Source organism: Medicago truncatula, chromosome 3 (assembly GCF_003473485.1).
Source record: "Medicago truncatula cultivar Jemalong A17 chromosome 3, MtrunA17r5.0-ANR, whole genome shotgun sequence".
Taxonomy (NCBI): Eukaryota; Viridiplantae; Streptophyta; class Magnoliopsida; order Fabales; family Fabaceae; genus Medicago; species Medicago truncatula.
The window spans coordinates 54,443,762-54,514,930 of record NC_053044.1 but is presented as its reverse complement, the minus strand read 5'-3'; the positions used below and the strand labels follow the sequence as shown (position 1 = coordinate 54,514,930).

Genomic DNA, 71,169 nt, shown 5'->3' with positions numbered 1-71,169 from the left:
TAACCCCAAGTAGCTACTTCCCAGCTTACAACACCATTCCATGGCACAAATTCATAAAACTTTCCACCATAGTGAATTCCAATCTGCACCAATTTGCAACATAATAAATAAATATTATAAGTTAAGAAAGATAAAAAATAATAACAATAATATAATATACTGATGGAAAGGATTATTGCATGTAGTGACCAACAGAAGAAGGCAAATAGACCCAAAACTAATCCTACACAAGAGCAACACCTTGTTACCACAATTTGAAACAGATGAAATCACTAACGGCCATTAGACATTCAAATTAGAACACTTCAAAAGAAATATCAACCTACTTGAGCCACTCGACAATAAATTTTAACATAACTCCACATCATTCATGATTTTAAGCAGAGAATACATGTTTTCCTGAAGTGTCAGTAATGCAATAAATTATTTTAAGACACTAAAAAACTAAAGTACTTTCGTCCTCACTATAGATTTTGTCAAATCAAAGAGTAACATGAGCAGAGACATGTTATTTTAACCAAAACAAAAATAACAATTGAATTTGCTTTACATCCCCGTCCTTTAGCCATTCCTATTACCATCAACATTTATTTCAAATGTAACTTCAATATTACATAAAGTCAGTGAAATAGATTTATGAAATGAGTCAAATCAATAATGCTGTATGAAGTTACCAATGCAGCATTTTCAAATGTCTCAGTTAGTCCCGGGATTTGTCTCAATCCACCAGCGGCTGTAAGTGCAATTTCTCCACTAGCACCTTCGAAAACATTACACTGAGCCTGCATGAGACATCCACTCCACTATGTGAGATACAAAAAAAAATTATGCAAACACTCATCGAAACACTGGCGAGAATAGTTGAATATCAAAAAAACAATCAGAAAGCATATTAATCTACAATACTTGCTGGAAAATTCAAGTAACCATAAAACGAGGAAAAGCAACATTCTGACCATAATTTTCAATCAAAATACAAGAAGGCTCGCAATTGATTTCATGCGACTGGCTACAGCTGAAGTATCATAGCAAGCCATGAAACCGATGTGCAGATAAACTCTATGACACATACTTCAGTGAAGAAAGAGTTTTTTACCCAAAACCATTTTCTCGGGAACGCTCCACCCCAGTTCTTTTCTGAATAAGATGGGGCATTTTCAAACTCAATCCTCTCGCCATCCCACTCTATCCAACCTGAGATTCAATATTGTTAATATAAGAAAAATCAAAGAGAACACACATATGACACCAACAAGAGTGAATAACTTTTAAAGTACAAATGCACTTCACAAACTAATTTTTTTTTTCAAGAAGCCAAACTAGCCCACCGAAATTGACAAATGAATATGAGACTTTAAGAGGAGCACACTCCAAGGCCCCAAGCCAACACCATACTTCACAAACTAATTATCAAGCATCATCCTATCATTTCAGTTTTAGTCTAAAATTGACCTTGTAAATGTTCATTATCATACTCTCACTCTCCTATTCCTGACTCACCACATGGCTCTAGCAATAATTATATATGTCCAATACCACAATTCTACTGGCATGTAATATTTTGTAGATATCAAGTGGCTAAATGCCAATCACTTTGGCAAATTACATGAGTGGACAGCCATAATAGCTTCACATAAACTGATCAAATCAATCTGTTTCAGTTCAGACATAAAAAATGCAGATACTAGAACATGACAGCACATACCTGTTGACAGGCCACCGGCCATGCATATTTGCCAATGTGGTTCAAAAACAGGAAAAGCTGCAAGCCAGCCAGCAGTTGACTTCTGTGTAGACCCAACATCACCCCAACCATATACAGGACGTGTACTATACTCCCAGCGAGCAGTCTTTACTGTTTCTACATAATCCGACCTATAATTATAATTTGTATCAAATAACAAATGTAATCAATCAAAGAAGACTATTTAAAAAAATAAAAAATGTAACTTCTACCTTCCATCATCGCAAATGAAACCTTGATTCCAAAGGGGAGTGACTTGAAAACCTTCTAACACTTTATCATTAAATTCCTATGGAAAGTGACCAAATAAGAAGCATTTGCAAACAAAAATAAAGAATAATAATTATTTCTGGAAGCCACTCTTATAACCAGTAATGTAATTGTGACAGAAAATAAACCATTTGTCAGACTAGTCTAAATTTGTTGGAAATTAAAGGGAAAAAAGTCACCATTGAAAGAGTGTCAACGACTACCAATGAAATAAGTAAAACTAGTTCAGGAAAGAAACAAAACTAGAGTCATTCAAAAGTAATCACTTATATAGCTCAGCAAAGATGCAGCAGTAACAGGGAAGTTAAAACCTAGGACCTATTTGGATTGACTTATTTGAGCTCATCTGCTGGCATAAGTAGTTGCGAAATTGTTTGGGAGAGCTTATGAAAACCATGTATGACATGTCCATAAGTTGCTTTCAGCTTATTTTCAATAGCTCTCCATGATAGCTTATGAAAACACCTTATAATAACTTTACTTTTTTTTTTTTTTGGTCAAGATTACTTTACTTTATCTTTTGTAAAGGAAATAACTTATGCATAAGCACTTGCATGATAAGCGTTTATGCTACAAGCACTTACTTAAGTTCTTTATCCAAATAGAGCCTCAATAGTCAAGTACCTTAAGAAGAAAATGACCCATGAGGTATGATTAAATGGCACGCGCACACACCCAACACTCACCACCTACTTATTCATTGGAAAAAATGCACTCACCTACCCTCATGTATGTTTAAATGACAGACAGATCTTCTCTAATTTGTAGTGAGTGTAATTGAGCTATTCTCAAAATATAAAATATGCATGACAGTTGGGTAACAGATATTTGCAGTTAATTTACTGATCAATAGCATAGAGTCATAAACAATTAGATTGAAAGATTGTATATATAAACCTACCTTAGGAGGAACCTCCTTGTTGGGAGGTTTCGAATTTTGTTTAGCCGCAAAAGTGTTACCCAACATCAGTTCATTCCTACCTAACCATTTGAAAAAATGAACTTGTAAGTTAAAATTATAATGTGATCATCATCCATATTACAATTACATAAAAATCCAAACTTTATTATAATGTGCAAATAGTTGCTTACTTCCCCAGAAATTGGGTGATTGGGGAGTATATTGACAAATGTATTTATCATCAGCACCAAGAATTTGTGCCCCAACACCAGTAAATCTAGGTCCATATTGTGCTAATTCCAAAGTCGACAATTCCTTGCGAAACGCAGGATTCTCAACTGAATACATAAAGCAGAAGCTTTGCCTCTTTTCAGGAATGGAAACTTTGAAGTACCAACCCTCGAAGAATTTTCGAGCAGTTCCATCAAAATGATACCTAAACACGCAATTTGAATTTGAATGAATGAATGAAAATAAGAATGAAAAAGATAGATAGAAAGATAGTTACCCGCTATGAGGGGTGCGAAGTTGACGATTGGGGGGTGTAGGAGAGTAAATTGGTTTGGAAGATTGAGATTGTTGTTGTTCGGTGTGTGAATTGTGAGCGATGATTAGTTTGAAAGAACGGTTGTGATGAAAGGGGAAGAATGTGCGTGTGGATGAAGAAGAAGAAACAGAGGAAGGAAAGTGAAGAAGAAAAGGAGGATTCAATAGCTTGGTTTCCATGGATGGATGATTCTTGTTTCTCTCTCTCTCTTTCTCTATTTCAGTGACGAGTGATTGTAGAAGAAAGAAGACACTATACTACTACGATTTGTTATGTTCTTTTCTTTAGCTTCAGTTGGAAAAAGTTGAATGAGACCAATTTGATTGTTTTTGAGGAAAATTGATTTTAGTAGAAATTAGAATTTATAATTTTTATTTTTATTTTTAACATAAAATTATTTTCCTTCGACTCATTTTTAGTCTTAATCAATAATCAATCTTACTGAATCAATTTTTGATATGGCTGGCAAACCCAAACATACACATCATCTTATGGTGGATTTGGAAGAATGGGCAAATCTAGTCTACAACAAGAGAAGATTGAAGTTTGTTAAGCCTCTGTTTGGTTTGGCTTTTGCAAAGCCAGAATCAATTCTGGAGCATTTCAAAAGCAATTCTGCAATATTTAACATGTTTGGTTTGGCTTTTCAAAATAGCTTTTATCCTCCAAAAGCAATTCTAGTTGAAGCTACAATTCCTAGCTTCTTACTTTCCTAGAATCAATTCTACACCCTCAATTCTATTAATTCCATCCCTGCCCTCATTAATTTTTCTAACCCTTCTCCAACCGAATTTTTTCTTTCTGCAGTCTTATTAAAATAAATGTTGGTGAAGAGAATAACATTTATTTTCTGCAGTCTTAACTCTCAATTCTATTAATTCCATTCCCCCTTCACAGTCCACTTTTCTCAACCATAATTCAACCACCCTTCCCAAATTTAATCCAAAAATTTATTACCATCAGCTTATATAACATCATCATCTCCTACAAGGAAAAATTGTGGTGAAGAGAACAACAAGAAGAAAAAATTCTGCTCAAAAGATAACAACAACAACAAGGTAATTTGTCATTTTTGAGTGATTTTAACTTTTATTTGCTTACTTGTTGTACCAAAATCACACTTTTTTCTTTGTTGCAATGCTTATAAAATTTGTTTGGTTCCATAAATTAGTACCTCTTATTAATTTATACAAAGGAAAAATATTGCTGCATTGTATGTGTTTGATAAAATGTCTCTTAGAAATTAGTGTTTTTTTGTGGGTAATTTGGTACTGGTTTACTTGTTTTTTGCTGTTTTTCTGTATTTTAGCATGAAGTTTGTATCAGTTTGTTTGTTCAATGCGAAACTAATTAACAATATGTGTGTATAAATAACAAAGTGTGATCAATAAAGTGTAAAAGTGTTTTTTGAGATTATTTTCTTCTCACATACGAATACTCTTGATTTTTTACCCTTAAGGTATGTGTGATCAATAAAGGGTAAAAGTGTTTTTTGAAACATATCACAAACAATATCCAGCAACTCAACAACAAAACCCTCATCATGTTCTTCAATATGCATCTATAGATAGGTAGTGTTGGCTCATTTTATCTTTTATTTTTCCTATCATACTTTGTGTACATAGCATTATGGCTACGCAAAGGAAAGTTTCCGCGGATCCTCCTTCAAGTAATGATAAAGTTCAAAGATCTAAAGCTAGTTGGACGGATCTTAAAGTGAATGAAATATTCATCCAAACATGTTTGGATCAAGTTATCAAGGGTGAACGCATTGGCACCAGCTTTACTAAGAAAGGGTGGAAAAACATTGTTTGCCAATTTCATGAATCAACTGGGAGAGATTATGACAAGAATCAATTGAAGAATAGGTATGATACCTTGAAAATGGAATGGAGAGTATGGTTTGACCTATTTGGAAAAGTTACCGGAATGGGGTGGAATAATGAAAGGAATACCTTTGATGCACCAGATGAGTGGTGGGAGAATAAACAATTGGTATGTGAAAACACAAATATGTTGCTTAGTTATACTTAGATTTATATTTAATATGTTAATTAAATGATGATGGTTATGAAATGCAGGAAAATCCTCTCTATGGAAAATTTAGAGAGAAAGGACTTCCATTTGCTCATGAACTAACCACACTTTTTAAGGGTGTGGTGGCTAACGGGGAGCATGCTTGGGCACCTTCAAGTGGCATATTGCCCAATGAGGACGGTGGTATTGATGTTGGTGATTTTGGTCCAGGCCAAAATAATATTGACTTGGATGTGGGAGAAGGATCGGGTGATAGTGAAGATGCGAGTATTGGAGCAACAGGAGAATTTGCAAATATTAATTTGAATATTTCACAAGGAGATGCTAGCCGAAGTAGTGGACAAAAGAGAAAGAGAGTCCGTGGTGTTGATAAGAAAACCAAGAAAAAGACAACTCCCGCATTGGCAATAGCTGAAGCTGTGAAAGAGATTGCTGAGACATGTAAGGCGAGAAATGATGTTATAAATAATGCATCTATTGGTGCAGTGATGGCTGAGCTCCATAGCATGGATGAAATAACAAGTGATATAGACTTGTTCATGAAATGCTGTCAACTAATGATGTACAAGCCAGCTAGGGAGATGTTTGTTTCCTTTGAAGGTTTTAAGGATAGAAGATTGGATTGGCTTAAGCATGCAGCAAATAACCCTTTGCCATTTATGAAGATGTAACTGTTTCGGAGCAAACTTAAGTTTTAGGAGTTAACTTATATTAGGAGTAAGCTTAAGTATGAATGCTATAAGTATTAGGAGTAAACTTAAGTATGAATCTGCTATAAGTATTAGGAGTAAGCTTAAGTATGAATTCTGCTATACTGTACATAATTCTGCTATAGTTTTCTGTACATAATTCTGTTATAATTCTGTACATCATTCTGCTATAATTCTTTACATAATTCTGCTATACATAATTCTGCCATATACATATCATAATTCTGCCATGTACATATGTTTTCTGCTATGGTTTTCTAATAACAACATTATTTACAATAGGTGAAGGTAGAAATGGACAATTGGAATGAGCAATCCGACCACACTAGAGACGAAGATGAAGAAGATGATGACATTTTCCAAAAAGCTATTTTTGTGGCTGCACTAGTTGGTGAGTATGCAGTAAACCATTTATGCAAAGAACCTTGTCGAACTAGTGAGCTAACGGGTCATTCCTGGGTTCAAGAAATATTGCAAGGTAATCCCACTCGTTGTTATGAGATGTTTCGAATGGAAAAACATGTATTTAATCTATTGTGCACTGAATTAGTTGAGCTTGGTTTAAAGTCATCTAATCGAATGACGGTTGAAGAAATGGTTGCAATGTTTTTAGTTGCTGTTGGCCACGGGGTAGGTAATAGAATGATTCAAGAAAGGTTTCAACACTCGGGTGAGACTGTAAGTAGACATTTTCATCAAGTGCTTCATGTCGTCCTTAAGTTGTCTATGAAATATATTAAACCCGAAGATCCTATGTTTCGTGATTGTCATTCCAAAATAAAAAATGATCCACGATATTGGCCATTTTTTAAGAATGCTATAGGAGCAATTGATGGTACACATGTGTCATGTGTAGTTAGTGGAAGTGAGCAAACAAAGTTTATTGGAAGAAAGGGATATGCTACACAAAATATAATGGCTGTATGTGATTGGAACATGTGCTTCACTTTTGTATTAGCTGGTTGGGAAGGTACTGCTCATGATGCTCGTGTTTTTGACCAGGCTTTGACAAATGCGAACCTTAATTTTCCACACCCTCCGCCAGGTTTGTTATTTAATATTACTACAAATGATTTGTTATATTTGACTAAAGTTTAAATATATTTTTTCTTTCTTTCTAGGTAAGTATTATTTGGTAGATTCTGGCTATCCAACACCAATAGGGTACATTGGTCCATATAGATGTGAACGATATCATCTTCCTGAATTTAGGCGTTCTAACGGATTCGCAAATCATAATGAAGTATTTAATTATTATCACTCTAGTTTAAGGTGCACAATAGAAAGAACTTTTGGGGTATGGAAGAACAGATTTGCAATCCTACGTCGAATGCCTAAGTTTAAATTTGAGACTCAAGTTCAAATAGTTGTCGCAACAATGGCTATACACAACTTTATCCGAAGGAAGGCAGAAAATGATATGGATTTTAATGTTTATGAAGATGAAAGCACAGTCATTCATCATGATGATAGCTCATCTAACTTGGATCAATCACAAGTTTTAAATGTAGTTTCGTCGTCAGAGATGGATCGCGTTCGAAACATAATCCGCAATGAAATTATTGAGCACAGGCAAAATAATTAGTATTGTACTTTAAATTATTATATCAATATTTTAGTACTATAATACACATTATGTTAGTTTTGTAATAATATTTTAATACTCTATTGCACTTTAAATTCTATTATCTATTTGTAATTTTTATTTTCATGATGTTAGTATTGTAATACCTTATATTTTAGGACTATATTGCACTTAATTATCTTAATTTAGTAATTTCTATTTATTTGTATTTAACTATGTCTATTTTGGTAATTATACATTCAAAAGTAATTTTGATCAAAACTATCCAAACAACAATCATTCTGTTTAATCAATTCTGCATTATTGCATCCAAACATAAATCAATTCTGTCAGAATCAATTCTTTCAGAATCAATTCTGTCAGAATCAATTCTACACACCTCAGAACCAAACACACACTAAGTCTATGTTTGGATTTATAAAGTATAATCAAATTTTCATGCTTCAGAATTGAGTTCAACATATGCATTTAATAGTAGTTTGGTCTTCGTTTTTTCAAATTGATTATGCATGCATATTCAGGGTCAACATATGATATATATTCTCCCTACTACCCTTTATAAACAGGTGACATTATGATTACACAATCTTGTCATACGTTAAGTATGCTTCAACAAGTTGAATATGAAAAAAGAAAGCATCAATGAGTTGAGTAGATTTATCGTTGGATCCTGCTCAGAATTAGTGGAGAAAATAATTTAAACTAATAAAAAATAATCAATTTAGTTTGGTTTGATTTTTTACAATATTTTTTTCACGAAATTCAAATCAAACCGATGAAGAATGAGTTGTTTGGTACAATTCATGCAGGTTGATATTTTTTTGATGAATTTTTTAAAACTTATTACTAAAAAAATATTTAAAAAGATTTTTTTATCAAACACTATGACTTTTTATCTTGTTGAAATAAATACATTTTTTTGGAGACAATCATATAAGTACATAAGTTACAAAGAAAAAGATAATACATAATGATTAAAAAAATACATTAGTTCAGGTCTCAATGATTGGTTTGAATGATGTGAGATCCCATGTTAAAATTTCATTGAATATGTTTAACCTAACGATATCGACATCATCAATTGAGTTAGATCTTATGTATTAAAATCCGTCAATTTAATCCCTAAAGTATAAAAATACGCACTTGGAGATATTGGTAATGGCATTAGGCTCTAATACAAATACATGTTGACTACTCATTCCTTGATAAAGCAAACAACTATTCAAGGCAATTGCTTATTCTATAGTCCAAGTGGTATATATAACCACCGAAAATTTCTTAACATATATAGAACAGAACCAAACAATTCTTCTTTGACTATAAAAGCATATTTAGAAACCTCAACAATCATATATACATAGCCTAACAGCTATTCCATAAGTTGCATCAACATTCCATCAAAACCTCAACCCTTTGTGTATGCGCTCAGTAGTAGTTAAACATGAGGTATGTATAGCAAATATGCAGTGCATTGCTTTGGTTGATTTCAATTGCTAGGTAAAAACACAGTAAATGTGATCAGTGATCCAAACAAAGCAAGGAACTGCAAGGCCATGTTTGCTTAATAACACTTGGATTATTATTGTGAAAAAATATTTATTGAACTATATAATATGCAGCATTTTGACAAAAACTAAATGAACGTATTAGTATTTCTTCGTACTTGGTGATGATAGACACTACCAAAATGTCTATCGTTTTGACAAAATATAGGTATGCTCAGATGATAAAATACACAATGATAAAGAATCAAAAGAACTATGCAATATAAGTCTGGCAGGTTACCTACTAAAAATGGCAAAAACAAAACCGTCTCCAAAATATTAAGTTTTTTTCATTTTCCAAATCTAGATTTTTCGTCATCCAAGTATGTTAGTGTAACTTCACTTGATAATGAATGATGAGTAGGGGTGTGCAAAGTTAAAACCAAACCAAAACCAAAACCAAATATTGGTTTTGGTTTTGTTCCTGAAACCACTTCACTAAAAACCGGTTTTTAAGTACAACCAGTTTGGATATGATTCAGAACCGGTTCGTCAGAAAAACCAGTTTTTTGAACTAAACCAGTTTTTTTTTATTCAAACTGGTTTTAAACCAGTTTTTTTATTCAAAATTCGGTTTTAATCCAGTTTAAAAAAAAAAACTAGTTTTCCATTTTTTATTCAATAACATATATCTACTTCAAAAAGAATCAAACCGGTTTTAAAACTAGTTTTCCATAAGTTTTGTAAGTCACCACAAAATCAATCCAATCATTGTACACCAATAATAGTTACAATTATCCAAAAAAACTAAATAAATCTTGTGAATTGTGATGCAATCATCCTCCAAGAAAGCTAACAACAAATAAAAATGCAATCATCCATCCTAAATCAAGACTCTTAACATCATTGACAGTGTCAAATTCTGGAATTTGTTTTGCAATAGTTGGACTCATTCCAAACAAGTAGCTACCAAACCCACCTACACAAAAAAATCAACAAAGGCAGTAGAGTTGGTCAAAGGTGCCATAATGCAGTAGAGTATTATTTAATATCAATGCAATGAGTAAGTAGTACTAAGAATTGCGTTTTGGTATCTCAATTCACTGATTCAAAATGACAGTAAAATCATGTGGTGTTTCAAGATATAATGCAGATGTACAAACAAGTGAAAATATATGTTGAACAAAGCTTGCAGTCACCTTTTGTTTAAATTGAATTGCCATTTTCTGCAAGCCTGAGACAAAAAATTCAAAGAAAATTAAGGATGAGGACACAAATGTGATTACAAACCTCAATATAAATGTGTTCATAAACTTAAATATATACCATGTCACAAACAAATCTTATAATTTATACAGGAGTAAAGCAACATAGCAAGCAAAGACAAGGCATACATTTTTATAAGGGAAAAAAGGATTATTTCCCTTAGGATGTGGAGGAAATATCATCCAAATATGCAATAAATTGAGACAATCAATTATTTTTTATCCATTAGCCAAAATCATGTGACAAAAAGCTGCAGCTTCCTAGACAATAAAGTATATAAAATTAAATACTGAGAAAGCAACACAGGCACCATATACTGATAAGATGAAATGACATACCAGACAACATCAAGGAAAGATTTACCTGCAAAGTGAAAAGGCAAGACATTTAAAACACAATCACTATACAAATTAGAAAACATTCTCTAAATTTTTCCTATTCTAATCATGAAAAATGATTTTTCTATTTTTATTGTTTTTTGACCTTCTTGGCCACTAAAAGTTTATTTCACTTATAACCACATATGTTTAGTTACAAGTGACCTTTTTTTCTTTTCAAATTTCTAATGATTGATGCAAGTGAAATTTTTTATGTAGGAGAATATGTATATTTCCATTCCATTGTTTGGTAGATTTGATCATATGTAGAAGAATATGTAATCAATATTGATTGGTGTATATTCCAAAGAAAAAGACCAGGTCTAGTACATTACGTCACATGTTGTAATCAAAATGTAATCTAAACCATAAGCATGGAAAAGAAAAGGCGGAAAATTATAGAATGAGACACACCATTGTTTGGTAGATTTGATCTTACGTAGGAAAAATGCTTAAGCAGATAAAAGTAACAGCAGAAAAAAGTGTGTTACAATTAACAAGTATATATGCAATACTCATGCTGCCAAGTAATATAGTTCAAGGCAAAGCTATGAAAAGCTATACAATGTAAGGCTGCATATATAACACCCTTGCAATACAAAAAAATTGGAGTGTTTATTATCGCGCACAACCTAATGAGCATATCCTTTTCTTAAAAGTAATTAGAGACGTAAATTTGAAAACAAAAAACATCTTACATTTCAAAAGTTCAAACTTCCACAGAGCAGCCTCAGAATGCTAGCAAACAAGACAACCATGATGACGCGAAAAGAGTTCCCTCTCTCTATCTTTGAAATGATAAGAGAAAGGAACAAATATCTTTCTCAACGATGACCTTGAAAAGACTATTGAGGCAACAAAATCAGCATGGACTTTATAGCAATACCTCAAGTTGATCACTCTCAATTGTGTGCAGTTTTCTACCACATGTTTCACTCCTTTTTGTGTGACATACAAACAGCTTTCTAGAGACAATTGCAAAAGCCCACGACAACTCTTTGAGATTACATATAGTTTTTCATCATCAACTCTTGTATGCGACAAGTTCAACACCTCCAATTTGAGAACTTCAAAGTTCATTCCATGCAGTTTCACTCTTGAACAACCGGTGAAGTTCAAGTGTCTAATGTTACAACATCTCCATAAAACACAACCAATACCTTTGTTACATATTCCATGGCAGTACTTAAAACCAAGCGACTGCAAATCGGGAAAACAATCGGCGATGAGGAAAAAGTCATTGCGATCAATATAATTTACGTTGAAAAAAGTGAGTGAAGTCAAAGTTGTAACATTTTGAGAGAAAGCTCGCAATCCATTGGCAAGATTGGTGGGTGTGTTGGAGAGATGGAGTGATCGAAGTTTCAATGGGAAAAGAGATATTTGGATGAAAAGTAAGTTGATATCATTACCATAGTATATCGAAAGGTTGAGGGAATTAAGGTTGGAGAATCTATGGAAGAGACGACGAAGGAAACAAAAGTGCTTTGGAGCACGTATAGTGAGAGAGAATCGGAGAAGGTTGGTGATAGAGAGGAACTGCTTCGAGACAACGGATAGACGTTTCAAGTAGCTGTTGCTGATGTTACCGTTGCCATATAGGTGAGGAATTTGAAGACACATTCCCAACAGTCATCAGGTAAATAGAAATATGCTGCTGTAATGGTTGTCGTTTTTGTGGAAGAAGAAAACAATTGTTGTTGGGAAGATTTGAGAGAGTTACTTCTCTTTCTTTTCATATTGACGTGGTTGCTGCCGGTGACAGTTGTGCTATCTGTGAGGGTTTGCAAGTTTAAGATTAGGTTAAACTTATACGAACAATATTAAAAGTGAGACAGAATCAAGAGATGATACCTTGTAAAAAAAAATAAAAAAATCAAAGGATAAGATATAAATATTCCAAAAATAAATAAAAAAGATATAAATATTCTTTGTCAAAAAAGAAAAAATTTAAATTTTCTAAATTTTAACTCAAGAGACTGAATTATTTGCTGCAATAATATGTTAATGGTACTAGAAATAAGTTTATTGCTTGCAAAAATAAATTTATTGGCTTCCTAAATAAGTTTATTTTCTGCAAGAATGATAATACTGGCTGGAAAAATAAGTTTATCGTTTGCAAAAATATATTTATTGACTGACCACTTAAGGATATTGCATTCAAAAATATATTTATTGACTACCCACACATTTTGTTTTTGAAAGATTGACTACCCACACATGGATATTGCATTAAAAAATATGTTTATTGTTTGCCACAATAAGATTATTGCCTGCAAAACTATGTTGATCGAGTGCAAAAATATTATTTGTTGCAATAATATGTTTATTGGTACCAAAAATAAGTTTATTGATTGCAAAAAAAATAAAAAATAATTGGCTTCCTAAATAAGTATATTTTCTACAAGAATAAGTTTAATGACCGCCAAAATAAGTATATTTTCTACAAGAATAAGTTTAATGACTGCCAAAATAAGTTTTAGTTGTGCAAAAATATGTTTATCGTTTGCAACAATAAGATTATTGCATGCAAAAATATGTTGATTGAGTGCAAAAATATATATATTTTTTTTGGTCAAGGAGTGCAAAAATATTTTATCAAAGAGGCAGCAAGATATTTGATAGACAATTTATGCAAGTGTATCAAATCGTTACCAAATAATAAAGTGATAAGTAAAGTATCATATTAGGGATTATCATTATCTCAGGTATGTCCAAAATTCAGGTGAAAGCGTTCATCTGGAAACCCTACCTAATAGGGTTTAGTTACTCATGGTAACTAAAGACAAATTACAAAAGAAATAAAACATACCCTAGAGACTTAGTGAGGAGAGAGACTACTCCCTTGAAGTTCCTGGTGTTTGCCTTTCTCTTGAACCACTTCATTATGAATGAATAATTGTTAATGAGATGAGTTGAATTTATAGATTGTTTTCAACTGGGTTTGGGCTGAAAAAATGGGGTATTTCCACAAAAATAGCAAAAAGTAGTTATTTTCCAAAATAATACACTCGGGGGTGCGCATACCACACCTGAGGGTGTATATGTGATTTTTTGTGCATACGAGGTTGTCTGGTTCACACTTGGGGGCGCACAAGTGTGTTTTTGCCCACCATGGGCGCATGAGTGTTTTATCTTAGCGTAATCGTCTATTTCTTCGTCTTTTGGGGTTCTTTTTTCCATAGAACTTGGAACATAATTTCTCCTTTTTGCAATGTCTTCAGATGCCTCTTGATTCTTCATTCATTCTCTTCCCAAATTCTCATAAATTGGTTTGCTTTGCCGATTTGCATGATGTTCCCTTGAATTGCATTAAAAACGCCCTATAACTGCTTGGTTTCAGGAAAACTAGAATTACATGATTCGAAATGAAAACATTACAATAATTCCCGAAAACCATAGGCAATTGTTCTAAAACTCCTTTAATTTTGGATCAAAACTAAATAAAAATGACTGAAAAAATATGCTAAAAATAACGTAAGATGACATGTCATCGTATTTCAAGGTTCCCAATGCTTAAAAATATAATCAGCACCTAGGAAGAAGTTCACAATCTAATTCTTTCAACAACTTTTGGTATTCTCTTTATTTGCTTCCATCACTAGTTCCTCTTCCACTATGGCCTCAAAGAGAGTAAAGGGGAGGAACTATCTAAGATTAGGTAGTCCGACCACAGTTTCTAATCTTAAATGCCTAGTTTGGTCTTATAAACGAAAGGAATACTTATGTTTAAAAAAATGACAATGTCTAATCAAATTGGGTTTTTCAGGCATTAGGTGCCAGTCACAATGCCAAGTTGCCTGGAAAAGCAACAATCATGCAAAAATATGCTTTTGATAGATTATTCACATTATAAACACCTCAAAACTCAACATTGCATTAGATTGCAACTAAAACATCAATTATAACATATTATCAAGTCACAATATAGGATTTAACCAATCATAAAGCTCCTAAACAAGGCACCTAAGTGCAAGAGGGTTGAAGGGGGAAACATAGCACAAAAGGCCAAAATTAGTGTGACCGACGCCTGTTGAGGATTTTTTTTAGTTTGCACAAGGCGCCCAACATGAAAGTACTATGCGCTTCTAATTCTGGTCTTTCAGGCACTAGGCGCCAGTCCAAACGCCCAAGCTGCCTGGAAAAACAACAATCATGCTGAAATATGATTTGGACAAATTTCTCGCATTCTAAGTACTGTTAAAACTCAACATTGCATTGGGTTGGAACCAAAACATCAATCATAACATATTACATATTACCAAGTCAAAATAGGATTGAACCCATTAACTTTCATATGCAAACACCAAATCTATCATAAAATAATTTGGGTTAATAGTGTTTTACCCCCTGTAAAATATTTTTTTAGATTCGATCCTTGTAAAATAAAGATTCTTCAGATTTGCCCCTTAAGTCATGTGACTCACCAGATTCTCCTACGTGGCATTGACATGAATTTTTGTTTTAAATTTTAATTTTTGTTAGCTATGTGTATTAATGATTATCCACATCAGATTTCATTAAAAAATATGAAAATTAATTTTCAAAAATTATAAAAAACGATTTAATTAGGAAAAAAATCAATTTTTTTTAAAATTAAGGACAAATTATAAAAAAATCTCAAATCTATATTTTATAATTTTCAAAGAAGTATAAAAAAATTTCAAAAAAGATTCTAAAAAAACCTAATATAAATTAAAATTAAAAAAAAATCAAAAAATACAATATTATCTAATTTTTTATTTATAAAATTAATTTCCAATTTTTTTTTAAATAATCTTCCTAATTTCGAAAAAGATTTCATAAAAATTCAGGAATAAAAGTTTCAAAAAAATATCTGAATTCATTTCTAAATTTAAATTTTTTGAAAAAAAAACTGAAATTAAGATTTTCATTTGAATTAAAATATTTATATTTAGATTTTCAAAAATTAAAAAATCTTCAAAATTCTGGAACAATATTTCAAGATTTTATAAAAATTCAAGAATAAACTTTTCGAAAATTAAAATCTGAAATCTTTTTAATTTTAAAATTTTAGAAAAAAAAAATCTGAAGTTAAGATTTTAAAAATTAAAATTAAATCCATTTTTTTAGATTATATAATTTTTGAAAATTTATTTTCATATTTTAATTGGAATATTTCAAAAAATATCGAGATTTTCAAATGTTAAAATATTTTCCAGAATTTATAATTTTTGTGGAAAAAAATAAAAAAACTTTTTTGGTTCGAAAAAGTTAGAATTTTTTATAATTTCGATTTTTTTTTATTTTGAAAATTAAATTCCAGAGTTTTTAAATATTTTAATTTAAAAAAAAAGCGAACTTTTTTCTTTTTTTAAATTTTTAAAAAAAATCTAAATGTTTTTATCTGATTAATTTTAATTTCTGAAAAAACATCTGAATATTTTTTCAATTTTTTAAATTAAAAAAATTTTAATTTAATTTTTCTGATTTTTTAAAGTTTTAAAAATTAATTTTCAGTTTTTATTTTTATTTTTTATGAACAAGATTTTTCGTTTTTTTGAATTTATTTTTTTTATTTTTAAAAATATAAATGATGTGTAAACTGTTTTTTACACGTGGCAAGCAAAAAAAAAAAAAAAAGCCACGTAAGTGCCACGTCAAAGATTCTGCTGAGTTAATGGGTTTAGGGGGAAAATCTGAAGAATCTTTATTTTACAAGGACTGAATCTAAAAAAAATATTTACAGGAGGCAAAACTAAAATTGCCATATATTACAGGGGGTAAAGTACAATTAATCCAAATAATTTCTTACTCATATCCCTCTTTTTTTTACTTTTTAACAAGCCAACAAACAAGACCTCATTAACAATCGGATCCCTGCAAAGGACAATCTGGATAGGCGAAGAATTATTCCACCTAATGCTACTTCATGTGTAAGCATATGTGGGATGACAAAAAGTATTGATCATTTGTTTCCGGGCTGCAACATTTTTTGGAGTAATTGGGGTCCAGTTACGTAATGAGTGCATTTAAGGAATTTGATACACTTGTCTAATCATCTTGTGCAATTTGGTAATTTGGGAGGCATTTCCTTAACTATTCAATCTTCTTTACAAATAATTTGGTTAGTTTGTGTTTGGGTTATTTGAAAGGAAAAGAAGAGAGACACATTTTTCATCTTTGGTAGCTTAATCCTATTATGTGTTTGGGTTTTGTCACTTAGCTTATAATCTATGTTGGTTTCCCATTGTTTGTTTTGGTATTGTTCGAAAACATTCACGACAACATCAATTTCGCACACAACAAGTCATATAACTCTAACATTTACAACGAGAACACAACAATGCTATATTCATACTTGAAGAAAAATCAGTTTAAGCAAGAGCAAAACCAATTCCAATTTCAACATAAAACTCACAATCCTTCACAACTTAACCCAGAAAATACACACATGCAAAGACAGTAAAGGGGAGGGGGACTTACTTAGGTTATGGATTTCTAGAGAGGATTGAGGAAGGCAGAATTTTCTTCCTTCCTTGACTTGTTCGTTATATACTCTTTCTTTCTGTTGATTCTCTAATTTTTCTTATTAAGAATAGTTGGTTGATAAGTAAGTTAGTCTCGGTCAATTTCCCAATAGTTGTTCTTTAATTCTAATTAGACTACTCTCCAATTTACCCAAGGCTAAACCAAAATGCACACAATAACAGATTGTTTAATGATTAAACAAATACCTAGCATAATTTACATAAATACTAAGGAGGTGAGGTGAAAGTGTCGCAAAAAATAGCATACATGAGAGACTTGTATTCAATAATCAAGTCACACAAACAGAATCATTAAGCAACAACGAAAGTTGATCAAAAACTAAATAGAAACAACAAAATGTACACCTAAATCTTCCTGAGTCATAGTTTTGTAAGCCATCCATTGTATTTGAAATATTGAAACAGAGAACAACCACCTAATTTCCAAACTCAGGATTTCCTTTTTGATAACTAACGTGCATTCAACACTATCTAAGGTTGCTACTAGATTTTGATTATACCTTGTTATTGACCATATTAAAACTAATTAAACACTCGAATCAATGCAGAAAAGAATGAGTAGTCAGTCAATAGTTTCAAAAACCAATATCAGACAAAGCATAATTTCAAAATAAGAAACATAATATGCAGGCGTATGCAGAAAGATGCCAATTTTCGATGGAACTTTCAACACGACGAGGAATTAGAAGAATATTGATTAGTTTTAAGATAGTTTCACATTTTTTTTAAGAAGAAGTCAAACTAACACACCAAAATTGGCACTGAAGAGGATCAAACTAGAGACTTGAGAAGAACACACTCCGATGTCACATTTTAATGTAGGTTTCATTTTGTTTTGTATCTTATTTGCCGTGTGAAATGAACTACAGACATACACATTTCAAGCATGCATTCTATCTAACTTCTAATCCAACAAATAAATAAGGTTCAAACACCAATGGACATGAATAATTTGCAGAATATTTTCTCAGATATCTAAAAAAAGAAAGAGATAATCAAGAATTAAATTTGTACTAGAATAATATTAACACCAAACCATAGCCAAAATTTACAGCTTGCAAGTTGAATCAAAATAAAAACCGAGCTTGAATGCTTAACTAAATTGTTACCTTTCCAATTCCAACCAAAGAAGACCATCACTCACACACACACAAATAAAAACATCTAGTCTAGCATATAATATAATAAAAGGGATAAATAAGTTAAATCCGTAACTAAATACATATATGTAAGTTGACATTTATAAAATAAATTAATTTCTCATATAAGTAAATCCGTAATCAACAAACAACTTGCATTTCAGAGTTTATACTTCAGCAGAGTTGTTTCATGTTTCAGACAGCTACCAAACAAAGCAGTTGTGGCTCAAGTAGAATTTCATTTTCTCGCTTGAATCAAAACCAGGTGGAGCTGTTATTTCTCTCAATGATGGCCTTGAAAATATCATTGAGGCAACAAAATTAGCATGCACTTTAAAACAACCCTTTAAATTAATCTCTCTTAGTTTTGTGCATTTTTCTACCACATGCTTCACTCCCTTCTCTGTGACATGGTAACAATTTTTCAGTAACAGTTGCAAAAGCCCACAACAACTCTTCGAGATCACATAGAGTGTTTCATCATCAACCATTGTATTTGACAAGTCTAACACCTCCAGTTTGGGAGCTTCAAAGTTCATTCCAAGTAGCTTCAGTTTTGAACAGTAAGCTAATTTCAAATGCCTAATTTTACAACATCTCTTTAAAACTTGACAAATACCTTCGGATATCTCATAGCAATGAGTTAAATCAAGAAGCTGCAGATTGGGGAAAATGGAAGCAATCATTATGATGCTCTCATCTCTTAACCATGGATTGTGATCCAACTGGAGAGACTTTAATTGCGGTCTTACAACAAAACCCATCAAAGAATTAGAATTCTCTACAATCATTCTAACAATACCTGTGCTGGTTACACCATTGCAGCAAACCCTGATGGCCACCTCGAGAAGCTTAGAATTTTTGAACAAGTGGAAAAACAATTGGTAGTTGATGTAGTAATGACTAGAGAGATTAACCCTGATGTAGTAATGACTAGAGAGACTCTCTCTACCTCATCAAGTAATTGGTCGTTGTTACATTCTAAAGGGCTGCTGAGGTCGAGTTCTTCAAATAAAGGGAAGCATTCAGCGATGACCAACAAGTCGGTGCTGTTGATACAACTTATGTGCGAACAAGTGAGAGAGGTCAGAGTTGTAATATTTTCCGAGAAAGCTCGCAATCCATTTGTGGGAATAATGCTTTTGTTGGAGATATTGAGTGAAGTAAGTTTCAATGGGAAACGAGAGATTTCAAATAGCAGGTTGTTGAGGTCAAAGGAGTAGCATGTAAGGTTGAGGGAGGTGAGGTTGGTGAATCTAAGAAAGAGTCGAGTGAGGAAAGGGTATGTTATACCATAGATAGCTAGAGAGAATCGGAGACGGTTGGTGATGGAGAGGAACCGTTTCGAGACAACAGAAACAAAATTCAAGTGGAGACGGTAACCGACCATGATGAGGAATTTGACATATTCCCAACAGTCATCAGGTAAATAGAAATCTGTTGCAACCATTGTTGATTTTGTGCACGAAACAATTTGTTGCGAATATTTGAGGGAGGCTCTCTTCATTTTCATTTAGATGTACGTGGTGCCGCAGGTGTGTAAGGGTTTGAAAACTTGCGTGGGGGTTAGGGTTAGGTTTAGGTTAAAAAAAATTTTTAAGGAAGGTTTAGGTTAATCTTATGAATCGATAAAAGTGAGCTTAGCTTAGTTGGTATAGACAATTGATATAATATATGCAAGGTCCGGAGTTAAAATCTCGGCCACCACAAAAAAAAAGTGAGAGTGTAAGGTTCAGAAGTCCTAGCTCAACTGGCAAATGCCGAAATTGCTAGGCCGGACGTCATGACCGGGGTTCGAACCCCAGTGCCCCCACTTGTGTGTGAGTTTATAATGGCTTTGCCATTTCGTCTATCTACCAAAAAAAAAATTGAGAGTGTAATCGCATTACAAGGAAATGGATTTTTGGATCACGACAATTGGATAAAGTTTTTTTTTTTTTTAGGCAAAATTACATTAGTAGTTCATTATCTTATTTATTTGTAACAGTTTGGTTCCTTATCTTTTATTTTTTTCGTTTAGGTTCTTTTTTTTTTTTTCACAGAAAACTGTTTAAGTTTTTTATCTCTCATAAAAGCACGTATAAATTCTTTTTCGCATTTTTTATTAAAAAAATACATAATTTTATTTTATAAAATATATTTATAATAAAAATAAAAAAATCAAGAAATAAGACGAACATGTTCATCATCTTCCTCTTTTTCCTTTGAATCTTCATTGTCTTCCTTTAATCAAAAAAATATCTATATAAATACATCTTCAAATATCATGAATTTAAAAGTGGATCTCTAATTGCATATTGCAATTAGTTTATTTAACTAAGTGGAAAAAATTTCTACATAAATATATCTTCAAATATTCAACTCATCGCTAATTCAAAAGTGGATCTATTGACTCCCTCAACTCTAAACTTCCTAAAAAATAAGGTAGTTAATGTGCATTGATTCCCAATAAAATATTACTCTTTCCTTTGACATATCAATTCGTTCCAAGAAATCTCAATTCAGTCTCTCTTTCTCTTCAGTCTCCTCATATCAATTTGGTTTTACTCTCTCTAATCTAATCCTCTCTGTTATTTTTTTCCTCCCCATTTTTTACTACACCCCTTTCTTATGTTTCACATCTTTCTTTCCTCATTTCTTTTTCTAAATTTTTTTTTCTTCTCTCACTCTTCACCCAAGATTTTCCCTTTTTTTATTTTGTTGTGGAACTAATTATGCACAAGCCGAAATTCTTAGTCATGATTGCTATTTACATAAAAAATTCCATTTTTCAGAAGAAAAAAACACAATTAGGGATTTTTGTTACATTCCATGTTGTTTCTCTTTTTTCTGAACAGGGTGGGTAAGTATTTTTAAGTCCCGACACTTGATCATTGACAATCATTCTATGACTTTTCTTTTTTTAGCATGATTTCAAGATATGGGATTCTTTTGATGTGTCCACTCGACACTTAAAATGTAAGCTTTTTATTTGACACTTTTATTTTAGATCTATTACTCCTAATTGATTTACTTTGTTTCTCTTTGAACCCAAATATTCTAGCTGTCCATACTTTTCCATATATAATGTGCTATTTTGTTCTCCACTTTTTTTCTCTATAATTCCATTGTCATTTAATTGTTGCAAAAACTTAGGCTGATTTTGTGCTTTCCCACTGCAATGTGCCTGCATCCTGATAAACTTCGAGACAACAACGACAACATATATAACGAAGCAGGATCAAAGGAGACCGAGTGATAATTGACTGGATTTCTTGAACGTTGAATCGGTGGCAGATGGTGATCGTTCAATTGAGAAGAGCTGTCATCTAAGCATGTGCCTCAGCTAATTTTGAGAACTCATTAAGAACAATTGCATCAACTATTGGATTTTTTTGCAGGACTGTTCTTGCATGTAGGAATTCAAAAACCTTGCCTTCAATATAACAAATGTAGGAAACTTTTTATTCTATGTTTTGTTTTCTTAGGTTTTGATTTTATGCTTTGGTTTTGAATAAGAAGAAGAAACCATGAGAAAGAAAATTAGAGCATGCGTATGAATAGTTTTCTTTTGCTATGCATTCAAGATTAGAGACATGTTCTGCCATTTACTATGTTTAGTATGAAAATGTGAATAATTACTAATTTTTTTTGAAGGAAAGATGCTTATAACATTTCATTAAAGATGATATTGTTTATACAACGTGGGGTATTAAAATAAATGACGGGACTAGCTAAAGAAGTGGCCTCCCTTGCAAGTGCATGAGCTGCCGCATTCGCTTGTCGCCTAGTGAACTCAACCCGAGAGTTTGTAAAGTGAGTGGAGAAGAGAGCTTGACAGGCTGAAATGATATGTCCAAACTCAGAGACGTCATCTTTATGAGAGTGAAAGGCATCATAGGTAATTTTTGAATCCGTCGCAAAGTCTACATTGTCAAATTGCATATCACTTAGCCATTCCAAAGCATGGTATAAACCCAAAGCTTCGCCAACCCGGACTGTGTGCACAATGTCGAAGCTGATTGCTTTAGCAAGCATGTAAGCACCGTCGTCATCTCGCACACAAATGCCTATTCCAGTTCTGTTCTTAGCCGTTGAGAAACCTGCATCCACATTGCACTTAAGACGACCATGGGATGGATGTAGTAGAATGTGCAGCAGCCATAGGAAGTAGCTACATGTGCACAGGAGGCTGCTGTACAGTAGCAGCTGAAGCCTGCAGATGCACATTCTGTTGTGCAGGAGTGGAACGGTTAGCAATCGCGAGTTGCCATTCTTACATCATTACGCGCACTCGATCAACAGTCATGGCACACGACTCATTCTTATTCTCCCACACCATTAGGTTCCTATGCTTCCATAAACTCCACATTGTAGCAGCAAAAATCTGACTTTGTTCTATTGTAAGATGTTGCAGCAAGTGGAAAATGATAGCAGAAGCTGTGTCTAACTGACTTAAGGCTTGCTGAATTTCAAACCACAAACCGGACATCTGCCAGGCCTGAATAGCGTAAGGGCAATCAAAGAAAAGGTGTGACACATCCTCCCTTGTTGATGGACATATAACAACGCTTCTGGACATTGCACGCCTTTGTCTCGTAACCGGTTCCTAGTTGGCAGCACTCCTCTGCAGACGCGCCACACAAAGTTTTTGATTTTTGGAGGGACTTTTAAACGCCAAATCCCGGACCAGTAGCCCGGATGCCTAAGGTATGATGTATCATTTAAATCCTCAACACAAAGCCTATAGGCACTCCGAACTGACTACTTTCCATCCTTTTCCGCTTTCCAAATAATACGATCCTGCTAAACTTGAGAGAAGAGAGGCGTGTTTATGATGACAGAAGCAATGTCATGACTGAAAACTTGCCGGATCAGCGGTTCATTCCATCTTTTTAAATTTTCCTCTAGAAAACTCTTAACAGTAAAGTCATGAACGAAGTGAGCACCTTCAATAGAACCATCAATGCGACCCCCGTTCAATAACCACGGTTCATCAAGAATAGGGATGTCACCACCTGTCCCAATACTCCAGCGAGCTCCCCCACGAACAAGGAATCTAGCACGAAGGATACTCCTCCAAACATAACTAGGATTGTGACCGAGATTGGCTGTGAGATAAGATGCAGAGGGGAAATATCGTGCTTTGAAAATACGGGATACAAGAGAATCCGGTGCTATGTGCAGCTTCCACCCTTGCTTACCGAGCATTGCTAAGTTGAAAGCAGTGAGGTCTTTGAAGCCCATACCTCCATGATTTTTATGCATAGAGAGCTTCTCCCAACTTAGCCAGTTGATACTGCGTTGATGAGTTCTTCCATGACACCACCAAAACGAATTCATCATTTTCTCGATGGTATTAATAAGAGTTGCTGGCAACTGAAAAAATACTCATGACATACGAAGGGATAGCTTGAAGGACCGATTTAATCATGACTTCACACCCTGCTTTGGAAAGACATTTACTACTCCAAGAATTGATTTTATGCCACACTCTATCCTTGATATACGCAAGGGTAGAATTGCGATCTCTACCAATCATTGACGGCATACCAAGATATTTTCCGGTTCCTAGAACAGCCCGGACCCCCATAATATCTGTGATGCTTTGTTTCAAAGGGTCGAGGGTTCTACGGCTGAAATAGATTTCAGATTTTGGCAAGCTGATAGCTTGACCAGACACTTCTTCATATACAGTAAGAATGGATTTCATCACCTGAGCCTGACTCACTTCAGCCTTAAAGAGGAGGAAGCAGTTATCTGCGAATAAAAGAGATGAAAGCCCTTCTGCACAAATAATAAATAGGTAGGGAGAAAGAGGGTCGCCCTGTCGCAAACCTCTCCCTTGAATGATTGGGCCAACAGTCTCACCATTTACTAGAATCGAGTAATCCACCGATTCTACACATATACAAATCCATTGAATCCACTGGTTGTTGAATCCCATTTTGATCATTACCTCTCGCAAATATCCCCAGTCCATTTGATCATACACCTTACTAATATCAAGCTTCAAGGCGACACTACCATCATTTCCGCGAGTTCTAAGCTTCATTGCGTGAAGAACCTCAATGGCTACCATTGCATTATCGAGAATTGAACGACCCGGAATAAAGGCCGATTGATTGTCAGAACCTCATACGCCTTACTTATAAGAAATCATAATTCTTTATTTAATTTATTGTCTTTAATACATGAACTATAGTCTTTTTCTTTTTTTTTACTTAAAAGGTTGTCCATCTATTTCGAAAAATATTTTCTTATTATTTTATTTTTGGTTTTAATGGTAGGTCTTTTGATTTTAGTCCCTATAAATATAACAGATTTTGATTTTAGTCCTTAAAAAATAAAACAAGGTGTTTTCATCATCACAATTTTTTTATTTTGTTTTTGATCCCTAACAAATATAATTTTGACGAGTTCTTGAAATTTTTTTAACATAATAATATGAACATACAAAAGTTGAACATAATAAACAGATATAAAATGAACACATTTTGAACATAAAAGACTCATAATCTTGACATTCATATTAAAATAAATTGGTTATTAGGGACCAAAAACAAAATAAAATTTTTTGTGAGGACGAAAACATTTTGATTAATTTTTTAGCGACTAAAATCAAAATTTGTTATATTTTTAAGGACAAAGAACTTATTTAACAGTAAAATTTAACATCAAATTTTCTAGAGATAATATTACATAAAATTTTAAATGAAAAATGATTACGAATAGGTATGCATTCAAATGTTAAATATTACTCTACCAAAAAAAATGTTAAATATTACTATTTGACATTCAAAATTCATCTCAATGTTACACGAGAGACACCATTAAATTGTTAAAACAAACAAACAGTATATGATAGGACCAACTGAAACATCTGCCTCTTGAAAGATCAGAAGGAACCTGTTTTTTTAATTATAATGCACAGGCTGTTAGAGGTTAAAATGCACTATTAATCAATGGACTCGTAGGGATGGTATCGCAAGTCACTGTGATGGCGAATGGGATATCCGAATAGGCATAGCCATTTGAGAAGATGATAATAAACAATAAAGCACTAGCATGATGACCTTCAATTCTTTATGATCTTCCCCTGCAGTGCAAAACAGAATGCTGAAACAATTTAAATCAAAAGTTAAAAAAGGCTGTATAAATTGAGTATATGACAAATTGACAACACATTTAAAACAATAATTTTTCCTTCTTTTACATCTTACAAAACATACAAGTGTTTAAAGTATCTTAGAATATCTTAAAGTATCTTAAAATGATTTATAAGGAGCAGTTTCCATATTTCTTTATATTTCATGTCTACTTTTCCCTTTTTAAATTTAACTATGATCAAGAGTTTAGTATCAGTATAAACAAAGGTTGGTGCTTTGTCTTTTGTAACACATTGTAACTATCGATAATATTTTTGGTTCATTAACTTGAGTGGTCTTTCTCTCATCCTTCTTCCCTTTCCTCAACCTATAATTCTTAACATTCAAGTCAATTATAGAAGGAACTAGAGTACAAAGAATGAAGGGAAGAGATGGGTGGTTTTATCTGAGATTGGTTGTTTGATATTTGTAGGAATAGCATATCTTCCTATTTTCTTTCCTAAATTAACTTCAGAAGGACATTTTTCAACCTAACAAATAATCAGTTTTGCTACTGGAAATCTGGCATTGTTTCAAACATCTACAAAGTAAAACTTGAAATATAAAATGAATCAGTAATTTATTTTAATAAAACGAATAGGAATGCGATATAAAAGTAATAGTTAAAGACTAAAGTTTTAACTCACAACAGGATGAAAATATAGTGGTTCCCGCTTCTTTATGAAGAATTTCACACAAGTGGAAAATTCCAAATGACGTCTAGGTTGTTCTCTGTAATCCATTTTTTAGGATAGAAGGAATAAGATGACTCGAGATCAATATTCCAAACCATAACTCTCGAGCAGTCGTTCATTAGGCCCTCCATTTCACTTTCATCTTTAACAATCTGCTCAATCAATGTGCTAACCTGCATATAGCGAAAAAATAAATAAATTCACAATTGATCAAAACATCATATCAGGTTTGATCAATCATCAGTAAGCTACATTTTTTGTTTCGCTCAACAGGAGAGGATAGCCATAACATGTGGGTATGTAGAAGATCCCCCGACCTCAAGGGACAAATGTTACATAATCAGAAATTCCGATACATTTCAGCTGCAGACCAATTTCAACAAGTTGAGTTGGATACAGAAAATGATATACTATACTATACTACACTATCCTATACTGTATAATATGTAAGAACACCAAAGAAGAAAATATGCTAAGTTACCAACCCACAAATTTTCCTTGACTGATTCGAGCTGCCTGATAGGTTTAAGAGACGGTCGGTGCCACTTCTTTGGATCCCATAGTATTGTACTATTGAAGGCGAAGCCTTGCATTTCAGCATGAAATCTTTTAGAATTCCCACCTGATTCATTATTTGTGTGCCATCCAATCACTTCACTTCCATTACAAATGGGCCCTTGCAAGAGAATGCCGCTTCTATCCTTTGATAATCTTGCAACAGTCCATGTTCCAAATCGCCTGCAAAAAAATTGAAGGAAAGAACGATATGATGTAACAATTTTCTTTATAACACAAGTTGATCCAAGGGTGAGAGGTGAATAACAGAAATTATCACACCGAGTAACATTGATTGAACTAAAAATACCTTATTTCTCTCATTTGCTGGAAGAGTTCAACCGAATAGATGTTATCATTGTTTGCAAAATAAACAATTCCATTGAGGCGATGAGTTTCAATGTGAGCTATTGCAACATTTCTCATAAGAATGCTCCTATGGCTTGTGTTGGTTAGATTCATTTTGCATATGAGATGTCTATACATAATGCCACTACTTGTCAAAATGTCAGCAGTTTCATCAGATTGAGAATTCATCTCAACAACAATCCACAACAAAGGAGGGGAAACCAATTTCAAAGTTTGTGACAAGTGATGCAAATAATAAGCTTGATATAGATGATTGTAAGTCGGTGTGACAATTATGAAAAGCTTTTGAGACTCCAAATATGATTCATCACCGAATTGGCTGTCTGATATATTATACGTTACACCGTCTGTTAGTTCTTGTTCTTGTACTGCGGAAATCAAAGTAGCATCAAACTTCACAACCTCATCAACTAATGGTGTATCATTTATCTTCACATTTTCGAGTGACTGGAATTTTTTTACCTCAAAAGAGAAACCTTGATTTCTTGAGATGAGATTCAAAGACAAGTTTGTTGATGCGAGCGGGATGAGGCCAATAGAAACACCAACCATAAAACAAATGAAAAAATGGAAAAGCACCTTTCTCCAAAGCTGACCCTTAGGCTTTGATTTCTCAATATTCCTGAAAGATCTTGGGAAGAAAACACCAAGCAAAAAAGCACTGGAGTCCGGTGAGGTGAATGAAGAAGGTAAAAATCCATAGGATGGAAAAAACTTCTGGGGGCTAGGTGAGGACTTAGACAACGGGGAAGATACTGAACAGACATCTACATTTGCTGCAGTTGCGGGTCGAGGAACAGGAGACAAGGTTCTTCTAATAGATGCCATTCATAGAAATAAATACTGATAAATAATGTTAAGTAACTCAGCTCCAAATGAGGTCCCAAGCAGACAGTTCGGTTGAACACTGAAAGAGTATTGACTAGGAGGTGGATTCAAACTAGAAACAAAAAAACATTTGACTATCCAAAAATAAAATTAACTCCAAATGAACACAATGAATGTAAACAAAGTGGGCATAAAAACAACTTGTCTTTCCCAGCCAAAAAATAGAAATTTCATTATTCAGCAAGGAAGGAGTTTGGGGTGACCAATATAGCAAGTTAAGGATGAAAAGTGGAACAAGATAAAGTACCTATCTAGATGACAGGGAAGAAAGCAGATTGGTACTGAACATGGAAGACAGTAGCCATATGATAGAAGGAGAAGTGTGAGATTGAGATTCGGGATTCACTGATTGGTTTTTAGAGATCCATTCTAAAAAGATGTTTCTTTCCCCGATTCCTTATCACAAACGAGTTGCACACTATTTTCCTCACGTGCTTGTCAACAAGCAGGGATGCGTTCCAAGCACACAATTAATTTTTATTTTTGTTTTTGTGGTGAAGCACACAAAAAAGTTTAATTTGTAGCAAGTATTTAACTTTTTAGAAAATAGAGTAGAGTTTGCTAACCGGGGGCATTCGTTCAAGAATCCTCAAAGAGAAATTTTGCTTTGGAAATGTAAGTTTTTTCTTTTATGAAGTAATAATAATTATTTTACTTTTTTTTTTTTTTAATAGAACTTATCTTCTTAGTTTCTTAATCGAACACCGGTAGCATCCTTCAACAAAGTATAAGAGTTAGGCGAGCCTATCAAACTTTTCACTCCACATTCTCTCTAATTTCTTGCAATCACCCAACTAAATTATTTATTATTTTATTTTATCTAAATAAATTACTACTACTACTATGCTCACATGGATATGATTATCCTCTCTTTGCATTGTTTTGTTTATCGATTTGATAAGGTGTTTTGTTTTTATCTTGTTGGGGTGTTCAATATTGATATCTCAACTTAAATACGTCGCATATATTCAATTAATTACTTAATCGAAAAATAAATAAATTATAGTATATATATTAGCATTCAAGCGGTACTTCGTATCCGTCCGTCCGCTCTTTCTATTGCATTAATTTCTATAAATTATGAAAAATACTTTTTATTAAACTTTTATTAAAGTTATTTTGATTAAGATTTATAAGTGTAGATAATCAATATTTTTCACTTTTATATTGTAATAAATTATACTTGTTTTTTGCGCAAATATCAGCAATATAACAAATATAATATAAGTTCTTATATTTTTTATAACACCAACAAAATAACATTTGTATGGTCAAATTTGTTTAAGGGTATGTGACCAGAGAAATTTGTTTAACGGTATAATGGAAAATGAAAAAATCACCTCAAAATTACCATGAAAAAATTGGAATACATGAGTTTGAAATGACTTTTTTACTTACACTTACACTCTTAAACAAATTTGCATATAAGAATGTTATATTGTTAGTGTCATTCAACAAAAAGAAAAATTATATTATGTTTAAAACATAATTATATTAGTCCCTAAAAAAAAAACATAATTATATTAGGTTTGCTATATTGTTAGTGTTATTGAAAAGAAGGAAATTGCAATTTGTTACATTATGAAACTGCAAAATATTTATACTTATATTTTTAATCAAAATACTTTTAATTATAATCAAAATTTTATAAAAATTATTGTTCATAATTTATACACATTAGCATCATAAAAATAGGACTTGGCATGAAATATCCATCTAAACGCTAGTGAAAATAATGATTTTTACTCCCAAGTAGAATATTTTTGTGTTGTCTTACCATAATAAAAATCAATATTTAAAAAATAATAATCTAGTTTATTTGTATATTTTTTTGGTAGTGGTCAGAATTTGAAGCTCGAATCTTGCATATATTATGCATTGTCGTTGACAGCTCACGGAACTAGTTTATTTGTACATATAACCATATAAAAACGATTAAGAATTATTATTTTTTATTTTGATATTTTTTTAATTGTGTAACAAACAAATAGGATATTCTTAAGATTGTTTTCTTTTAAATATATTTTTTTTCGAAAAAAAACTATGTAACAAACTAGCTGCGAAGTTGCTTAATTTTGTTCTTTCACTAATAATAAAGTGGCCATTTTCAAACTAAATAAATAAGGTTTTTTCTAGATTACCTTTGAAGAATGGTGGGTAATTTATCCACCAACCAATGAAAATGAGTAATTTGTTGGTGGGGTCAAGATAGTTCATGGATATCACTTAAAAATGTATTTATGTGGCTAATGTGTATTGGTTGGGGTAAATTACCCACCATTCTTCCGTTGGTACCCTAGTTGTCACCGATAAATAAAGGGTTAATGGTGCTTTACCCCTGTAATATAGGTCATTTTTGGTTTCCCCTCTGTAAAATACTTTTTTTTTAGAATACCCCCTAATAGGTCATAAAAAAACGACTTTATTTTACACAAGATAAATCAAAAAAATTATTTTACATGAGGAAAACAAAAAATGACCTATATTACGGGTAAAAGCACCATTAACCCATAAATACATAACTTAATTAGACCAACCTAACTTTCATCCAAAAATAAATAAACATATACTTGCGTTCTTGGAGAAGTCAGCTTCGATCTTCCTCCGTGGAACTCGAAGATTACAATACTTATCATCACTCATACACTCACTTTTCTTTCTTCAGATCCATCGCCATGGCCATGGCGATTAGGGTTTTTCTCTCTTTTCTCCTTTTTCTCTCTTTAACCAATCTCGCTTCTTCTCTTTACGAAGATCAAGTTGGTCTCATGGATTGGTAAATTCTATCACTCTTATTCACGCCATTATTCGATTTGTTTTAATTATCCCCTTGTTGTAATCATCGCCTTAAAACCTCGATCTATTTTCATTGATTCTCTTTCTAATTTCAAACTCTTCGATGCTGTTACAAATAATAGCTACTTCATCGCAAGTTTAGTTGAGATTAGTTGATCGGTTTTCTTAATCGTTTATTATAATCAATTTTACACGGAAAACTAATCTTTTAGTGCATAAATTAGCCTTTTAATTATCCAACCATCAACAAATCAATCTCATCTATATGTATGACTTTAAAAGTGATTATAATAAAATTCAATATGTTTTTATGATTTGGAAGTTATAATTGATGGATTGTGATTGTGTAAACATAACTGACTAGTTAATATCTTTTTGGCTGCCAATTGCAGGCACCAACAGTATATTGGGAAGGTGAAGCATGCTGTGTTCCATACTCAGAAGACGGGACGAAAGCGTGTTTTAGTGTCCACCGAAGAAAATGTTGTAGCTTCACTCGACCTTCGCCATGGAGAAATTTGTATGGCTAATTTGTGTCACTGTTTTTGCAGTATATTAATTAAGTTTTTATCGGAACTAAATATAAGAGAAATTTGGGTCAACAAACCCAAATTTTTGTTATAGTGTTGTTTTTGATACTGCCATAGGTTATGGCTTATGATGGTTAATATAATATTGAGCTTAATAGGTTCAAGCCTTTTCCAAGCAATAACCATTGGTTGTTTGCTTAGTTGTTTGTTTTTTTGTTTGGAATTAGAAAATGATGAACTGTGTTTTTGTTGCTTGCAGTTTGGAGGCATGTTCTTGGCACCAATGATGTTGTTGATGGGATTGACATTGCCCTTGGAAAATGTATGATGTCTAACCTTTTTCTGTTTGGTATCTTTTCACGCAGAATGATACTACATGCTATCTAGTTTTAGTTGTACTGCCGAAAAGTTATATTGTAATTTTTTAATTTATCATAAAAAATATATTGACATTGGAATGTGACATTAATTTTCAGGGTTCTTCTTGTTACCATGATTATTTTCTATTCCTTTTTTGGTACTCAGTTTGGTTATTTGAAATTTGTATTTCTTTTGAAAATATATTTGTTTGGATTTCTTCTACTAACATGTTTGACGAAGAGCAAGTTATTGACCAAAATATAACAAATATATGTGATATATTTCCTCATAAATACAGTCTTCCTGTTGTTGCATTCTCTGTTGCAATTCTCATATGAGATTGCAAATGAAGATGTTGTGGTTTTAGATCTAAAACTTTGGTGAATCAATCTGATGCTCGTCTCAGTCTCACTCTAATTGCATAAAGATATCAAAGAGTAAACATCTTTCTCATAAAAGAGTAAAGTTAGCCTGAGATTCACTCCACCTCGTCTCCACTTTCAAGTGTCTATTGTCCAAATATCTTATTTGGCTATCTGTATCTCGTAAAGCAATGATATTCCCCGCGTTTGTTGTCTCCTTGTTTCAAATATATAATATAGTAAGTTAAAGGATGTCATGCACTAGTAAAAAGACTTAACAGTGATTTTTCATTAATTTGTCATTTCTTCTGTGCTCTCTTTAATACTTTGTTGGAGTGAATTATTTTATGCATCAAGATTTATTTCAATTTTAGCATATATTAGTGATTGAGTTCACAAATGTGTTTTTAAATGTTGCAGATGTCATCACCCTTTCCTCTGATGGAAGTATATTGAGAGCATGGAACTTACCTGACGGGCAGATGGTTTGGGAGTCTTCTCTTCAGGGATCAAAGGAATCAAAGTCAATATTAAACATTCCAGTAAGTTTTTTTTTTTTTTTTTCCTTCTAAGTACCATATCTTTTGTTATATACATATGAATGTGATGTGGTTTCTTATTGAATAAAGTAAGAAGATTATGAAAAGGTTAATAAACAATAGCTGATATAAAAGGTATAACATCCTCCAAAGCTGTGAAAAGGACACATACATAAAGTGAGCATCCTCTGGAGATGCGAACAGAACTCAATAATAGATTGAACTAGTTAAAACAATAGACCCTCTAATTCTCTTGAACATAATTAGAGAAATCCTCCTTAATATATGCATTAAGATGAATGCCAAAGCAAATAAGGTGCCATGACTCGATCCATATTATGGGTGATTTTGCTATGTGGGCTCTGTTTGGGAGTTTAGAGGGGAGGGAGGGGGGAAGAGAGAAAGAGAGAATTCTCCCACCTTATTTAAGAGAGTCATTTTGTACAAGCTTATGATTGATATATTTTTAAGAGTATTATAAAAGGATGGAAATGATCTGAAGAATTTTTTTAAACCCTCAGAAAGCTTTCTGCAATATATTGAGCTCACCCATATTATGGGGATTTAGTATTATGAAGAAAAATAAACCCCCATTCAAGTTGGGAGACATTCCTTCTCTTTCTCTTTTCCCTTTCCTTTCCCCCAAAGCCCTTCCCTCCTGTCCTAAACCCCCAAGCGGACCCTTAAGGTCTTTATTTTATTGAAATTTTTCATTGGCAGTGTGTTCGCTCAACCAACCTATTTTCTAAAATGGGCTAACCTACCTGCCCTTTCATTGGCTGGTTGATGGTGGGGCAGGTTTAGTCTGCATTGCCATCTTTATGAACCTGCATTGACCCCCTTTACTGCCACAAACCTGCCTGGACCAGTTGGCCTTGGTTTATTTTGTTGTATTTTTCCGTACACCTGTAATTAATTGCAGTTTTTTACTTTTTGCAGAAAAATTTGAAAGCTGACAAGGATGATTTGATCCTTGTTTTTGGTAAAGGGTGTCTTCATGCCATTTCTGGCATAGATGGTGAAGTTCTCTGGAGGAAAGATTTTGCTAGTGAGAGGTATGACAAATTTGGGGTTTGATAAGCCTAACGTTTTTTTCTTAAGCAAAAGAGTACCATTGATGTTTTTTTATATCTTAATCATATTTGCAGCATTGAAGTTAGCCATATTATACAGTCTCCTGAAGTGATTTATGTAGCTGGTTTTGTTGGTTCTTCAAAGTTTTATGTTTATGAAGTGAATGCTAAGAGTGGGGAGTTGTTAAAGAATAATCATGTAGCACTTCCCTTTGCAACTTCTGGGGAATCATTATCAGTCTCAGGTGATAAGTTTGTGGTGTTGGATGATGTAAGGTCAAAGATAGTAACAATAGACATCAACAATGGAAATATTAACTACAACCAGAAGCAAGTTTCAGACCTCATCAAGGATTCATCTGGACAGGCAGTAATATTACCATCAAAGCTTCCAGGACTGTTTGCATTAAAAATCAATTCCCAAGTTCTCTTAATTAAAGTTACAAATGAAGGTGAGTTGGTGGCGCTGGACCAAATCGACAATACAGCTGCCTTTAGCAATGCTCTGTCAATTTCAGAGGATCAACATGTCTTTGCCTTTGTTCAATATGAAGACAATAAAATTCAGCTCTCTGTAAAGGATGTTAATGATTGGAATGGTGCTTTGCTGAAGGAAAACTTGGTAATAGACCATCAAAGAGGAAATATTGAGAAGATTTTCATAAACAATTATGTCAGGACAGATAGATCTCATGGGTTCAGAGCATTGATGGTAATGGAGGATCATTCACTTCTATTAGTTCAACAAGGAGAAATTGTCTGGAGTAGAGAGGACGGTCTTGCCTCAGTTGTTGATGTAACAACGTCAGAACTACCTGTGGAAAAGGAAGGTGTATCTGTGGCAAAAGTAGAACAAAACCTCTTTGAATGGCTTAAGGTATGCCCTTGATGTTTAACAAGGACATTATACTGTCTATTTTTTTTACAGATACTTATGTTTTTGTGTGTGTAGTGTAAGTGAGAGTATATCTCATTTGAAGAATTAATCTTGACCGCACAAAATTATATGATCAAGATTATCTTGAAGTAAACAATTTTGATTGTTAGTGTATGGTTATGTGGTCATCAAGATTAGACCCTCTCACACTTCCGCTTGATACTTCTCTATATGTATATATTCTGTTGTTTTAATGTTAGAATTATGATTTTTTTTGTGGATATCATTAACTGCTGCTCTAATGGTGGAACTTTCATGAAGGGACATGTGCTGAAACTCAAAGGAACTCTAATGATCGCAAGCGCTGAGGAGAAAATAGCTATTCAAAAGCTTAGGTTGAGGAGTTCTGAGAAAAGCAAAATGACTCGTGATCATAATGGTTTTCGTAAGTTGCTTATAGTACTTACAAGGGCAGGAAAGGTTTTTGCTTTGCATACCGGGGATGGACGCATAGTTTGGTCTACGACACTTCATGCTCTGCGTAAATCAGAGGATTGTGAACATCCAGTTGGGCTTAACATTTATCAGTGGCAGGTTCCACATCATCATGCACTGGATGAGAATCCATCTCTTCTTGTAATTGGGCGATGTGGACCAAGCGTGACTGCACCAACTGTTATTTCTTTTCTTGATGCATACACAGGGAAGGAACTCAATTCTCTGAGTCTTGCCCACACCGTTGCTCGAGTTATTCCACTGCCTTATACTGATTCAACTGAACAGCGTCTGCATCTTATTATAGATGTTAACAAACATGCATATTTATACCCAAGAACTCCTGAAGCTATTGAGATTCTGAAACGTGAGTTTTCAAATATATATTGGTACTCAGTTGAGACTGATAATGGTGTTATTAGAGGTCATGCCTTAAAGAGCAATTGCATTCATGAAATAGTGGATGAATACTGCTTCGTATTCAGGGACTTATGGTCAATTGTATTCCCATCGGAATCAGAAAAGATTATTGCAACAGTTACAAGAAAATCAAATGAGGTATGGTGCCTTTGGTTTTGAGGTTTTTAACTAAAAGAACATTTTTTGTTATATTCTACTTCATCTAATACAGATCACCTTATGTTTTAAAAAAATTAGTCTCCCATCTGAGGTATATAAACATGCATTACTCGAAATACTTATTTCTTTTTATGAATATGTGCTCAACTCGACAGCTTGAGTTGGGTTTTATCATAAATAAATCAATGTCATTATAAAGAATGAAATTAAGTTTTTAGTCTTGAGGTGATTTTTTTTCTTCGAGTAAGAGGTGATTTGATTGGCAGTGTAATATTTACTAATCTTAATATCCAAGTTTTGTTATGCTCCCAAATCAGCGTGCCTTTACTTTTTCCGAAGTCGTTTGAATTGTATATGTAGTTATATTACAATATAACAAATGATCATAAATAATACGACAATTAAAGATTTTCAACGCACTTAAACTTTAAATATTATAATGACTCTCTCTTTCATTGAGTCTTTGGTCATTTCTTTGCTTCCTTCCTTTCTAAATTATTACTCTTTTTTGTTTCATCTAGGTTGTTCATACTCAAGCAAAAGTTATGACTGACCACGATGTCATGTACAAGTATATTTCGAAGAATATACTTTTTGTCGCAAATGCAGCACCAAAAGCCAGTGGGGAAATCGGAACAGCAACCCCAGAGGAGGCAACTTTGGTTATCTATATCATTGATACTGTGACTGGTCGCATATTGCATCGCATGACCCACCATGGTTGCCAGGGTCCTGTTCATGCTGTAAGCCTTTGAGCTACCTTCTCATTCTTAAGATGTATTATAAGAAACTGGCTCTCACATCGCATGACTATTATTTCTGTAGGTATTTAGTGAAAACTGGGTTGTCTACCACTATTTTAATCTCAGGGCTCACAGACATGAGATGTCAGTTATCGAGGTCTATGACCAGTCTCGGGCGGTATGTCAGCCAACTTGTGTATTGTTATTTGATTATTATTCTTCTCTCTATCTAATTTTTTGCCGCTAATCTTCTTTTTTTACATGGTTATTGTGTTCATCCAGTCATTATTTCTTGTGTTGTCTTTGTTCATTCTAATGTGATATATGGCTGGAATATATTTCACAGGATAACAAAGATATTTGGAAGTTTGTTCTTGGGAAGCATAATCTTACATCACCCATCTCTTCTTATTACCGACCAGAAATCTCAGCAAAATCACAATCATACTTCTTTACTCACTCTGTGAAAGCCATTGAAGTGACTTCAACTGCTAAGGGTATAACCTCTAAGCAGCTTCTTATCGGAACAATTGGTGATCAGGTAGGAATTATTATGACTGTTTTCCCACATGAAAACTTGAGATCAAATGCAACACTCTGCTGTTTTCTCATTTAATTGGATTCTTCAATCTATTGACATTCTTACTGTTTTTTTTTTTTGTTTGCTGCAGGTTTTGGCACTTGATAAACGATTTTTGGATCCCCGTCGGACTCTCAATCCCTCACAAGCTGAGAAAGAAGAAGGAATTATTCCTCTTACCGATTCACTACCGATCATTTCTCAGGTATATTTTCTTCTGAAGTTTCCTTAATTTAAATATAAGCAAAAAAAAATCCTTCATTATCTCAATAGAAATTTGTTGAGTCTTAAAAGGATTAAAAACATCAGTAAGTTTACAAATTTCTTTTATCACAATAAATATGAAATTGCTTCTGGTCAGGGGAGACAGTGCGTTGAGAAGAGGGGGGATGGGTTGGGGGACATATTTTGGATGACAAAGAATTGTCTACTGATGAAGGGCTGTGACCTTAATTCTTTAGATATTTAGTGGCAAAGTACATAACATGCCAAGTTATAGCCAGCAATATATATCCATGCATGTTGTGTGCGATAAATTTCTGATTTAACTATATATATAACACACCCCATTCCTTTTTCTCGGGGGAATTTCTCTGTACCAGAGGGATTAGCCATATGTTAGACAGTAAGGAATTACTACTTTAATAACTTGTTCCTATCCATTATGAGAACTAGTAATTGGAAAATGATAAGGAGGATGGAGAAATGTCTTTGAGCCCTGTTTTTATTTGCTATGGCCTGCACTTGCATATCGTCCTTCCTCAGTTTAGAGTTAGATCTGCTTGAGCAAATGCATACTAGTTAGATAAACATTAGAAACCAACTCGGTGCTCATGCTTCTCTTTAAGCTTACTATACTTAATATGAAATTCACACATTCTGTTTGAATCTATGCAGTCCTATATCACACATTCCCTAAAAGTAGAAGGTCTGCGAGGTATAGTAACAGTGCCTGCCAAATTGGAGTCTACATCCCTCGTCTTTGCCTATGGAGTAGATCTATTTTTTACTCAGATTGCTCCTTCCAGGACTTACGATTCACTGACTGAAGATTTCAGCTATGCTCTACTTCTGCTTACAATTGTTGCACTTGTAGCAGCATTATTTGTTACTTATGTATTATCGGAGAGGAAAGATCTAGAAGAGAAATGGAGATGATCTGTCTTCCATATCCGACGTGTAATTTCTTAAGTTTTGAACTATTAAGTAGGTCTTAGTTTCTTTTTTTATTTATTAGTTCATTTCAGAGCTTCGTTGAGATCTCGTAGCTTGAATTACAAAACTGTAAAATTCCATAACATTCCTTTGTTTGAGGCTGAATGGAGGATATTAATGTTGTAAATTGAGGATTTAGATAGGAGAAACACGTACTTCAGAAGGCAGTTGCTTTGTGAAACAAATAGGGTAGGCTGCATTTGATGAAATATTTTGCTCCTTATTCTAATTGCAGTTACACGTTTACAACCACGCGTGTACGGAAAATAGATTCTTGTTTCCAATCATTTTCTTCAGTTAAATTTATGTATGACTTTAGTTCCTCTTTTTAGATGCTTTGATATTTTACAATTTTGTCATGCATGTAATATAGTTGACAAATTTAACATAATAATCTCTATCAAAGAAGGAAAACAAAGTCTCAAAAAATAAACTCCACTTGCATCAAGCTAATAGAGCCAGGCCCCGTCGACGGGGAGAACACGACTTCCAAATATTTGCTTTCATCTTAGTTAACATGTCAACACCACACTGATTTTCTTCACGAATTATGTGACTATAAACGAAGGACCAATCTTTTCCTAATCCAATGAGTCATTGATAATTGCATCTCATTTATAAATATTGATAAAAATAACAAAATTGATATCGTGAATCATTTAATAATATATCTTTTACATTACTCTCTCTGGCCTTAATCTTTGTTCCATATTTTTGTTTTAAAACTTTGGTTGTTTTAGTCTTTAGGAGACTAAGATATAATTACTCAGATAAATCATTTGGGAGAATTTAAGTCCAATTTTTGGATGGAACAATTTTTTTATTAAACTTTACTTGCAAAAACTAACAATAACTAAAAAAATAATTGTTATACCCTTACCATAATACATGTATCGAAGAATTTACCTTTTACTAATTGAATTAAGGGAAAAAAGGTACTCCTTCTTTTGAGAATGAAATATAAGCGAAAATTAATCAAAAAGTTAAATGTATTTGCCTATTTGGTTCAATTACGTTAAATCTTGGAACTTCCATGGTGATTTTAACTTCTCCAATCTCCAAAGCTTCCCGTATTCTTCTTCTCTCAGCACCAAACCCTCTTCCTCTTTCTCGGCATCTCCCTCCCATATTTCTGTATCTCTTTCGATTCTCTTTCTCATCCCTCTTTCTCACTTTCACTTCTCACCCTCTCAGCCCTCTTTTGATAAGATTAACTATTATTATTATTTTTATTATTGTTATTATTATTATTGAATAATGCATATAGATTACTTACTAGACTTGGTGTTTTAAGTTGAATTAGAAATAATGAGGGGGTGTATGAGGGACTAGAGAGTACACCTAGTAATTAAGCCTATTATACTCAAGCCTACACAAATAAACTCACACTTTTAAACAAAAGTCAAAAAACTAAACTCACTCCATTCATTTTCATCATCTCACTAGAAAAGAAAAGGAAGAGAGTTAGAGAGAGAGAGGGAGAGGAAAAGAACGTAGAAGAGAATGAGAGGAGGAATTAACAGAACAAGCAAAAGGAAGAAGACGAAGAGAGAACAGAAAATTAGCGTGAGACTTTAATTTTTTGGAATATTTTTGCTTGTATTTCATTTTAGAGGAAGTATGTGTCTACATCTATTATTTTTTAACATGTGTACAAATCTTAAAAGATTATTTTTTTTTTTATAATATTTTTTAATTATACAATTGTATTACTTAAAAAAAATCAAATTGAACAATGATGACTTTTTTCTCTCTCAAAACAAACTAATCACTCTTTTATTGTATAAAATGTACACATTATACTTCATCTAGTATTATTTATAAGAAATTTTTATGTCAATAAAAGATGATGTATTTTGGTTAAGAATTTGAACTAAATATATTAACTTTTCTTGACCAAGATATCTCTTATCTAACAATTCTTTAATTTAAGTTGCACCATTTTTATTTTTTTTTGGGATTGTACCAATTTTTTTAAAAGCCAAAATATAGGGTAATGAATAGCGAATATTGTTAGATGGATAATGTTTCATGTACACATTTTTTTTTATACACACATTATACCACTTCATGTGAGAGTGTGTGAGAGACAATACATGTGAGTTTTTTTGCGTTTAGGGGGACCACAAGGACACTTGTCAAAATTGTGTGTGGGTGTACAAGTGGTACATGCCACCTAAGGTGGTCTATGTATCACTACTCTTGTTAAATAGTGGCAGGATATAATTTTCGGAATTGGTGGCAGGATATAAAAATAATAGAGATATAGAATCAGTGAGAAAAAAGAAGAAAAAGTAAGAATGTAATGAATGTATGATAGAGAAAGTTATACAAAAATGGACAAACATTATTTTTCATATATACAGATAGTGATTTCTTTGACTTTTTGTGCACCTTGGAATACATGTTTTGAGAGAAAGGGTGTACATGATCCACATGAAATGGTGTACGTTGTCTATACATGTTGTCGTTTTTTTATGTTCAAATATCAATACTCTTTTTTTTTATATCACATCATTAATATATTGTACAACAAGGATATTTAAACATTTTAAATTTTCATACCTTTAAAAAAAAAATCATATGTCTATTCAACACCTTATTTTCTCTCTATCTTTCTTTTCATATCACATCATCAATGTATCACATATATTACTTCATTCTCTCTTATCTCTATTTCTATAAAGGTTTTGGGATATTTAAAAAACATTTTGAATTGTGTTATTTAAACATTTATATATATGATAACTTTTTAAAACAACTAAAATTTTACGAAGTAAATGAGGTATTACATAAAAATCAAAATAATAGAAAGAAAGAAAATAGTAACTTATATAATGTGAGTACGAGAAAGTTTGTTATAAAAAATGGACGTTGAAATATAATTTCTCAAACAGTAATCATTTTCCATTCCGAAAATACCAAATTGAATTGAGTTTTCACTATTTAACTCTGAAAAGTGAAGTGAACCATGCACTATATTGTCTTTGACGAAAGTTGACAGAAAGCAAGAACCACACCGTACTGCACAGTACTCACAAGTCACAACATGTGTATGTGTAGTGTGTACTATCATTGTTACAATTTTCAAAACACAACAAGAATCACTTCACCTCACAGTCTCACTCTCACTCTCACTCTCACTCTCACTCTCACTCATGCAATAAGAAGTAGCTTAATCTATTCACAACCATGAAAAGCCATCAACCAAAGCAGCTTAAAACTCAACTATTCTCATGTGGCTTTTTTCGACACTGCGGCCAAACAGTCCTTAGTCCCACAGCCACCGGTCCCACACCACCACCACTCCCTCTAACTCAAACTCACACTTCAACAACATGCGAATCTTCCACTTCATCCTCTTCTAACTCAGCCACCACTTCTCAAAGCTTCACACAGTGGCGTTTCTCTATTCCCACCCCCACTTCCACTCCAAACACACCCCCACTTCCTCCTCCACCACCTCTTCCTCCTTTTCTTTCCACTATCCCCAACCTTCAAGAACTCTTCCACGTGTCAGAACTACAATCAACTACAGACCTTAACGCTGCTCTTAACCTTCTAGAACGTTCCCTCGTTCCCAACCCTCCACAAGACCAACCACCATGTCCACCTAACCTCATGCGTGCACTCATACGAAATTTACGTGAATCAAAACCCGCCACCAAGATTCTATTCGCGCTTTGTCTCTCAGAAGCCAACCGTCGTGTCGCCGTTGAAGCTGGCGCCGTTGGAGCCGTCGTGGAATCTGCTCCTGAACTCGAAGGTGCACCAGCTGAGAGAGCTCTCGCTGCTTTAGAGCTTATGTGTACTGTGCCGGAGGGTGCGGAGGAAGTGAGAGCTCACGCGCTAGCGGTTCCAGTGATGGTTACTGTGATGGGAAAAACGGGGGCGCGTGGGAAAGAGTATGCTATTGGTGTGTTGGCTGTGATTTACGGCGGTGATATGGGGGATATGCAGACGGCTCCGCCAGAAGAGGTGGCGCGTGCGGTGGAGTTGGCGCTTCAAGGTGATTGTAGTGCTAGGGGAAAGAGAAAAGGGGCCCAGCTTTTGAAGACACTGCAACATCTTTCTCACCCCCACTCGCATGACACAAGTTAGAGTTGGTGCGTGGTGTTCACTTGCGATTAAAAAATAGATAATAAATGTATCTACTACTGTCAACTTTTACCATTTCAACTTTACTGTCATTATTGCTTGCTGCATCTGCATCATGTTTGTAATTGTATCACCATGCCTTTGTATTTTGAAATACTAGTAGTACATGCTGTTTATGGCGATTATGATTTGATATTTTTTTCATTAAAAATTAAATAAAAAGGAGTATGTACGAGTAATAATGAATTATAAATTTTAAATAAAAGAAACATAGAAAGTACAAACCTATAATGAATGAATAGACATTGAATTAAATTCGGGTAAGAGCGTTTTATGCCGTTGCAGCACCATTTCCATTTTGAGTCAGACCATCTTCCTGGATTCAAAGTTACTTCATTCATTCATTGATCCCTGAACTGAAATTGAAGCCTCAAATGGTAATGCAACCATCTTTTCCTTGTTCTTGCGAGGCTAAATTGCATATTTAATCCCCATCATATATAGTTTGCCACTTAATTAACTTGCAATCAAACTTTTAATCTGTGGAACTAAAAAACTGAATTCATCTACCGAGGACATGTGAATCACTCTAAAAAATCGCTTGGTGTTTTTGTCAATTGAATAATATTCAAATGATAGTGTTTAGAACGCAACTGCTTCCAATTGCATTAATTCAACAAAAACTTGGTTTAACCCATTGTAGTAGAGGATCACCAGGTGTTGAATCAAACTCTGCCCGTTTATACTTTGCCATACATTGCGATTATGCCAAACTCCACACATTAACATAGTTACTCGACCAACTTTCTGCTGCATAATATGACTCAAACTAGAGCTAATCCAACACGAGGGGCAAAGGTACTAGGGTGGTCAAGGGAGGCCGTGGTTCCCCCAGTTTTTTGGAGGAGTACAAATACGCCACAAACTCTTCCAATCTTCGGGGACATGAAACTTTTCGACCTTAAAAATATCATGCATAATTTAGCTATAACTAGACTTCATGTAATTTGGGACGGAAAGAATATTATATATATATATATATAACCTAAATTAATCTTCTCCACTATAAATCAATGACTAATTAGGATAACTTCACCTACAAAAATCAAGATGGCATAGGATAGATGGAGTATCAGTGAAAAAAAAATCAAAAAATAACTACACTTTTTTCATTTTATGTAGAAAAAAAAAATTCCAAGAAGCCGTCCGATTGAGCTGGATCCGTCCTATTTATTTGAAGATGGAAACATAGTGTTAAGGTGGGCAGTCTTCTAAACTGAATTCGAAGCTCATTCAAGTGATACTTTTATATGAACTGCTACTACTACATGTCTACCTCTTTATATAAACTATGAAGAGATTTAAAGAAATATTATTTACGCGGCTCGACGGGGGCAACATACGTAAAATAATTTCAAAATTCGAAATTAAATTTTAGGTAATGTAATGTAATTAATTTAGGTTTATTTCCTGAAATTGAGCGTGTCAGATTCACGTGGAGTGGGGTTAAGTTTCTGGAATTGCTGAAAATATGAGTTGGAAGGAGTTTGTTTCTGCAGAAAATATGTCAGATTTTGGAGAGAATAATATATGGTGCGAGAGAGTGATGGCTCCATTTCCGAATACCACATGCTAACATAATAAGTGGGACTGGTTAATCATACTATAGTTTACGTTAATATTTTCTTCCTATTTGGTCTCTCTTTTCCTCTCCAAGAAAACAGGTAATAGGTCATACTAACGGTGTCGTTAATGATTAAGTAAACTAAAAAAAGTTTGAGTTTAAAATGTTAATTTTAACTTTTGATAAATTGACTCTATAACTTTCAATAAAATACTGCTACTTGATTGCTTAACCATTGTTTCAGAGAGATCAGTTAGCATTTTTTTTTTATGGACCAAAGGTCATGTTGAATTTTTTTTTTAAAGATCAAAAATAAAATTAAAATATTTACAGAAATCAAAAATTGATTTACCCCCAAAAAAATATTTAGCAGATTAATAAAAAAAATAAGAATAGAATAACATGTTTTTATGGTTTTTTTAATGACCGATATATTACAAACTCAAAGTAAAAGGAATAGTAGTTGAACTTTACAATATTTGAAATTTACATTACTCACTAAAATCAGCTACAAATCTTTTTATTTTAAGTGTTTAAGTGGATCTTGCATGTAAGTATGTATCACCTATTTTATTATTTTTAATCTTATTATATTATAAATATTTGATCGCTTCAATCCAACAACTCAAAAAACATTATAAATTAACTCTATGATCTCGATCTACCAACCTATCTTGTATATATGATCTATTGATATTACATTTTTAAAATTTTAAAATTAAATCTTGACTATATAATCTCGATCTAACAACTAACTGTTTAGTACAAGTACAACAAATCCAAATATACCTCATATCATTTCCTTCTTGAATCCATTATATTGTGTCACTCTTCACAATATATATTTTTTATGTTAAAAAACAGTAAATAAGAGAGTACAAGATGGACAACCCTTACCAGAGAAGAACCACCAAAAACAAACAAAATGAAACGGCCAACAGAAAGACACATAATCACCAGACCCTACCTCCTCTAATTAAAAAGAAGTATAAGAGGTCTTCATCCCTAAATTAATAATAACTTGTAAGATGATCGAGAACTTTATTTTATCAACCATTGCTCAACTACAATCACAATTTTACTTCAATAGTATTTTCCAACGGACAACCCAAGGTCAAACTCTACTTAAGCCTTACAAAAAGACCCGAAAAATGCACCCCTACAGCTTCTTGTCTAGTATCAACTTAGAAGAGGCCGGCTTCACAATTGGCTTGGCTGTGTGTACTATAATCATAATCAGAATAAAATGTGTTTAGTTATCTTATAATCATAATCACCGCATAATATATATAGTAATAGTACAACAAATGCTAGCTAAGAGGGTAGCTGGAAATACAGAAACTTTCTTTGTGACCAACTTCCTCTCAATGTTTTAGATTGGTAGGTGTTGATACTAGCAGCAGCAGCCATTAAAATCTGATATAAATGGGGAGTTAGACAATTTGCTTTTGTCAGGTAGTATATATATGGATGTAGGAGCCCTCGAATACCAATTATGTACAAGCTCATCATTTGTAATGTCTTCTGTACATTCAAAAAATATCTATAAATACTGGAAGATACCATATCATATCATGTCATGTACCTTTGAATCTAAAGGGAATGGAACAAAACGGAACATTTCCCCCTTACCCTTATATTTTTTATGCTTTCATTTCTTTATTAAAAGGCAAAATGGAATAAATAAAGCACACAATCAAGAACAAAATATACAGGGAAAACGAAGTCAAACATGACACAAAACAAAATCACTTGCAGATATTCATTTCTGTAGCAAATAAAAGTGTTAAATGGTTACTACTTTATTTTTTTTAATGACAAATATTAATAATTAGTTGTTAAATTAATATTTAGTCATATATATATTTGAACCCAAGACCTCAAACTATTTAACTTTTAACTAAAAAGGTGAATTACCCGAATCCCATCAAATTGTTACTATTGATATATGATTAAAACTATTTATTTTTTTGACAAAATATAATTATAACTGATTGTATTCTCGCCTTAATATTATGTCTACCTATTTTTTTTTGACAAATATTTCCTTTATTTATTATTGTACATGTATGTGTGTGTATATATATATTGATATTTACATGTAATTTTTTTTTACGGGAACAAGCTTAATGCATTTCATTTATAAGAATCGTTTCAATACATGTAAAAATTTTATAGAAAATATGAAAACTAGCTAAAGATATTGGAGCCTCCCTAGTTAAACTATGAGCGGCTTCATTTACTTGTCTTTTAATGAAGTTTACATTAGAGTTCGCAAGATCCGTACACAACAGGGTGTGCGAGCATTCCTGAATAATAGAGTTGAAGTCTGATACGCCTAACTGTTTACCGTAGATATTATCTATCACCGTCTTTGAATCCACCTCGAAGTCCATATTCCATAGCTGAAGGTCCTTAACCCATTTCATAGCATGTAGAAGTCCTAGTGCCTCACCCATGTCTACATCACTCCGTTCGAGCCAACACAAACGCCCCTTGGTCATCTCGTATACAGATTTCAATCCCTACTAAATTCAAAAGATGTGTCTTAATACAGATCCTTTAAAAATAGTCTAAAAGTCAAAAAGTCACATTTTGGCCAAACTATTTAGTAAAAAAATACTCCTTTCGTTCTAAATTAAATATCATTCTAATAAATAAAAAATTAAATTATATATTACATTACAACATCAAGGAATCATTAATGTTTATTTTTCAATTATGAAATAGTTAAAATAACATATAATTTGAAACGGAATGATTAAGAGTTCATATTCAAAGCATTTTTAAAAAATGGACCCGTAAAGCCTATCGTTTATGATCTATAACTTGGCATGTATTGTTTGTTCCAATTAATCTATGATTTGCCATTGATTGTTCTTATTTTAACAATATTGTATATAATATCCCAACTGAAAAGAAATGTAATTGTAAAATTGATGTTTATTGTCTGAAATGCGAATGTGGATCCATAAATAAAGCAAACCACTTTCCTTTCAAAAAAAAAATTAATAATAATAATAATAAGCACAACAGATTGGGGCATTCTGGCTATCGCATTGTGGGTTGAATATTATGACCTATATATGATCCAAGGGTAGTAGTTAGCTAGTGGGTACCCCATAACATATTATCCAACAGGTAACTGATCATTATACAGTATATGTTCAGTTATTTTTTCACAATATAATAATAATTTTGGCACTCTTTGGCTCTTATGTACGTGCTGCAATTGCAGTTTAACCTGACAAGGTTACATTCTAAACAAAACAAATTAAATAGGGATCATCAAAATGTGTTGACTAATCAATTAATTAAGTAATTTGTCAGGCAAAACTGAAGGGTTTATTTGCTGTAGTAGAGACTCTAGAAAAAAGACTAAACAAAAAGACAGACATTGGTGTTCTGTTCTCCCCATAAATGGGTGGTTATATTTTTCATTTTTGCTTCCAATCCAAGGTCTTGTCAACAACAAAGGTAGTCGTAAAGTTTATAGCTAGGTAGTTACTTTCTTCAATAACATGATGCTCTTATATGGTACTCCTAGTCCTACACAGCTTTTTAATTATTTTCTGGTTACTCACAAAACACATAATATAATCTTATCCCCATATATGTCGTTTGACCAACAATTAATGTCTAAAACCGGATCATGCAAAGGTTTACTAGTGCTTGCATCTGTGTATTTCCGATTTTACTTACTGATACTACTGTTTAAGGAAAGAATATAAATTAAAGCTGCTTGATGATTGCATTCAACTACAATTTCCTCTTTAATTTGCTGCATTCAAAAACTTATTACTCTTAAAATTCTTACCAATAACACTATAATTATCGTCATTTTTGGAGGACGTAGGTTTTCCTAGGGTTCGCATGATCAATTAGTTAATTTATAAGGAAAATCATCTCGCGTTTTCACAAATTGTATGCACCCATCTCCTTTAATTTCACTTATTTTCATAAAAGAAAAATACCCATAAAATTTTCTATTTATGAAAAGGAAAGTAATATATCAAGGAAAAATACCCATCTCCTTTATATATATTGGCACATCTCTTTTCCTTTCTGGCTTTGGCCTACGATTCTACCTTAAAGAAGCAGCATATATGCGAATAAACAACTAAAGCAGAATAGTGTAGTTACACTTGTAACTATTTTTACAACCTTTTTTTTCACCTTCCTATGAGTATTTTTACACGGTCCATGACACGTACTTTATTAAGAGTTTAATTAGTGTATACAATAATTATCTACGAACATCTATACATCTTGTGCATATCTTTGAGTGAGAGAAAAAATAAAGAAAATATTGTAATAGATATGATATGAATTGAGATAAAGAGAGAGAAAATAAGTTGTTGAATGTAAAAAAAATGAAAGGGTATCTAAATTCATATCATATCTATCATAATACGGTACTATGTCGTTTTATGCTTTTAATATGGAAGTTGTGAGTTTATTCGCATATTCATCATTTTTGTTTTTAGCGACTTTAAATTTGTACTATATTGATGTACTCTATCAATTTGAATGAATGAATATCGTTTATTTTTTGTCAAAAAAATAATTGTAAAATTGTCATAAATGCTACTTTGATGATGATGATGATGATGATGATGATGATGATGATAATTTTCATTTTATCAATAAAAAAAGATCCATATTAATTTTATCAAATAATAAAATTTAATAATATTATAATTATTTGCTATCGGTTAACTTATTATTTGTGTTACTAAAATTTTCTCATGTTAAAGAAATTAAAAAGCACTGCATCTTTTTTGGTGTGATAAAAAGTAAAAACCTTTCGTAAAAAATCATATGAAGATGTCATCTATTTATATTTTTGCATTTCATCTTATGAAAGTATTTTTATCTTCACAAGAAAAATATAATTTAAATCTAGACACATACACAATTGATAAAAATAGATTTATTCTTTTACTTGTTACCAATTGTATATATCCCTAAATCCAAATCATTTGTGTTTGTGACCATTCAAGCCTTGCTCAATATTTGAACATTAGACTTGCCAAAAGAATATTGAAGAATTAGAATTTTTTTTATATATGAAAAAAAAAAAAAAAAAAAGAGTTATATTGAAACAATAGACTTGCCAACATGAGATAGAGACTATGCATATGTATGTACGTAACTCGTATGCTATATATACTTATATCTCACTGTTGTTTTATCTCTCAGTCTCTGCGGCCGAAAAGAGTAACAACCTTTAATTTCGGTTCTGCTAAGACCAAGGAAGAAAATCAGCAAAGACCAAGGGCACTTGGGCCCACTGAATTTGAGGATTGTTTAATCTAGAAAATACAGTACCAACCATGAGCTGAAATATTCATGTCCCCTCTACAGATTGAGAAAGGGTTTCCGCAAAATTCATGTCAGGCTCTTTAGATAGCTTGAGAAGAAATATAGGGGCAAGGACGTTATCCTCCAAAGAAAGGAGATGTATATATATCCTCCTAGGTAGGAATATTCCTGAAGACAACCATCATGGACCATGGTTGTCTTGCTCTCGTGATGAAGTGATGAAGTGATGAACTATTTAAGCTCTTGAGCTTAGCTCAGTTAGTATGGATAATGCATAATATATATAAGGTCTGGGATTCAAATCTCAGTCACCACTAAAAAAACGTATTTAGTGTCGTAAAAAATAACATAATTCTAAAGTAATAATATGTGCCACCAAATAACGACACAAGGACTTCAATAGAAAGTTGTGTGAAACTGCGTGGTTTCTCTACATAAACAAATTTTGATGGTCCTTCAAATCATCTATAAGGTATTCCGAATTGAACTCGGATTTTTTACAAAAAAAAAAATTATAAACAAAAGATTTTATTCTTCTAAAAAATAAAGTATAATATTAAAAGGAGTAATGGGGTAGTCAGTCCTTACGACACGAACTCAAACACAAACACAAACACAGTTTGAACTCCGCATTATAGTAAGAGGAATATTTCGAAAGTCAGACACAAGATAAATACTAAATTTTTTAATAAATTTGATAAAATACATCAAGACAGCTACTTAAATAACGCTCAAAATTTACCTTTTTCATGTGTGACAAAAAAAAAAACTTGTTGAATATGCAGAAAGAAAAGACGAACCAGGAGGAACATCAAAACAAATGGGTCCCACCGAATGTTGAAGATCGAAGAAGCGAGTAAACTGTTGCATGCGAAATGGAATGAATGTTCATAAGCGCGCCTTTGTGCTGTGTCTGCGGGATCTTACGTTACTCCTTCTATCAAAACTAATCTATCATTTAATCCTAAATCTTAATAGAAAAGTTTCATTATTATTGTTATTATTTCTGGGTTCAGATCTGACCTACTTATTATTTTCCTTCAGTTTAATTTAAAGCTGATATAAAAAGGAAAAAAGGGCCAAACACAAGCAAGCATAAAAAACCTCACCCACTAATCTTGTCCCTCTTTTTCAACTCATAGATCTATCTCTAGTTTTCCAATCACATAATCATTCTTGCTCTCTTACGTTTGTTTCCCAAAACCTGCAACTAGTTTTTTGTTTTGGTGCTTTAAGTTGTTGATAATTGATGTCATGAAATAATTGAATGCTGGCCAACAAAATTTTGACGTTTTCTATTTAATTCTCAATTAAGCTTTCTTTACTCGATTAAAATATATCCTATATTATTTTCTTTGTTGAGAAATATATTATATATTATGTATTTTATATTTTTTTATTCTATGCATATTCATTCTATTGTGGCAAATACGGGTGAGTTAAAACTTTCATATTATTTGAAAGAAGGAGCTTGAAATGGATGACTTGTAAATGAGATGGGTCATATGTCTTAAGATTTTTAATTAAAATGTGATGTTCAATTCATTTGTATGTTTATTTTTTATTTATTGTAAGTGATCATTTGAACTTTCATCATGACCCAACACTTCTATAGCAAATATTTTATATAAAACTTGCATTTTTTAAGTTATAACAATTATTGTATTTCTACTCATATTTTAGATAAAATAATATAAGTTACTGTATTTTGCACTCTAATTTCTTTCTTTTTTTTTATTCACTTTTTTCTTCCTTTGTTTTATCTATTCTTTTCCATTTGTTAGAGTTCTCTTCTCCATATATACCTTTTTTTTCTATATTCTTTTCCATTTTCACTCGAAATTAACAATTGTTTAATTCTAAAACAAATATATTAATTCTTAGGTTAGATGTGACCTTTTGAAAGCTACAAATTTATTTTTAAAAAAAATTGTCAAAAAGTAAATAATATTTAAAAAAATGACTTTTTCAATACAAAAAAAAAAAAATATTATTCACTAACTTATCCACAAAATACCCAATCTTATCAATAACGGAAGAATATTCTGAGATGTAGGAAGGAAAAATGTAATGTGAGGCCACAAGAGAGGAGCTTGGGGTTGGGCAAGAGAGTAACAAGCGCGAACAAAATTGGACATATTGAATTCACATTTTATAAAATGAAATTATATATTTTGTATTTGAATTGTTATTTTTGTTACCATTTCTTCTTTTGGAAGGAGTCATGCTTTATATATTTTGTATACGTATCTGATAACTAAAAATTTAGACACAAATTAGGTCAAATGCATCTAAAGGTACTTTAAGTTTTTTGTTTTTCTCAAAGTGATCCTTTAAGTTTCAAAAGTCTCAAACAAGTCATTTTAGTCTCGCATTGTAGATAGCATAGTTGGTAGTTGCTTCCTTGAACTCATCTTTGGTACCAAATCTGGCTCCTAACGCCCACTTAAAATCAGTCATGTTTTTAGGCATGACAAATGGTGGATAATGCTTTTTGTTGCTATCATCTGAATCATCACCATCATCCTGTAAAAGGACTTGTTTGAAATGATTCAAAAACTAAAAGGACTTGTTTGAGACTTTTGAAACTTAAAGGACCACTTTAGAAAAAACGAAAAACTTAAAGACCTTTAGATGCATTTGACCCACAAATTATATCAAACTAGAGTCCCTCCTGACGTGACAGTTTGTTGATTCGAAAACATTTCAACATAACAAATGACTTGATAGATCAATTTAGGATGCGAGTATCATCCTTAACAAAGTTCTTAGTAGATTATTTTGAAGTTGTAAGTGTAAAAGTTATGAATAGTAGAAACATATGGATTTTGAGTAAGACATAAAAGAAAAATAAATAAAGAAAAACAAATGCACAAATGTGAGAAAACGGAAAATATATTCAATCGATCTTTCAGTGTTGTCAGTAATGATAGTATTTTGTGAGGACGAATGTGTTTCTAGCCGACTTTGTTGTTTTGAACAGAAATAAACTCATTTGCATAGAGTTTGATCTTACAATTTATAGATAAAAATAAACTAACTCCTATGTTGTAACACCATGTTATTTTTTTATGGTTGTGTGGTTTGAATTTCATTGTGTAATTTTGGATGTTTCATAGATTGATCTTTTATTCGAACAAAAGATTTCAAATCTTAAACCTTTCGATGACATGACCTTTGACTCCCTCGAAATATACAATTCGAATCCTGCTTATAATATATGTAATCGTGGATTAGGATTTGGGGTCTTAATCCGGATGTATGTATTCAGTTAAAGATGCTTATGAATTGATAACTAACTTTGAAGATATAGCAAACTCCCCTTTATATAAAGTCATTTGGACAGGTTATGTTGAAGGTATCTATGTTTGCTTGAAGATTACTACATAAATATTGTCTTCCCAGCAAAGATAATTTATTTAAAAAGGGGTGCAAAATATAACATCGTTTTCATGTCTGAGTAGTTGTAATTTGAATGAAACAACTGAACATTTGTTTGATTGTTTAGTTTCTAGTATAGATGTATGTTTTATCTTGGATAAGAATTAGTTGTGTAATGTCAAATAATTATTTTTGTCATGCGGTTCAATTCATAAGTTTGATTTCTCAATGAAAGAAATTGAAGGAATACTTTCATGCATTTGGTCAATTTAGAAGCACCGTAACTTTGTCATGTTTGGCAACCATGATTGCTTAGCTCGTAACACCTTTGGACATTGTACAACTTTTGGTTTGGTCGTGGATCAAGTTCAGAGTTAAAGATTTTTCTTATGATTTCTATCAATTAAGCACTCAACCTTACAGATGTTTAGAAGTGGTTTTATCTCTAATACGATTTTAAGCTTTTCTTCTTTGGAGACACCGTTGTTTTTGTAATTGTAAAATGTGTAACCTTTTGATCTTAGCATTCCTTATACTTTGATTGTTTTATTTATATCTTTTTAGCCTTTTCAAAAAAAAAGTCTCTATTCACAAATCCGTAGCCATTGTCAAATTAAGCCTTGAAGGAAGGAGAAAAAAAAGAACAAAAGATGAAAATAAAGCAATTATATGATTTTTTTTCTAAAAATTGAAAGAAAAAAAATGAAATTTTAGAATACAATTCCATTGCTCACTAGCCGGGGGTGGGGAAAATTGAATAAAGTTATATATAGACCAGCTCAATGTAAGAATTGTTGGCATCTAAAGGATTCAAACTTTAGATGTGGAAAGAAACACATTCGAAGGAATCATTTTTCAAGAGAGTCTATTAATGTCCCTTCGCAAGCGCAGCGGAATATTACTTGCACACGCAAAAGTACATGCACCAGAATAATGTTAATTTTCCGTGAACCGAAGCAGTTGCTCTCTCGCACGAAATGCATTGATTTTCTTAAGTTTTTTTTTTACTATTGTAGATTCAATCTTGCTCTAAATTAGAGATTCAATCTTGCTCTTTAATTTTATCATCAAATGCACGAAATTAGAGAATCAACATTGAATTCAATCTTATGAAAAATCTTCTAAGGTACGAGTTAAAAGAGGCCAATCGCGAACAAATTAATTGAGCTCAAGTGATTAATAAGCTTCATCAAAGAGATCAATCACGAACAAATCAATTGAGCTCAAATGATTAATAAACTTCATCAAAGAGACCAATCACGTACTACAAGTGAAATTTTTGGTCACAGACAAATAGTATTTTCCTTGTAGGTTTTGTAGAAAAATCAAACAGCTCAGCAGCAAACTGGATCTTTTACATTGGTTTTGGCAGTTGTATGAACTGTGACCATAGTATATTAAGTCTATACGGGGCTATTTTGAGTTTTCCCCATAAACTTTATGACATCATACTGATACTTAAATTCTAAGGGGCTACATGTAGGCTCCCCGTAAATTTTATGACACCAACATAATATATGAAGTACGTAAGTTTACTAGTTACAACAATTGCATAATAGATGCATAATTGTCTTCCCAAGTCGATCGATGTGAGGTTCCAAGTCAAAGATCACCTTCTACACTGAGATGAAAGTCATTTGCTATTCTCACATTGCATGAACGACTCATCTGCTGAAATATTTGAGAAAGACAGGAAAAATAAGGTTTATCAAAGGAATGCTTAATTATAAAGTTCGTAGCCAAAAAATAAAATCAAGGAGATCCTAAAGAGCTACCAGATCACAGAATAATGGAGGATTTCAATGTTTTGAGTGTTCTTTCATTTTAGTTCCCTTCAAATTCCTCTGCTGCTTGTGTCCACAAGGAATAGGGAAAAGATGCTTGTTTTGGGGAATGCTCCCCTCAAATTTCAGATCCTCTCCTCTGATCATATAGACATTCCCTGCTTCCGGAACGGTGAATTCAGCAGGGTTTCTATTCACCGTACATGAGATGCCAGATGTGGTCTTTAACGGCACAGAGGTGTGAGTACCATGAATTTCCAATCTGCGTTGCAGTGAAGTTTCTGTTTCGTTACAAGACAAGCTACACTGCTTAACAAATCTATTCTGCAGGAGTGAGTTGGAGCTCTTCATCTTTTCTTTCTTTCCAAACTTAGTTGAATTTTGAGCATTGGAACCATCATCTTTTGTAAACTTATTACCATGCTGGGCTGATGAAGATGCACCGAAGGTTGGAGAGCCAATGAAACAGCCATGTGGTCTATCCGATAAGTAACTTCTGTTGTAATAATCAGACGGCTGCCTTTTCAGGGTACCATTGGCCTTGGATGCACCAATTTCCAACTTGGTATTGCAATCACCAGCATAGGAGGGTCTTTTGAGCATTTGAGAATTAACACCGACATTGAAGGGTGTACGTGACTGCATGCCTGCATCCATAAGGCTAAGTAAATGCATGGCAGGTATTGTCTCATTAGAATACAAATCCAAAGAGCCCCTCAAATTTTGATGAGCCTCTATTCCATTATGTTTGCATGGAACTGAGTATTCTCCATTCACCCTGCTGAAGACTCCAGGACCTGTATTTCTATTATGCTTTTCTTGGCCTGTAGCATTGATATTTGTATAGTTAAGATCAATATCCCTTCTCATGTTCTGCTTATGTGATGCACCAGATTGGAGTGAAGTTCTGTCTATGTTGCTACTACTAGGCTGAGAAACAACCTTTTGCAATCCATTATACCCTATGGAAGCGTGATTTGGGGCCAAGGATGCCCAAATGTGAGAAGCTTCATCATCCTGCTGTAATATATTCTTGTGTAAGCTACATCCTCCCAGGGATTGCAAAGTAGCATTAGAGGGGGCGCGCTCTTCGAGACTCCCATTAAACTTGATATTTCGCGCACTACCAAGCTGGTTAGAAATCATAGGTGAAAACTGGAATCCATTTGACAACTTTTGGGACTGGGGAATTTCAAATCCAAAGGAGGGTTGAGGTGGATACGGATTGTTCACTCCCAAATTACTTCCATTGAATGGAGAAAAGTAATGATTTGGCTTTCTTTTGTTAGGCTTCACATTCTCTCCTCTTGTGACCGTGTTAATTTTCTTAGGTCTTCCCCTTGATTTCTCCTTCTGCCCTTCTTTTAACAAGCTCATCTTCCCTTTGCCATAAACAGCAGTACCAGCTGTCATTTGTGTGTTCCTACTGGTAGAAGATTTTTCAAACATTGAGCCTCTATTTTCTACGTCAGGGAGACACCTCTCGTACTGATTCTTTGCCATGAGTTCCACAATTTCCATGGGTATACCATCTAATGTTCCCTGCTCAGACACCTCAGCTGCTTGTTCATTGTATCTTTTTTTAATACCCAGTTGTTCCACATCTTCAACAGTTTTTCCTGTGTTTCTAGCACCAGTATTTTCCTGCAAAAAGGAAATCATGATCACTCTAGAAACTTATTTAAAGAAGTAAAAAATGTTCAAATAGAAATGCAATATTGATTAACAATACTAAACTCTGCTCAATGCTCACACAAACGAGGGGAAAATTACATGATACCATTAACTGGTCATAGGAATTAATTCATCTTTATCTGATAGGCATACTTATTCAACAAATCATGAAAAGTATTCTCTGAAGATTTTTGTGGCAACTTACTTTACAGTGAACTCCTTTTCCATAAACATTATTTGTTGTGTGCCTGCAAGGAATGCTTGGTGCTCCAAAAACATTGGTTTCACTGTCGTTTCTATTAAACTGAGGAACTCTTGAGGTGCTCTCTTGAAAAGGTAATGAGAAGGGAAGGCGGTTTTCTATTTGATGGATACATTTTTTGCTGTAACCATGTTCTGACATATAACTGTTCAAAGAAAGATGCAAACTCTCCTCCTTTCCTTTTCCACTCATCACCCCTTGGTCTGAAGGAACTGGAACATCTGCAGCAACACTAGATCTGATTTTTACCCCTGAATATGCAAAAGAATCTCTGTCAAACATGTCATTTCTGTGGTAGGATAAAGAATTAAGTTCTCCATCGGTTTGCAGCATTTTCCCCTTTTCTTTGGATAGATTGAACTCATTTTCTATTCTTAGGTTGTGGAAAGAAAAATCATCCACCCCTTTCCCTGTGAACACAGAAGGAGATAATCTAGAAGAAACAGTTTTAGATGCATATGCCTTATCTGTAGTATACACGGTGTCCTCATTTTCTCTTCTCTGTCCTTGTTGTGGCTCAGGAATCAAGTAATAATTGTCTCCAACTTGATTCTTTTTGTTCTTCTTCTTCTTACCCATGATTTGGTTTCTTTCAGGTCCAGGTTTACTGCAGTTGCCTTTCTCAGTAAATTGTAAACATGTTCCTGCTAGTACATTTTTGGAATTGGATCTATTATTGAAAACCGTACTAGTTGTTTTTGCATTCCCCTCTAAGTTTTGAGCTTCAACTCCAGCTCTATGAAAAGGCATACTTTCCATACTCCGTACTTCATCCGGGAGAATTTTCCTTTTCCTACTCTGACCCTTGTTTGTTAAAGTCAGATCTCCTTGAACATCCACCTTTCCTGGGAAATTTGAGCGTGCCTGTGAAGCTGCAGAAGTATTGGAAGTGCCACGGAATTGGGATTCTTGTACTGCAATTTTTTCAGTCTTTGATTCGCCATTTTCACGCAACAAGTCAGTCATCAAACGCACCTTTCGAGGTTTCCTACGAGACAAACCAGTGGACTTTTCTGAATGATGATCCTGAAAATCATCGTCAACCATGTTGTCTGTACTTACTGCAGGCACACTATTATTACAAGCAAAGGATTCAATAGGTGGTCCAGTTGTGTGATCATATTTATTATATGCCTCCGTGGCTGTTGTTACTAAATCTTTCCGGCATTGGTTATCTGCAGGTGTTCCCCCATTACAAATCTCAGCAGAATTCTTACCTGTGCATTTAAGTCTAAGATTTTTAGCAAGCTGAACATAAGACACTCCATTACTTTCACCACCTGTCCCAATAAAAAAGAACCTTTTACTTGAATTGTACATTTTGAAATTAAGAATATTTCGCTATAATATACACAAACTTGTCACTTCAATAATACAAAAAAATAAATAAGAGTGCTGCTGTTTGACATTAAAATGTCTTATTCAGATGAAACTACCTCTTTTAGTTGTGCTCACTTCTTGTGCAAAGTCTGGATAAATTTTAGGCGATGGAGCACTTGTTACTTGGTGATTGAGATTATCCTCCAATCCAATCTCAAGGTCTGGAGGAAGCAATTCAACAAAATTAACACCTAATTAAAATTTAAAACAACAAAAAAGATACTCATATATAATTTATAACTGATTGAAAGTTACCAATTCTGCTGCCGAGTCCAACTCCGGCTTTCTTTTCTTTCTCAATAGTAATTGGTAAGAAACAATCGACACTATTCAGGTTAGCATTAAGATCAATGTCTCTTCTCACAATAATGTCAGATATTGGATCTTTCTGAATACAAGGTTTGAGAGCTGCATTACTGCAGTTGGTATCAGATCTGCATCCAGTACTAACACGATTAAAGTCTGTTTGGATATCTTTAGGAATGTCTTTGGCCGCATTTTCTTGTTCATAGTTTGGAGAACGGCAACATCTGTGTTTTGGCACATCTAGCGGTAGAAATGACGGTTGCTTGTCAGACTCATCTATTGGAAATGGCCAACAAAGTTTCCAATCTTTTTTCCGAATTTCTGAGACATATTCACTGCACTAACAATAATTAAGATGGTGTTAAAGAATCTGAAGGGGTATCAAAAGACAGTTTGATTACACATAAGAAAATATAATTTAGAGTTTTTTTTTTTTTAATTCTGAAGAGAAAGTTTGATATCAGCCCCTCCCAAATTAATTACAAAACCGAACACTTCTCAAAATAATTCTACAATATTCAAAACTTTCTATATTTAGGCAACACCAATCATATGCCTCTCGATAAAGTCCTTATTCCCATGCATTAAAAATTGAAAGGGTTCCAACTTCCAACTTCAAATATTATTGTAAACATACACATTAATTGCAGTATGTGTCCTATAGTCAATAAAAATAACAGAAACTCCTCTAATTAAGACGGTGTAATCAACTGCAGATATATTACAAGATATTAGTTTAGGAATAGTCTCTAAAGGTGTGGCACAATGGTATGAGTTGGGACACCAAAAGAGTTACATCTAGGAGGTTCGGTGTTCGATCCCTTCTACTAATATTACCTCCCACCCGAATAAACTAACCACTAACATTTAGCTGTTAAAAATACTCATCTGGTCACGTTTATAAGCAACTTTTACTTTTTCAGATTCATTAAATAATTGATGTATCTAAACTTTATTATAGTTAGGGTAGATCAATTATTCAATGAATCTGAAAAAGGAATATTTGCTCACAAATGTGACCAGAGGGGGTGTGCACTAAGGAAGGCGTAAACTATATAACTTAATATGCTCCCCTCCTCCTCATCCAAACTGAAGTATAGTAGGTTTTTAAGAATATGTATGAGGCGTCAACGCTTACCGTATTGAAAAATGTTCACATTTGCCTGCATCCCACTGGTCAATAGTGGTATTAAGATCAATAGAGATCGAGTCAATCTCAACATACGACGATCCCATGAACTCAGTCAATATATTAGAATCACCTTGCAAATAATTATCCACTGCTGTGCAAGCGCATCACAGTACAAGTAACTGCAGCTAGAAGCACCAATAAATAATATCTCCTATTCACAAATATATTAAACTTAGATTAAATTTCAAAATGGAAATATTGGGTCAAAATGTCCAACACTTAAGTCAATTTATTATTATTAATCAAACAAATAGTTGCAAACATTTACAAAGTAAGGAAAGCACTGCTATCATATGACAACATGTTAATCACGCTTTGAAGAAAACAATTAGGGTTCATGCAAATCTAGTAACAAATAAAAAGGAAAGACAAGGTAGACAAAGTCAAAGCACAATATAAAGCAATATAGAAGCAATAAAAACTCAAAACACGGTGATTAATTACATAAAATCATAACATCCAAAATTATGAAAGATGCTAAACCCTAGGTCTAATTCAATAAAACCAACTAAAAATACTCTCAAACTTTATAATAGATGATTTTAAACGCAACTGCAATAACCAGTAACCATGTCATCCATACAATTAGTTCAATGATAGAGACAGTTAACAAAACCCAGCAAAACATTAGGGTTTTTTTTATAAAATAAAATAAAAAATGGAGGAGAAAATTGTCATCTTACAGCAAAAATATCATCGAATTATATGATTTAATGCGTGGCAAGAAACTCACCTTACAAGATGATGATGAATCGATGCACAAATATCAACACAATTAAATTATCTTAGGGCTCGCCGTTTAAAATTAATTTATCTCTCACATCAATAGATAAACATGAATTAACTCGGTGCGAATTAACCAGCTAAGAAAACTCGAGAAGAAAAGAAAAATGATTAAAAAAAGAGCGTGAAACGGTAGCAATAAAGCAAGTAAAAAAAAAAAAAAAGGAAAATGCAAAGTAAAAGCTGAAGTGGACACACCATAAACAGTACAGTGAGAGCTTAATAATATTTATCAAAAAAATCTCGAGATTTATCTGAGAACAAATTTCCGATCAACACGGAAACGTTCATCGAATTATGTATAAGAAGAGAAAACGCTTGATCTAAAAGGAGAAGGTGCACGCGAACTCACCTGTGGATCACCGCACACGATCTCTCCCAGAAGCTTAACCGATTCTCAACGGCTTTGGACAGAAACAACGCCTTTTGATAGAGCTTTCGACGGAGAAGATAAAAAGCTTAGCTTGGAGATTTGATTCGCTACTGCGTCGGTATAAATTAAGCGCGAAACATGCACAAACCCTAGAGAGAGAGAGAGAAAGGGGTTTCGATTGTTTCGGAGTTAGAGAGAGAGTGAGTGAAGATATTAGATATAGATGAGAGAGAATTTTTATCTTCTTGTCCTTGGAAGAAGATGTCTTTGTATTTTTGTAATAAATTAAAAAATTTAAATAAAAAAAGAAAAGAAAAAAATATACCGAAAGAGAATGTTAGGAGAGAGAAAATTAGATCCAATGAGAAACATCCACGTGTCGATAATGTGCGGCTCTTATCACTAACCATTTATAATGGGGTTTGTGCTGTGGACGGCGAGAAAACCCTAGATAGAGGGGTGAAAAAAAAGGGTATACAGTACTCGCGCGTTCATCTCACGCGTTTCTTTATTCAGCGCTTCATTTATTAATTTTGTACCTGTCGTGTCATCTAAGGTTAAAGGTACTGATCATGCCATTTGCACATTAAATGTTTTTGATTGGTGCGTGTTTTGCACGTTTTGTTTGGGAGAGTAGATTTAGGTAGAGTGAGGAGCGTTATTTGAAACCCTAAGAATTTGGTGTTATTATTATTTGGAGGGTAACGGAGGCTAAGGCACGTTTAACCCTAAACATGTTGCAGCACACAACATCTCCATTCTGTCCTAAACTAGTAGTGGTCGTAATAGAAAAAACGTTATTGCTTTTTTCGATTAATAAAAATATAATATGATATGATATTCTCGAGTAAGCTTTTTAATTAAGAAAATATATATTGTACTTAAATCATAATTACTATATATATTGTACTTGAATCATTATTACATAGGCAACATGTTCAAAATTTTGAAAATTATTATTGTGCTAAGATATGGACCCAGATTGCTATTGTTAAACGGCACGCATACATATTGTAAAAACATTAAACAAGATCGAACAATTCAGATTATACATCAATAAAATTAATTGTAAAAAATATTTGCCGTAAATATCATATTTACAGCTAAAACAAGTAATTGTATAATGCATCACCACGTCTAATTCAAATCCAAAAGAAGATATACATGGTAAGAAAGAGGGGAAGAAGATGACACAAATATAGGTGAATATTTGTCTTTACAACAAACTAATCAATCGGTTAAGATACACCTATAACCTAATTCATAGATTATCTTACCTCGATAAAAATAATTAATGAAATTACCCTACAACTAATGGATTTGTTTTGATTCTTGAAGTTAATAGCATGTAGACAAATTAAATAACATTTATTGTATAATCCAAATTAAAATAACATTTTTCCAAATTTCGGGTATGTCATCGACATAGGTCTAATTGTTCTTTTGGGGTATTATTTATCCGAGCTGGATATAACTTGGATTACCATGCATAATCATGTAAGCTCTTGATGAGTTTGTTGTATGTAATAAAAAAAGTATGTGCTACCTCTGTATATAGAGAGTTTACATCACCCAAAAGTTTCTTACTATATAAGCATTGATATGCTAATTAAAAAGTAGAAAAAGGAATAGATTTCTATTAATTTCCAGCGGAAGCTTCGTCTGCGCGTGACATTGACACTCAAATATGTAATAATCAGTAAATTGTGTGGCTTTAAAAAAAAATCCCTTAAAAAATTAAACGAATTAGATAAAATAAAATAAAAAAACAGGTATATTTCTTTTTTAGGACTATTCACATTAAATCGCTAACATATCACCTTAATTTTCTCTACATTTTTGTTAAAGGACTCTAATTTTCTCTACAGGAAAATAACTCACCCAACATTTGATAAATTAAGTGCAGTCAAGATGTTTGATAGACTCGTCATGACTCATGACGACATCATGGAAATAATTTTTGGAAAGGGTATAGTAACAATGGATGATTTGGATCGATTATGAAGAAAAAGTCATTTGATCTATATATAAATTTACGTTTAGTTTTATTTTGGATGATTAATTTAAAAGATTTGATCTGACTCAGTTTAAAGCAAAGTAATTTTGATCAATTTTTGGATATCTAAATTACAAATTTTAAGTTTTTAATTAATGTTTAATAATATATAGATATGATAAAAGAATTGTTTGATGCAAAATATAACATTTAATATAAAAAAATTGACAAATATAACATTTAATAAATTAAAAATTAGTATTAGGGAATGACAATGATTGATTATATTTAAATCAAAAAGAAATAATGGAAAATATAGATTAAATTAAACTAATAAATAGTATTAGAAAATTAAAAACTAACAAATAATAAAATAATGCAATATATCATTACTAATACAAAAATAACTATTAAAATATATGTATCCAGTTTTGTTTGATTTTTTAAAAGGACATCCAAACACGTCAAATAATATTCAATATGGTATCACTTTTAATTTTTATTGTTGGTATTATGAATAAATGGTTTATATACCCACTTCTGAAATTCTTTTAAGGATTAAAATGTAGCCTAACCCGATTGAGTACCCGTTATATTTTGTATTTAATTCGTTTTGTTAAAAGAAATCAAATTTCGTAGTGGTAGAAGAGTTTACGAGGAGACCGAAAGGGTATAATAGTTTACGATGGAGAACTGAATAGCTTCTCTCTTCTATTATATGAATGTCAAAACTGGAATCTATCTTCCATGTCCGTTTATATGTGGTTTAGTGTATAAAATGGAGAATGTGAGTAGAATTTCGTTTTTATGTTTAAAATGATATATGTGCACACACATAGGTACAAGGAAGTGGCAGCATGACCCTGACCCATGTGGCCCGTATATGAAATGAAACCAATGTAATTAAAGAAGGAAAAAGATAGGTAGACATTCTTTTTCATACACCTCTTATGTACATCCCCAAATATTTTAGTAATTTTACATTATATCATCCTTTTTCATCTCTTCTTTCAATATTTTTGTCACGTGTCACAAATGTGAATAGATGTAAAAGGGTGTATGCCACCTAAGATGTTCATGTATAAGAGCTCTTAAAGAAAGCTGTACAAAATTTTCACACTTGTCCAAAACCTCCACACCTACCCCACGTACCATCATATTATACCCAAATAAAACGACCCATCCATATAACCCAAAAGTTTCATTTATTTTGTCCTTGATTTAATTTAATTTATATTTATCCTATAGTGGAATCTTATGCTTTTTCCCTGTCAACTTTAATTTGTACAACTTTGCTTCTGATGATTCTCATTTAAACCACACAGACATATATGTATGTATGACCTAACCTAATACAAGCTAGTTAAATCATTTATATATCAATGTTATAAATTAACCTAAGAAGACTACAATTTTACTAAAGAATATTAAAAAAAAAAAAAAAGGACTATATTTACACCGGAGGTTCGTATTTGACAGATTCAATATTGATGCATACATCTAATATGAACCTGTTTCAAAAAATAAAATAAAAAATTATAAAAATGGACACTTCGGTTCCCTTTTTTAATGGATAAATCAAATATGGAGTTCTCTGTCTTGTACGCAAAAAAATTATGGAACTCTGAGAATGGTCTAAAGACGAAAAATTATGGAGCTCTCAATATTAATGTATACATTAAGGCTCGCAATGAACTGAATTAACTCGACTAAAGTTCGGAACTCTCAATAATTAGTTCGTTAAATTTGGTTCATGAACCTAATGAGCTGAATTTGAGCTGAAAAATTAAGTTCGTTAAATAAATGAGCTGAACTTGAGCTATATATGGTTCGACTCGATTGGCTCATGAGTTAGCTCCATAATATATATATATATATATATATATATATATATATATATATATATATATATATATATATATATATGAAGAGTATTTTAAGGATATTCTTAGTTCTAATTGTGGATTTTTGTTGTTTTTGTTTATGTTATCTACACTAGTTTTCTTGTGTTTTTGTATTTTTATTTTCGGTTGTTTGTATATGCAAGCACATGAATTCGGTTCTAGGAAGCAAGCAACCATATCGTCTCTAATATATAAGCAGAGTGCATAACTTGCTCTGTGAGGCATACTGGTTTATATCTCTATTTGTTAAATAATCTTGAGCTCACTAATACTGCTGAATAAAAAAGGAATGTATTAAATAAGATAGCAAGGCTCTCTAATATGCATTACAAGCTTGGCATGTTGGATATCCAAATTCTATCTAGAGGGAGGTGTTACAACTTGTAATATATAACATAGAAATAGGTAGATAACATGTGTTTTGTCTAACAAGAGAGAAAACAAGTCCCACATCGGTTGTTTATGTAACATTGAGAGGTGAATAAGGCTATAAACAAGACTATTGTATCTTTTTTTAAGGTAGATAACACGTTTTTAAGCAAATTTTCTATATGCTTGATTTTTTAGGCAAACTTTTTGTGGTTCATGATCCTAACGAGTTGAATCGAGTTGTTCGTTAATTTTAAATGAGTCGAACTCGAGCCAAAAAAATGATTTGTATCGAAGTCGAGTTGAGTTTCGAGCCGAACTAATTCTTATCGATTAGAATTGAGCTTAGACAAGTTCGATTTGACTCGACTCATTTTCCGCCTTAGTATACATGATGCATCTAATATGAACTCACCCTTTTTATAAATTCACTGTTTTTTTTTTTTTACTAAAGTAAAGGTTCTTCTTTGATCTTTTGAAATTTTTGGGAGATCAATATTAAACAAACAAACTCGGTATATGATAACCAGTGGCAGGGGTGGAGACATAAATTTAAAGCCAGGGGAACTGAGTATAATGTAATGTACTCTTTTTTAGCGAACATGGAACGTAATTTGAATATTAATTTTTTAAATACAAAAGGTATATAAGAAACTTTAAGCTAGTATTTTTCTTGTTTGTTAGAGAAAATTATAACTATATTTAGTATGAGAGACATTAATCAATAAGTATAGTTAACATGCAAGTGTTGACTTTTTAGTAGAAAAGGTAATAAAAATCAGAAAGAAAAAACAAAAAATCCTTGTAAAAAAAATAGAAAAATAGCAGTGTATAAGTTAAATTTTTTTAGCAAACGAAGAATTGTTCAGCAGAATTTGAGTTTAATTTTTAAGTGAAACAATTTTTTGTCAGATTTTATTTGCCTCTCGACCGAACTCCAGGTCACCATACCCCCTTTACATCGAAAATTGAAGGGTTAACACAAAAGGAATATAATACATTAAGTACTAAATTCTATTTTTATCTCCTACTTTCGTTTTAGGTTTTAATTTTCTCTTCTTTTTTTTTTGCTTTAAAAGAGCCTTTTATTTTGCAAAGCTACATTAAGGTTCATTCCATTTAAAATGTGTTGTGGAGAAGACGATATATTTACAAAATATTAAATAATTTAAAAAAATATGGAGTATAAAACTAATGATATTAGTTGCTAATTAATCTTGTAACTTTATAAACATTTTAATTAGATTAATTTGGGGGGTGAGTCACAACCACCACTCTTTCCTACCTCCCAATTCATCATGTAGATCCTACCTGACGATGAGGTGTTGGAAACTCATCTAGTTGGTCTCTGATTGGCTCGTCCTTTCACGTTCAGTGGTTGTTATTGAAGGTTCTTTGCTTGTGGGTTTGTTTTTGTCCAGTGCTTTTAGTGATGCGGTAGTGTTGTGATGCGGTATTTCGTGTGTGGATCGGTGACGTTTGTGTTGTTTTGTGTGTTTATGTTGATATAGTCGAATTTGACCGATCAAGACCAATCCAAGTTCAGTATGTTAAAATCCCAAATTGGTTTTAAATGGATTATTCAAATTTTAACGAATTTGACATGGAATTCTTAGAAGAAAATTACTCGTATGTGACATGTCACGTACCTATAGCTAACAAAACCTTCATTAGGGTTTATTATGATAGTGGTGAAGGTGATGTTAGGATTCAACAAGATTGTGGGGGTTTGTGGATAGTTTTGATTGGTTGGGTGTTGATTATGGTAAGGTTTTTGTTCTGGTGTGACATGGAGTTTGTGGGTGGTTTTTTCTTTTTCTTTTTCTTTTTTGATGGTTTGTGTTTTGTTTTTGCAGATGTTTGTGGTGACCTTAGATCTGGGTCCACCTATGTTGTCAATTACTCATGTTAGTTTTGGATTGTTATCGTGTTGGTATGTGGCTTGGTTTTGGTGAATTAATTTTGGATTGTTTTCGAGTTGGTTCTTCGTTCGCTACTGTTCCACTTGTTAATTGTCTTAGGGGTTTGTCATTTGGACTCTGGTTGGCCAATCACTTTTGCTTCAAGATCGGAAGTCAGTGTCTAATTTCAAGTTTTTGCGATGGTTAAGGTGTTTCCGTTTGTGGTCCAAGAGTTGAGGGGCTTCTTAGTGATTTGTTTTGGGAGTCTGGTGGACCGATCGCTTTTGATTAAAGATTGGGGGTCGGTTTGTTCTTCGACAAACCGAGGGTTTATTGGTGGTGGAATCTGAATGAGTGGTGGGATGAGTCATTTACAGGTGATTATTTCGGCAAGTTGTGGCGATGAGAAAGTGATATGTTGTTGTTAAGGGTTTTGGCAGATGTGATGGTTGTTTGGAGGGGTTTGGTGTGAGTAGCAGACGATATGCCTCTATGGTCAACTGCGATGGAATTGGAGGTTATGGTTGAAATTTTTGGTTTATTTTTGTATGTGGGGGTTTAGCTTGATTTTAGTGTTGACTTTGGGTTTAGAGGTTTTTTTTACTTTTCATGTTAGTGGTATCCTTCAACTGAGTCGTGTTTTATCAGTGTTTATATTGCATGGTGTTTGAATTTTCTTTTGGATGTTCCGCCTATATACGACCCACGTTGCTATGTAGTTTTTGTCTTGCCAATCTCAATTTGTCTTGCGCAGAGAATTGATTATTAATAGAATTTGTTGTTAAAAATAATATTAAACAAAATATCAAAAATAATTTAAGTACCGTGTTATATTGATTTAAATATTGTAACGAACGTAGAGAGAGGGAAAAATAAAGATCATCTATAAATTCACTATTTAAAAAATCAAATTAGCGAAAAAAAACTTGTACTCCCTCCGTCTCATAATTATTGTCTCTTTAGTATTTTTTTTTTCTTTTTCTCTAAATAATTGTCATTTTACAATACCAATGCAGCATTTATTATTTTTTTCACTATTATTTCAACTCCTTTTTAATTATCACTTTTTAACATTTTACACAAACCAAGACAATCAATAAATGTTACTACTTTTGATACAATTGTTTTTACTTTCACTATAATGATCTTATTAATTTAATATTTCATTTCATATGTTTCTCTCTCCGCAATAAATATCTAAGGATAATATTGGTATAATAACATTTAATATTGTATTGAACTTTGAAAGTGACAGTTAATCAGGAACAAAAAAATTCTCCAAAAATGACAATTAAAAAGGAACGGAGGGAGTACTAATTTTACCATTGAAAGCAACACAATTAATCATTTTTTTAATATTCGTGCATAAACTTTAAACGACTAATATTATGAGACGGAGGAAGTAACATCCGTCACCAAAAATTTAGTGACGAGTGAAGAGAATTTTTTTGATTTTTCTACTATCATTCAAATGATAATAGATTTTTTTTTAAGCAAATATAAATTAAAACTAAAAGAAATAAAACGTGTATTTCCATCGGTATAAAAAAACTTTAAAGACGCAAAATTCAATTATCTCAATTAGGAGATTTTGTAAAAAAAAAAAAAAAATTATCTCAATTAGGAGATAGTACTGTTGCAGAAAATACTTTTTCAAAGTTGTTAAAAATAATTTTCTATATTGGTTATATAAAACGGATTTAGTAATTATTGTTATAATAAATATGAACATTTTAAATTTGTTTTATTTAAAGAAAGAAAAAGATATAACATATATATTTTTTATTTAAGTGGAATGGGTATTAGATTTAATTTTTCGTTAGAGGTCCGTAGTATTTGGAAGCCCGGCCTGATTGAACACCTTGCACACCCTCAAGTTCGGACCTGCAATTAGTACCGTGTAAGTATAAAAAAAAAAATTAATACTTTATTAATATTATAGAACAACCTTTTAATCTTAATTTAGTCTAACTTTTGAACAAGTGATTGTGAGCCATCTTTGTAATTCTTCGTAGAAGTTGGGGAAAATGTTCTTATAATGATGTAGGGTTTTGACCTTATTAATAATAATCCTATTTACATGTGTCAATTAGTTGTTGAAGTGTCTTAAACAAGACCACAAAACTTACTCCATTGGTTTTAAAATGACTGATTTTACTTGACTATGTTCACTATTATATAACATATTTTACCTATATTTTTTTAATAATATAACAAGACAACTTGTAGCATATAAGATTTTGTTGATTCGTCTCGATAAATATTTTAAAATAAACGTTTAAATTTTTTTGTTAATATATAATTAAAGATATTATTTTCAAAAAAAATATAATTAAAAATAAAAATTATAGATTGATATATGTGATATGAGACAATAAACTAAGTCAGTCAAAATTGTAGATTGATATATATGATCTGAGACAGTAAACTAGATCAATCAATGGCTTTGTTTGGTAAAAATAAGCTATAAGTTAGCTGATAGCTGATAAGTTAGCTGATAGCTGAAAAGCTAGCTGATAGCTTATAACTGAAAAGCTTGCTTATTAAAAATAATGTGTTTGGTAAAATTAGTTGTTGAAGTGGCTGATAAGTATAAAATGACATAAAAGGACATTTTTTTTTTAATATACATATGGACACACACATTTTTTGTAATGTATTTATTTTTTAATATTTTTAATTATAGTTAAATATGTTTTTGGTCCTTATAAATATTCAAACTTTTGATCTTAGTCTCCATAAAAAAAATCTTCGACCTTTAATCCTAAAAAAAAATTCATCGACAATTTTGATATCTGCTTTATGAATCCCAAAAATAAGAGAAAGGTGGAAACAAAATGTGAGCTAGAATATATAAAATTTTACAACGTACAAAAGACTAGTTATTTTTTCCTTTAAAAAAAATAGGCTAGTTATTTTTTGTGTGGTGTACGGCAGGTTAGTTATAGCAAAATATAAAGCATTTCCTTAAAAAAAAATACACACACGTGACATTTTTTTTAAGGGAAAAAATGGGGCGGTTATAAAGATGAATATGGGTAGTTGTTTAATTAAAAAAATAATTAATTTAAATTAGTAGGGTTAAAGTTGGAAGAAAATATAAAAAGCTACCAGCTATAAACTAAAAAGCTATTTGAAATAGCTTTTCAGAAAACGCTATAAGCTCATGAAAAAAGCTTGTTATCAAACACGTCACGTTTTCATCTAACGAACTTATAAGATAATTCAACAAGCTATAAGCTAGCTTTTTTGTGTTAACAAACACAGGCAATGTTGAAATTTGAAACACCATTTGGCAGAAATAAAAAATTTGAGTTGTTTAGGAGTTGCACAATTGTTTACCATTGAACTAAGATTTATATGAATTACACATAAGTATGACCTAGCATTATGGGCCACCAATCAGTAGTCTATAAAATCTAAAATGAATTATTTACAAAATAACCATCGAAGATTCCCTTACAACATTCATGTCCAAACAACTCATTTGTATTGTAACCAAGAAAAAAAAGACTCATTTGTATTACTCCCTCCGTCCCTTAATAAATGACTCAGTTGATAATATACATTATTGACTTGACATACTTTGACCATATTTTTCTACTAATTCACAAAGATAAATAATATCATGTAAGATGTTGTTGGATTCGTCTCAATGAGTATTTTTAAAATATTAAATTTTTATATTTTTTTTTAGTAGAGAATTGAAGATATCAAAGATAAAACATATGCATTGGTATGTGTGTCAGAGTCAACTAGGTCACTTATTTAGGGACGAGAGTATATTATTTTCTTGGTACTCATTCATTAAAACTCTTTTATTGAGTTGAAACACTTCAGTTTAGGAATCGATTACTTCGCTGCGGTTGCTTCATGATCTAATGATTTATTTGATTTACACCACATATTTGAGAATTAATTAGAGGCTTGGGTCTCTATACTTAATTATCCTAACTACTATATTATTATTTTTTGTGAACGAAACATCTACTATTGATCCTGATCGATGAATCATTAGATAAAGATATGAAGCACTTCTCACCTTGGTAATTCATTTTGTGGTACACCAATTGAAAACTAGTTCTCTTACCCAGATCCAACTTTATAACTATTATTTCATTTCTAAAGTGTCAATGGAAAACTCTTGGATACTACAGGTTCTAAACCCACACCACCCATGATATCTCTGCAGTCTTTTTATACTCATGGTATTACTTGCTAACCAGAAGATTATTATAAATCCATACATTCACTTAGAAGAAATTAATAACCGGGCAAGTTATACCCTAAAAAGAAATGTATGCAAAAGGTTCTTTCCGATTATTTCTAATCCTGATTAAATTTTTGAGGTATGTTATGTTATTTGAAATGTAGGTATTGATAAAAAAAAAAAAAAAAAATTAAAGTAATTAAGAGATTATAAAAGTATGAAAAAGTTGTCCCAAAAATTATAACAAAATAT

At 32.6% G+C, this 71,169-nt stretch overlaps 7 protein-coding genes across 13 annotated transcripts in view; 3 read left to right on the top strand and 4 right to left on the bottom strand.

Annotated features, from left to right (window-relative positions):
* LOC25490120 (tocopherol cyclase, chloroplastic) overlaps nt 1–3,777 on the bottom strand; it is a 4,710-nt gene extending 933 nt beyond the window's left edge. The window contains exons 1-8 of the mRNA XM_013606558.3: nt 3,424–3,777; nt 3,107–3,351; nt 2,916–2,995; nt 1,957–2,033; nt 1,706–1,875; nt 1,097–1,194; nt 675–782; nt 1–83 (exon numbers count right to left, since the gene is read on the bottom strand). The exon at nt 1–83 is cut by the window's left edge and continues 34 nt beyond it. Coding sequence (XP_013462012.1) covers nt 1–83; nt 675–782; nt 1,097–1,194; nt 1,706–1,875; nt 1,957–2,033; nt 2,916–2,995; nt 3,107–3,351; nt 3,424–3,641 — 1,079 coding nt within the window. The 5' untranslated portion in view covers nt 3,642–3,777. The remainder of the gene's footprint in view (nt 84–674; nt 783–1,096; nt 1,195–1,705; nt 1,876–1,956; nt 2,034–2,915; nt 2,996–3,106; nt 3,352–3,423) is intronic.
* A 443-nt stretch (nt 3,778–4,220) lies between these two features.
* LOC112420026 (L10-interacting MYB domain-containing protein) lies at nt 4,221–7,897 on the top strand. Of its 4 annotated transcripts, XM_024778605.2 has the most exons (4): nt 4,221–4,520; nt 4,922–5,033; nt 6,498–7,254; nt 7,331–7,897. In XM_024778605.2, the coding sequence occupies exons 3-4, from the start codon at nt 6,504–6,506 to the stop codon at nt 7,792–7,794; spliced, it is 1,215 nt and encodes a 404-aa protein (XP_024634373.2). In that variant the 5' UTR covers nt 4,221–4,520; nt 4,922–5,033; nt 6,498–6,503; the 3' UTR covers nt 7,795–7,897. The 4 variants fall into 4 exon arrangements, with proteins under 4 accessions (XP_024634373.2, XP_039688065.1, XP_013462011.2 ...); XM_039832131.1 differs by lacking the exon at nt 4,922–5,033 and having other exon boundaries at nt 6,492–7,254; XM_013606557.3 differs by lacking the exons at nt 4,922–5,033; nt 6,498–7,254; nt 7,331–7,897 and adding exons at nt 5,088–5,457; nt 5,544–6,311 and having other exon boundaries at nt 4,229–4,520.
* Nucleotides 7,898–23,357: 15,460 nt separating this feature from the next.
* LOC112420289 (uncharacterized) lies at nt 23,358–24,633 on the bottom strand. Its single transcript, XM_024779075.1, has 2 exons — nt 24,046–24,633; nt 23,358–23,930 (listed from the first exon to the last, which is right to left on the bottom strand). Exons 1-2 carry the CDS (start codon nt 24,631–24,633, stop codon nt 23,358–23,360), a joined length of 1,161 nt encoding a protein of 386 aa, XP_024634843.1.
* A 656-nt stretch (nt 24,634–25,289) lies between these two features.
* LOC25490116 (probable beta-1,4-xylosyltransferase IRX9H) lies at nt 25,290–28,675 on the bottom strand. 3 transcript variants are annotated; one of them, XM_024780268.2, is made up of 4 exons: nt 27,260–28,669; nt 26,880–27,132; nt 26,347–26,567; nt 25,290–25,670 (listed from the first exon to the last, which is right to left on the bottom strand). In XM_024780268.2, the coding sequence occupies exons 1-3, from the start codon at nt 28,144–28,146 to the stop codon at nt 26,391–26,393; spliced, it is 1,317 nt and encodes a 438-aa protein (XP_024636036.1). In that variant the 5' UTR covers nt 28,147–28,669; the 3' UTR covers nt 25,290–25,670; nt 26,347–26,390. The 3 variants fall into 3 exon arrangements, 2 of the variants coding, with proteins under 2 accessions (XP_024636036.1, XP_013462007.1); XM_013606553.3 differs by having other exon boundaries at nt 25,290–25,650; XR_003010682.2 differs by lacking the exon at nt 25,290–25,670 and adding an exon at nt 26,647–26,757 and having other exon boundaries at nt 26,431–26,567; nt 27,260–28,675.
* A 2,074-nt stretch (nt 28,676–30,749) lies between these two features.
* On the top strand, nt 30,750–38,673 carry LOC25490115 (ER membrane protein complex subunit 1). Its single transcript, XM_013606552.3, has 12 exons — nt 30,750–30,982; nt 31,395–31,522; nt 31,792–31,854; nt 32,675–32,796; nt 33,733–33,848; nt 33,942–34,743; nt 35,065–35,796; nt 36,339–36,560; nt 36,643–36,738; nt 36,907–37,101; nt 37,232–37,345; nt 38,038–38,673. The coding sequence occupies exons 1-12, from the start codon at nt 30,882–30,884 to the stop codon at nt 38,296–38,298; spliced, it is 2,952 nt and encodes a 983-aa protein (XP_013462006.1). The 5' UTR covers nt 30,750–30,881; the 3' UTR covers nt 38,299–38,673.
* Nucleotides 38,674–41,334: 2,661 nt separating this feature from the next.
* On the top strand, nt 41,335–42,652 carry LOC25490114 (uncharacterized). Its single transcript, XM_013606551.2, has one exon. The coding sequence runs from the start codon at nt 41,548–41,550 to the stop codon at nt 42,454–42,456; it is 909 nt and encodes a 302-aa protein (XP_013462005.1). The 5' UTR covers nt 41,335–41,547; the 3' UTR covers nt 42,457–42,652.
* An 11,333-nt stretch (nt 42,653–53,985) lies between these two features.
* LOC25490113 (protein EMBRYONIC FLOWER 1) lies at nt 53,986–60,795 on the bottom strand. Of its 2 annotated transcripts, none has more exons than XM_024779305.2 (7): nt 60,517–60,795; nt 59,328–59,532; nt 58,139–58,524; nt 57,940–58,044; nt 56,447–57,783; nt 54,559–56,211; nt 53,986–54,451 (listed from the first exon to the last, which is right to left on the bottom strand). In XM_024779305.2, exons 2-6 carry the CDS (start codon nt 59,423–59,425, stop codon nt 54,583–54,585), a joined length of 3,555 nt encoding a protein of 1,184 aa, XP_024635073.1. In that variant the 5' UTR covers nt 59,426–59,532; nt 60,517–60,795; the 3' UTR covers nt 53,986–54,451; nt 54,559–54,582. The 2 variants fall into 2 exon arrangements, with proteins under 2 accessions (XP_024635073.1, XP_013462004.1); XM_013606550.3 differs by having other exon boundaries at nt 54,001–54,454.
* Nucleotides 60,796–71,169: the final 10,374 nt, after the last annotated feature.

Coding starts and splice junctions, on each gene's coding strand:
- LOC25490115 (XM_013606552.3), top strand. CDS start 30,882: ATGGCCATGGCGATTAGGGTTTTTCTCTCTTTTCTCCTTTTTCTCTCT. Junction 32,797..33,732: donor AGTCAATATTAAACATTCCA/GTAAGTTTTTTT, acceptor TACTTTTTGCAG/AAAAATTTGAAAGCTGACAA. Junction 36,561..36,642: donor GCCAGGGTCCTGTTCATGCT/GTAAGCCTTTGA, acceptor TTATTTCTGTAG/GTATTTAGTGAAAACTGGGT.
- LOC112420289 (XM_024779075.1), bottom strand. CDS start 24,633: ATGGTAGCCATTGAGGTTCTTCACGCAATGAAGCTTAGAACTCGCGGA. Junction 23,931..24,045: donor TTGCGTATATCAAGGATAGA/GTGTGGCATAAA, acceptor GTATTTTTTCAG/TTGCCAGCAACTCTTATTAA.
- LOC25490113 (XM_024779305.2), bottom strand. CDS start 59,425: ATGGGATCGTCGTATGTTGAGATTGACTCGATCTCTATTGATCTTAAT. Junction 58,525..59,327: donor TGTGAACATTTTTCAATACG/GTAAGCGTTGAC, acceptor TTGTTAGTGCAG/TGAATATGTCTCAGAAATTC. Junction 57,784..57,939: donor AGTGAGCACAACTAAAAGAG/GTAGTTTCATCT, acceptor TTATTGGGACAG/GTGGTGAAAGTAATGGAGTG.
- LOC112420026 (XM_039832131.1), top strand. CDS start 6,504: ATGGACAATTGGAATGAGCAATCCGACCACACTAGAGACGAAGATGAA. Junction 7,255..7,330: donor TTTTCCACACCCTCCGCCAG/GTTTGTTATTTA, acceptor CTTTCTTTCTAG/GTAAGTATTATTTGGTAGAT.
- LOC25490114 (XM_013606551.2), top strand. CDS start 41,548: ATGAAAAGCCATCAACCAAAGCAGCTTAAAACTCAACTATTCTCATGT.
- LOC25490116 (XM_024780268.2), bottom strand. CDS start 28,146: ATGGCATCTATTAGAAGAACCTTGTCTCCTGTTCCTCGACCCGCAACT. Junction 27,133..27,259: donor CAGCAAATGAGAGAAATAAG/GTATTTTTAGTT, acceptor ATTTTTTTGCAG/GCGATTTGGAACATGGACTG. Junction 26,568..26,879: donor CAGTCAAGGAAAATTTGTGG/GTTGGTAACTTA, acceptor CGCTATATGCAG/GTTAGCACATTGATTGAGCA.